Genomic DNA, 70,759 nt, shown 5'->3' with positions numbered 1-70,759 from the left:
ATTTGTGAGACAAGCAAGAAAATTTCAATACTGACAGGTATTGGATAATATTAAAAGAATTACTGTTAAATTTTAAGTGTGATAATGGGATTTTGATTATGTTTAAAAATAATTTTTTTAAGAGAGGAGAGGGAGAGAACACAAGAGGGGGTGGTGGAGAGAGGGAGAGGGAGAGAGAGAATCTTAAGCAGGCGCCATGCCTAGCATGGAACCCAACATGGGGCTGGATCTCAGAACCCTGAGATCATGACCTGAGCCGAAATCAAGAGTTGGACACTTAACCAACTGAGCCACCCAGGCGTCCCCTAGTTATGTTTAAAAAATAATTCTTAACTATTCGGTATACAAGCTACGGTAGTTGTGAACAAAATGACAGTGTCTAGCTTTGCTTTAAAATACAAGTGGAGGGCAGAAGTATAAATGAAACACTTGTTGATAATTGGTGGAGTCCCAGCATGAGTACTTTGTATTTTTCTTTTGAGAGAGCAAACATGTGTGAGCAGTGGGGGACGGTGGGGGAAGGGAGAAGAGAGAATCGGAAAACAGGCTCCAAGCCCAGCATGGAGCCAGACTTGGGGCTTGATCTCATGACCCTGAGAACATGACCTGAGCCAAAATCAAGAGTTGGACACTTAACTGACTGAACCACCCAGGAAACCGTGTACTTTGTATTTTTAAGGTGTGTTATAAAGGGTTTTTTTTTTTAACCCAAGCCCGTATACTCCCTGAAAAGTCTTTGTGCACTCCCGGGGGTTCATGTACCCTAAACTGAAGTTCACTACTGTACTTAGCAGTATCAAACAATCTGGAAGGAGTTATACCTATCTGGCAGAAAGTTTAGGAATGAATTTGTCATAGGTTCATAAAAACTAAGCAAATAAAAAGAATAAGACAATTAGGGGCACCGGGCTGGCTCAGTTGAAAGAGCATGTGACGCTTGATCTCAGGGTCATGAGTGCAAGCCCCACACTGGGTGTAGAGATTACTTAAATAAATAAAACTTAAAAAAAAAAAAAGACAATTAAAAACTGTGAAAACAAAAAGCTGTACAAGAAAGGAAATGTAATCATGATATATTACATGGCCCAGTTATGAACAATGCTCTTTTGGTCATAATAATATAAATGCTAAATACTGATAAAATAAAAGATTTTGATGTGTCTATGATAAGAGGATGTAAGGAAGGGGCGCCTGGGTGGCACAGCGGTTAAGCGTCTGCCTTCGGCTCAGGGCGGGATCCTGGCGTTATGGGATCGAGCCCCACATCAGGCTCCTCCTCTAGGAGCCTGCTTCTTCCTCTCCCACTCCCCCTGCTTGTGTTCCCTCTCTCACTGGCTGTCTCTATCTCTGTCGAATAAATAAAATCTTTAAAAAAAAAAAAAAAGAAAGAAACACAGAGAGGGGGCACCTAGGTAGCTCAGTCAGTTAAGCATCCAACTCTTGATCTCAGCTCAGGTCATGATCTCCGGGTCATGGGATCAAAGCCCACGTCAGCCTCCACGCTGAGTGTGGAGCCTGCCTGAGATTCTCTTTCCTTCTCCCTCTACCCCTCCCTGCTCACACTCATGCACTCTCTCTCAAAAAAAAAGAAAGGAAGAAAGGAAGGAAAGAAAAGGGAAAAAAAAAGGAAATAGAAACACAGAGAGAAATGTCCAAAGAATCTGCTAAAATAGTTAAAAGTTGTTGGTCTGTCATTTTTTTCTAGAAGAGAAAGCAAGGGATGTGATGTTTTTAGTTCTATACCTTATATGACTTCTTAAACAATGTAGCTCAGGAAGGAGGGGGGAGAGGGAGGGGGAATTACAAATTCTGACCCACATTTTAACATGATCGCCTTGGTCTGGTGTCGAGTGCTGCTGGCAAAGGTTGAGAAGCAGTCAGTGAGGTCAGCTGGCAAGCTGTTACAGAAAGAAGTGTCCTAATAAAAATTACACAGAGGAGAAAACTGGAGATGAGACATTGGGGTACGTCTAGCTGGGTGAACCCTAAGGGCAGGTATCACACTAGAAAGTAACTTGCCATCTTCATTTTTCTCTCTTTTCTCCCAACTTTGCCTTGACCAAAGCTAAGCCCTCCCTTCCAGAGATTTCTGGCCCCTCCAACAGAGCCAGCCCAGGCCAGAGAGTGAATCTCACCTGCACAGCAACTGGCTTCTTTCCCAAAAACATATACCTGAAATGGTTTGAAAATGACGTGGAGTTACCAGCCTTTCAGACCCTGGTCTTCCTGCCTAGAGACGCTGGATCCTACACCATCGTCAGCACAGTGCTGGTGACCCTTGACTTATCCTCACTCCACTCCCAGCTCACCTGCCAAGTGGCTCACAGTATGTTGCAGAGCCCCCTCAGTAGGCACGTGAACATCTCCAAATTCCTGCAAGGTAAGGGCCCCCCCACCCACCCAAATGGCCAACACTTGGTGACCACCACCGGTTCCCTGTTTGGAGCCTTTCACCGGCATCCTCCCATTTATTCTTCACCAAACCCCGTGTGAGATGGGTACGAGGTTCCCTATTTTATCCGACCATCCTCTTCTTACAAGATGCCATGGTCGGGTCCTTCTCTTTCAGAGCTCCCTTCGCTCTCTTGTATATGGGAAGTGGAAGTTCATTCATTCATTCAATAAGTGCTATGTGGCAGCTTATTCTAGGTGCTGGGGATTCCGTGGTAAACAGAACAGACCTGATTCTGCTCCACTGAGCTCACAGTCACATACGCCCCATCAACAAGATGCAAAAACTATGCAGCTCTAACTTTTTTAAAAGGATTTATTTATTTGAGAGAGAGAGTGCGGGGAGGAGGAGCAGAGGGAGAGGGAGAGAGAGAGAGATCCCAAGCAGACTCCCCGCCGAGCACGGAGCCCAATGCAGGGCTCAATCTCATGACCCTGAGATCGTGACCTGAGCCAACACCAAGAGTCAGACGCTTAACCACTCAGCCACCCAGGCACCCCCCATGGTTCGAACTTATAACATGTGCTATAAGAGAAAAGAACTGAGTATTAAAATAGATGAAAACTGGAGAAATGTAGTTTACTGAGGAAATGCCATTTTGGAGAAGTGATGTTTGAGCCATGGCATGAAAGATGAAAGGGGATCAGCCAAGGAAAAAGTGGAATGTTCCAGTAAGAAGAAACAGGGTATGCAAAGGCCCTGTGACGGGGGCAGGGAGCGAGACATGTTTGAGCAGCAGAGGGGAGGAGGAGGTCCATGTGCTCAGGACTTAGTGAGAAGAAGGGTGCATGGAGAAGGAGGAGGCTGGAAAGAGAAGGGCAGGGACCAGACCACACAGGGCTTCAAGCCACAACAAGGAAGTTTCTCCCTCTTGCACGGTCCACGTGAACTCCTAACACCGTTGTGCAAACCACCTCGCCGCCGTTGCTTTGCTGCCAGTCGTTGCATTTGAAACATGCTTCTTAAACCCACCCCAACATCAGGGGAGGGGACAACGTGGGGGACAATGCAAGACTATGCCCCTGCCGTCCCTGCTCTGACTGCATAAAGATGAAGCCGTTACTGTAGTGTTCAATATGGAAGGACAGGGGAAGGAAGGAAATCACCCTCCCTGCTCTGAAAGTCCACAGCCTGGCCTTCGCAAGGGTGTCCCCAAGGGGTCTGCACTCTCCTCAGCCACCAGCCCCCAGCAACCTCAGAGGGCAGAGACCCATTCACCTCCTGCGGATGGGCACTTCCCTTCCAGGGCTCCAGAGCCCCAGTGCTCCTTCCAGAGCAAAGCAAAGGAAAACCCATTAACAGCATCACAATCCCCACAACAAGCCCCCTCCCCACTGGAGATAATTTGTGGTACCAAGGTAAAGAGTTTAGCTCCTCATCGCGGAAATGCCTCCCTCCCTAAATAGTAGTCTGCCCTCATACCACAAGAGGGTTTCAGCTTGGAAATGGAATGCTAGCCTCCACCTAGAGCATCCCAAAGAAGCTATGTGTCCGTGCTTCATGCAGATGAGGAAATCAAGGCTCAAAGAGGTGCAATGACTTGTCCAAGGTCACCCGGCTCTTAAGTTCATGAGCTGGAATTTGAACCCAGTAATACACCTCTTGGATGACCATGTCAGACCTCCTTCCTGTAAGAAGTCCCCACACAGAGATACCAGAGCAATGCAAGGTCCCCCTTCCCCCAAGGAAGGTGCTCTGGTCATGGTCGGCTAAGAGGTGGGCATTGTGCTGCTCTCTGCATTCTCTCCAAACCCCTGGCACCTTCTCCTTCCCCATACCAATGAACAGACACTCACTCCACCAACCCAATTGTCCAAGCCAGAGACCTGTTTTACCCAACCCATCACCAAGTTCTATCAAATTCACTTCTCACATCCCTCTGACCCCATCCATTTCTTCCTACTGTCACTGCCCAGGTTCATCCCCAAGTTCAAGTCAACATCATCTCTCACCTGGACGCCACAGCCCCTTCTCTCATATCCACCATTACCCTCAACAGTGCAGCCCCCAAATCCCCAGCAGTCAAAGACATTTTATAAAGGAAGCCAAGTCTTGTCCCTCCTTTCCTTAAAACCCTTCGGTGGCTCACCACTGCTCTTATAAAAATAAAACAAAATAAAATCCTTATCAGGGTGTTCGATAGCAATCTTCAAACATTTTTGTTCATATAGCCCTGAGATAATTATGAAGAACTATGTAGTTCCCCATATATTTTAAAGTTAACATCCAGAATTGTTCATCACAGACTTAAATAGTTGCACGGGGCAGAACCCCTGGAATATTACAAATGTTACATCTCTCTGAAATGTTCAACGGAAAAGTAAAGTCATGTTGATTTGATTTCCACCATCATCCATTACGACAGACATAAATAAGCTCTTCTTTAATAATCAGAAATTTTATAACGTTCCTTTTTCTTCCTAAATTTGTATTTCCACTCTAATTCCTGGGGAGAACTTTATCCTACTGTAAATATATTTTATATTTGAAAGTCCTTATTGACCACATCATCACACATATCATAGAGAACTATGAGAAAACAGAGAACTACCATAAATATATATATTGAATTTTATATATAACAAATAACATAATTTATTTATATATATGTATTATAATACATTATAACATAACCATATATATAATATTAATATGATTAATATTATATATAATATATATATATATTGAATTTTCAAAACTTTTTCTTATGACCATAGGCTCTAAGTGTTAAAAAAATTCTTTTGTTGAATTACGCAATTGATCCAAACAATCTATATATCCAAAAAATTCTGATAAACAATTGTTAAAATAACCATTAAAATGTTACCAGAAACGCAGCTCAGTGAGCTAGATGGGGGAGGTTATGACGCTTTGATTAAAGTAGGCTTTCCGGCCAGCAGGATTTTGAACCGTCCTTTTATTTTGTGTCCCAGAGTCTTTACAGCAAGGGCACTGCACCACAGCTGGATTCGGGACGTGTGGGAGGAAGGCCTTCCCTCTGTCATGCTGGGAGAAGGACTGAGGAGCGGGAGACAGGAGTAGGCATTCTCAGGCAGATCAATTTCAGGAAAGAATCCTATGAGGGCTCAGGATCTGGAAACTGATTGTATTAAACTACCGAAGAATGGACGCCTTAGGATGTCATTATGCGCCCCCAGGAGTAAGTGTAGCACCAGTAAAGGCAGACAGCGCTCACCGCCACTGGCTGTGAATTTGGCTTCCTCTCCCCCGTGATCCCCCCTCCCCCTCACTCACTCTGATCTTCGTTCTGTCCTAGGACACGCTAGGCTTCGCCTCAGGGCCTCTGCCCATGCCCTTCCCTCTGCCTGAGGTGCACCTCCCTACACCCAGGCTCTCCCAGAGCCTTCCTTCCTCTGGCCCTCCACCAAACCCTCGCCTGATGTTCCAGTTACCAGGACTACATAACAAATTTTCCCCAAACATATTCCAATGCTCTCAGCTTACTCCAAATCTCCCAAATTATTATGCTCACATGTTCTGTAGGGCAGGAATTTGGAGACAGCCCGGCAGGGATGGCCGGTCTCTGCTCCATGGTGTCTGGGACCTCACCTAAATGATTCCAAGGCTGAGATCGTCACCAAGCTGCCTCACTAACATGTCTGGCCCTTGGTGCTGGCTCTGGGCTTGGGGCTTCAGTTCTTCTTGACATTGGCCTCTCCTGATCGTCTTTCCACATGGGCTAGTTTGAGCATCCTTGTAGCTTGGTGGCTGTGTCCCAAAAGTGAATGTCCCAAGAGTCCCAAGGAGAAGTCACATCAGCTTTGACGACCAACCTTAGAAGTCACACTGTCACCTCTGCTATACCCTCCTCATCAGGCAGGGCCCACCCAGGTTCCAGAGCAGAAGTAGACTCCCCTTCTGGTGGGAAGTGGCAAGGTTCTGGGAGACATCTGGGGACTTGCTGTGGCCATTTCTGGGAAAACACGATCTGCCACAAATAGTTAACTCCTATTTATCTTCCATACTTCTGCTGAAGGGTCACTTCTTCCAGAAACTCTTCCTTACCCTGCCCCATCTCCAGACCAGGTCATGTGCCCCCGTGTAGGTTCCCAGAACCCCTACAAGGATCACGTGACCGCTTTTCTCCTCCCTGTCCTCCCCACCAGAAGAGGAGCTCTGTGAGGCAGGGACTCTGTCTTGCTCACTGCTCTATCCCAATAACCAAGGGCAGTGCCTAGAAAGGTAAGGATGCTCCTTGAGCGTCCTTTGCTTGAGCGAAGGAAAGAACAAAGGAAGGGCTATTGTTTCAGTTATACCCACAGTGACTGTATTGGCACACCGGGTCCCAAGCCTCCAGCTGGCCATCCTCACCTGCCACGTGCAAAGGTTCTACCCCGAAGTCATACAAATCACCTGGCTAGAGATGAACGGATGCTCTAAGGCCTGTGAGGCTCCCGCCCGCACCAGGAACCCAGACGGCACGTTCAACGAAGACGGCCATATCCTGGTTAACACCTCAGGGGACAAAACGCAGTTCACCTGCCAAGTGCAGCAAGGGGCCCAGCCCCTGCTCCAGGCCAGCGTGCCCCTGAGTGAGCTCAGAGAAGAGCCAGCGTGTTTGGGTGAGTAGCGGGGAGGAATAACCAAGCAGTTCAAGGTGCAGACCTGGACACAGACACGCCAGGTTCCCATGCTGGCTCTGCCATGTTGGCATGTGTGACCTGGAGGGAGTCACTTCCCCTTTCTGTACCTCAGTTCCTTCATCTGTAAAATGGGACAGCAATTAGAGCAACCTCTGCAGAGTGTGTTGGGTTAGGGACCAAAGAGCAGTAAGCGCGGCCTTCGTCACGCAGCTGGATCCTGACCACGCCCCCACGGACGGCACCAGCTCTTCCAGGGAATAACTAAGTTCACACGAATTATCTGCCCCCATTGCCACCCACCCTCTCAAAAGCCGTTCAGAGTCAACAAATACTGAGTGCCTATTAGGTACCCTGTTTGGGTGTTCTCATTTGATACAGAAACGTTCTAAGGTGTATGTTATCTTCCCCATTTTAAAGATGAGGAGACTGAGGCTTAGAGAGGTGCGGGGATTCCCTCTCAGTCCAAGGTGTAGCCTTGGTACCTGAGTCTGGGGTGAGGCTGGGCCTGCCCAGGGGTTGCATGGTGGGAGCCGGAAGCCACGTTCATCCTGGTATCTTTCCAGATGCCAGAGCATCCAGCTCCCTGTCTGGAATCCTCATCCTGCTTGGCTGGAAATTGTTTCCCCTGATGGCACTCGGCATCATCTATGTCCTCAAGAGAAGAGTCCCTTCCAAGTAAGGGGGACCTCAGATAGGGGTTGGGCTTCCCTCCGGGGGGTGGGGAGACTCCAGGCCAACAGGCGGCCCTATGAGGAGAAGCCACGCAGCGTTCCCATTTCACACTGACCTTGAAGGCACATGGAATCCAGAGTGTCCCTAAGAGCCGCACCCCCATCCCTTCAGCCTGCTCCTCTGCCCCTCACAGCTCCAGGCTGAAGGCACACAAACATGCAGGCTCTCCCCGGGTCTGGGCAGGGGGAGCACTGAAGGAGGGAGAGTTAATATGGAGACAACACTCCTGAGGTGGTCTTGTGAGGAGAAGTCTGAGAACAAGGGCTTTGTCCCAGCTTCCTGCTTCCCCTGCAGGTCACGGACACGGCAAGGCCCTCCTCAGTGACACAGGACCCTCAGTCCCCTCCTGTTTTATTTAGGAGGACTGATCCAGGAGAGGCCCTGGCCATGAAGTCTGCAGCCACTACCAAAGCTTCTCCCGCCTCACCAGCCTTCTGAGACCTGGCCTGCACCGGCTGTCCCTCGCTGCCTCCTGCAGCCCCCAGAGAAAGGGAGAGCCTGGACCGGGAGGGTCAGTAGTGAGAGGTATGAAGGAAAGAAGCTTCTCTGGGGATTCTGGGCATGAAGTTCATGAGCAAGAAACCCAGTAGAGACAAAACAAGTTCCTACCCAGGGAGAAACATAAACGCGTGATTCTGAAGGCCCCTTCCCGACTCCTCAAGGAAAGCCCATGGTGGGCACCCAAACTGGTATGACACCTTCACAGCTCCATCATTAAAATGGGATTAAAAGAAACATTTATGGCCAAAAAACATATGAAGGGATGTCCAATCTCATTAGTAATCAGGAAAAGCCAGAGCAAAACCACACCGAGATCCCACTTTGCCCCTACTCCGAAAGAAAAGATAAAGAGGCGCCTGGCTCCGTCTTATGTTGCTGATAGGTATGTAAAAATTGGCACTGGTACTTTGGAAAACAGTTTGGAAAATTTGAACTTGAACATTCACATACTCCATAACCTGCTATTTCCGCCTTTAAGTTATCTATATTCCCCAGAGAAGCTCTTCACATGTGCTCCAGGGGGTACATTCAAGTATATACACGGTAGCATGGTTTCAAACTAGCAAAACCTGAGAGAACGATCCAAACGCGCATCCACAGGATGATGGGTGAATAATTCAGTACAATCCCAGAATGGAACGTTATACAGCAATAAAAATGAAGGAACACAATAATACGGATAAATCTTAGCAAAAAAAGTTAAGGAGTGAGTAAGCCCCAAAAGGTTTCATACAGCATGATACTATGTTTATAAAGCTAAAAACAGCTAACAGATGGTTTTTAGGGATACATATAAATGTGATAAACCCATATTTTTTCCAAAAGGATGAACTCAAGATTTTAAATAGTAGTTACCTGAGGTGGGGGAAGGGAAAAGGATGAGAAGGGTGGGTATGTACAGGTAGATGGAAGTTAATATCAGGATTCTAGCTTCCGTGCTGGATGGTGGCTTCATGAATGTTTTTATCATCATACATTTAAGATAGAAAGAATAACAATAGGGGCGCCTGGGTGGCTCAGTCGTTAAGCGTCTGCCTTCGGCCCAGGGCTTGATCCCGGAGTCCTGGGATCGAGTCCCACATCGGGCTCCTCCGCTGGGAGCCTGCTTCTTCCTCTCCCACTCCCCCTGCCTGTGTTCCTTCTCTCGCTGGCTGCCTCTCTCTCTGTCAAATAAATAAAAAAAAAATCTAAAAAAAAAAAAAAAAAGAAAGAAAGAATAACAATATAAGATTGATAAGTAGGTATATCAATAGATAGGTAGAGAGATGGGCAGATTATTGGAAGGAAAGGAGGGAGGGATGGGGGGTGGATGGATGAATGGATAAGCAGATTAATAAAAGAAGGTCATGCATGGATCAATGATGAGGGTGTGATGAAGCAAGAATTGTGATAGGTACAATTCCACGTACTTAAGATCCAAGGGAGAAATAAATAGAAGGACAATCCCTAAGGAACCTCCAAGTTCCCTTTCTATTATCACATTTACAAATCCACCTTAAGAGGAAAGCATAGTTAATGGGTGTCACCAGGGGTCTAGCACTTCTCAAGCAGTATCTTATTTCATCCTCATGCCAGTCCCACAAGGTAGGCACCATTCCCCACCCTGCAGGTGAAGAATCTGAAGGAACCTACTCAGTGTTACTCAGATGACAAGTGGTGGAACCAAAAAACCCGGAGTCAAACTCAGCTCTGCTCAGTGCTTTCCAGGGAGCCACACTGCCTACTGTCTATGGACAGATGGGGAGACCCTGATCCATCCTCATTCTACTGCTTCCCGATGTCCCAGGCCTGCTGTTCTACACGAAAGCCCATTCCGTGCCTCCAAGTAGGGAGCAGAAGGGAAGAACACATGCACTTTGCCAGTCATGGAGTAGATCTAGGGTTAGTCCTGAGCCCCAAAATAGCCCCAGTAAATATCTGGGGGAGGTAGTGTAGGCCAAGTTCTGGAGAAAGGCTCTCTGTAGAAGGAAGAACAGGCATCCTACTGTGTTTGTTTCACTGTGGTCTTGAACCTCCATAGTCACAAAAATAGGGGTGCTGAGCCCAACCTCCATTACCCCCTTAGACATGAATCTCCTCTTCAACGTTTTCTACTCGCAGTAGAGAGGCATCCACTTGAACATCCCTATCCCCAGCCTCCCATGCTGGGAGCCTTGGGATGCCCTGGCCTCCCTCCCCACACACACCTCCCCCCAGAAGCGGGCCAGGAGAAGGATGAGGCCAGCAAAGTGCCTAGGGAGCAAAATTTAGAGGACACTCTCTCTGGGTTGAGCAAGGACTTGCCACGTCCTATTTTGGGTCCTAGACGCCCTAGATGTCGAAGTCCCATGACTTCTGCCCCCTCCTGTTCATCTTCACGGTTGCTCAGACCCTGATCAGCATATACCTCGATCACACTAATAGCCTCCTTACAATTCTCACTCTGGAGTTTCTAAGCCATACACTACAAAGACCTCAGAATGGTCTTTTCCAAACATTTGCTCATCTATACTTCAATTTTTTAAAAAATACATTAAAAAAACCTTCAAATAGTTCCTTAGTCCCTAAGTCATACCTCAAGAAGGTGACAGCGACTACCCCAGGTGTCCCATACCTTGTCACCAGAGGGAAAATGAAGCAGTCAAAAGAGTCCCAGTTTGGACAGGATGATGCCTCACCCCTTTAGGAGGGAGCTCATGTCCTGAGCAAGCCTGTAGCTTCCACGCAAATAATGGCTCATTGCAAAGAAGGTGATGCCTTCATTTATTCCGCAAATATTGCTGAGGAAACACTGGTAAACACTGGTAGGGATGGTCCTTACCCTTATGGAGTTTACAGTCTGATGAAGACAGATACAAAAGAAAGAAGAGAGGGAAGGAGACAGGGAGGCAGGGAGGAAGGGAGAAAGCAGGAAGGAAGACAGAAGAAAGTGATACGTGTCCTGAAGAAAATAAAAGCGTGCACAAGATACTGCAGATTGCAATGACAGAGAGCTCCGCGGAATCAGGAATTAAATGGCAGCTGTCTAGAAAAAACAGTGGAGAAAGCCTTTCTGAAAAGGGACTATTTGAGCTGCTATCTGAAAGTTATAAGAGCCCGGGGAAAGACGCTCCTGTTACGGGAACCCACTGCACCAAGACCTAAGGTATGAAGGAATTGGGAACCTTCAAGGAAGAGGAAGGGGGCTAGTGGGGCAGGCATTGGAGAGTAGTGGGACACGGAACAATGCTGAAGAGATGGGTGGGAGACAATCACAGAGGGCTGTTGACCATGGTGGGGAGTTTGGATTTCGCTCAAGGAAGAATGGAAAGACATTAGAGTTTTAATACACAGAATAAATTACAAAATCAGATATACACTTTTTAGAAATCACTGTGACTCCTGGGAGGTAAGCAGATTAGAGGAAAGCAAGTAATCAGAAAATTCAGATGTGAGGTTATTGCAGCAAACTGGGGGCAAGGAGGAGGGTGGCTGGGTTATGGCGATGCCAACAGAAGGAAGGGAAATTGACTAATGTGAGCGGTACGTGTTTGAAGACTGAATGTGGAACGTAATGGAGAGGACGTCATTAGGAATGGCTTCCTGGCTAGGCTGAGCAATGGATGAGATGCGGAAGACAGGTGGAAGGTTTGGTGGTGGGAACTAAGGGCTCAGTTCTGAACATGTTACATATAATGTTTGTTCATCATCCAAGGGCTGATGTCGAGTAGGCAGATAAACATATAGGTCTGGAGCTCAGGAGAAGGGTCGGAGCTGGAGAGAGATTTTTAGAGCCACAGGATCTGTAAAGCTGGTTGTTGGGGCAGTTTTTCCTTCTCCATCCTTCTTGCCTCCCAAAAGCCCCTGGACACAATACAGCCTCCAGGCTCTGGTACAAAAGGGGTACTTCTGTAGGCATGACTTGGAAAGGGAAGCGGAAGAACAAAATGTTTCCATCTATCATGATGGCATGAGTGTATATATATTTTCTCTTGCATTTTCATATGATCTCTGCAGGGGCTGAGAATGTCCCCCTTCTCCCCTGTCACCCTGGGCTAACCTGGTGATTCTCAGTAATCTCACTGGACACTGGGGAGAGGACAGCAAAGAGAGTGACTTATAAGAAAAATATTCACAAGTGGGCAGTGAAACATCTGAAAGATGCTGATACTTTCACATCGTGGTCAAGCTGACCTGGAAAAGCTTCTCATACACCTAGTTCAACCCTTCCACCCCAGCCCCTGCTGATGAATGGGGAAGTTGTGTCTTGGAGAAATTAGGTGACATGATTAAACTAATGCAACCAACCTGTGATACAACTCTGAGGTCACCGTTCCAAGTGTGCAAAAAGTATTACATTGGGGGGGGGGGGACCTGGATGGCTCAGCCAGTTATGCATCTGACTTTGGCTCAGGTCATGATCTCAGGGTCCTGGGACTGAGCCCCACATCAGGCTCCGCACTCTGCAGGGAATCTGCTTGCCACTCTCCCTCTTGTGATCTGTCTCATTCTCAAATAAATAATATCTTTTTTTAAAAAAAGTATTACCTTTTTTAACTTTTCCATGATTGAACATAATTTTTATTTTAAGCACCCTTTCCAGGGACTTAATCCTGACATTCAGGTCATCCTCAGTCAAATCAGGGCTCCCCCAGTCTCTCCATCCCCAGTAGTGTCTAAGTTGCCTCTGTGACATCAGCCTCTGCAGGCACGTGCTACCTCATCCATCACCCTGTGCTGCCTTTAACCACAGATCCACACAAGTGGTGCTAGAATTAACTTCTTCCTGATCTCGGGGCTTCCCTACATCCGCTCACTTTCAGCTTTGCCCACAATCCTCCTAAGCACATTGGAAAATCTGGCTACTCTGGGACCCCAGGAAACTCTGCAGGGTGGTCTCGGGTCCTCTCTGATCTGTTCTATTGCCAGGCCAGACTGGGGGCAGGAACTCCACAAGCCATGTCACCAAGAAGGCAGGTTCTGGTCCTAACTCTCCAATTCCACCAAACTGGAGCTGGGATTTGCAGAAGGAGCAAGTTGCAGGACCCTTCTCAGGGCCCCACCAGTGTTGGTTCCCTCCAGCTCCCCTCCTCTCCTCCACAGATGGGGCAACGTTGCCTAGTCTCAGAAGTGAGTGTAAGGGGGTGGGAGGGAAGTGGGAGGGAGAGATTGCCCCTACAGGGGACTGTGTTTTTCCAAACTTTCGCATCTTTCATCTGGAACTCAGCCTGTGAAACTCGAAGATGCATTTATACTCTAGCTCTGCGATGACAATCTCCCTTGAGACAGATGCATTACATTTCTCTGCTCCCTAACTTGGCCACGATAAAGCACAGGACACTGAGAGAAAGACATTGGTAAAAACTGGGCTGCGGAGCTCTGCAATGACACCAACAGGCATATTTTATAACTACATGTCAGAAGTCTATACTTTCTGAAGTCCAACACATCTCAACTCTGAACATACCATTGAATTGTACATTTTAAACGGGTGAATTTTATGCTGGGTGAGTTATGTCTCAATAGATCTATAAAAAAGATGAAAAAGCTACAACAATGTGGGGATATTGTATAAAATTATCTCGCTTCTTTTTTTTTTTTTTTTGTCTTAGTAAACTTCAATTTAACTTTGGGGGGAAATATCTAATGCATGCAGCCACATAAAACACTGATTCTCTCAAAAACACGTAACACCAAATCTCTATGTGTCTCCTTCCTACAAATTTCCAACACTCTTCCATTATTAAAATGTGGGAAGAGAGAAAATAATGAGTTTCATGAAAACCATTTGGCAATCTCATTTTCACCCAGATTCCCGGATAGAACTGATCTCAGGCTTGGCAGAAAGAAGAAAGAAAGAAAAGAAAGAAAAGAAAGAAAGAAAGAAAGAAAGAAAGAAAGAAAGAAAGAAAGAAAGAAAGAAAGAAAGAAAGAAAGAAAGAAAGAAAAAGAAAGAAAGAAAAAGAACAACAAAAAAAAGTCATGTAGAGGGCAAATTCAGACAGTGGGATGTATTAACTCGTTCTGAGAACCTAAAGCTCTGAATCTCCTGCCGATAGTTTCTATGATGCATTAATAATGGTAAGTATTAGATTCGTCCATATAAGTTTCTTACCAAATCCACTATCCGGAGGGGCACCTGGGTGGCACAGCGGTTAAGCGTCTGCCTTCGGCTCAGGGCGTGATCCCGGCGTTATGGGATCGAGCCCCACATCAGGCTCCTCCGCTATGAGCCTGCTTCTTCCTCTCCCACTCCCCCTGCTTGTGTTCCCTCTTGCTGGCTGTCTCTATCTCTGTGGAATAAATAAATAAAATCTTTAAAAAAAAAAAAATCCACTATCCGTGCACAGAGACATCTAGCAGAATTTTCTTTCCCCCTGAAGGCAGCCATGCTCTTCCCTTCACATCCGATTGGTCAAAATCTCAACGTCTGCCCCAGCTCGACAATTATTCAACCAATCACTGGCCAGGAGGTGGGGCTCCGTAACTGACACGGTCCAATGAAGACCCAGCTCCCGGGGCTGGGGAAGGACCTACCTAGGTATCGCGAAACCCACTGCAGGGCAGAATTGGGGGTTCTGTTAGCGAAGCGGGAAGAAGACGTGGCTCTGGAGAGGTCCAAACAAGGGACTCTTCCACAGAGCAGGTGGGGAATCCAGTGAGCAGTGGAAAAATGCACCCTGGAGGTGTGGGGACCTGGGGGGCCAGGGGCAGGGTACATGCCAGATAAGATTTGGCTCCAAGAACCAGAGTCCTTTTTTTTTTAACGATATTATATTTATTTGTTTGTTTGTTTGTTTGTTTGTTTGTTTAGGAGACAGAGAGCGTGAGCAGGAGGAGGGGCAGAGAGAGAGAGAGAGAATCCCAAGCCTACTCCTGCTGAGCAGGAGCCCTACCCCTCCTGGGGCTCAAGCTCACGACCCTGAGATCTCTATTCTGAGCACTTTACGTGTATAAACTCATAACAACCACGTGAGATATAGACAATGAGGAAATTGGGGCACAGAAAGGTTCAGTAACTTGCCCAAGGTCACACAGCTGGTAAGTGGCTGGCTGGAATTTGAACCCAGTCATTCTGGTTCAAGCGCTCTTGCTTTCAACCACCACGTAGTCTCCTTGGAGGCTCTTGTTCAGTCCAGGGACCTTAAGTAACACTGACAGCCCAACAACTCCTAAATTTTGTTCTCCAACTGGGACCTCTCCCTTAGATATTACATCTAACTGCTTCCTCAGTAGCTCCACTTGGATGCACAATAACATGTCACACTTACAGTTTCAAAATCTGACCTTCTACTCAACCCCCCAAAACCCGCTCCACCCACAGACGTCCCCATTTCAGCTCACGGCAACTTCATTCCTCCAAGTGTTTGAGCCAAAAATCTAGGACGCATCCTTGACTCTCTCTCTCATCTCACATCCTTTCTATCAGGAAACCGTGTTAACGCCTCCTTAAAATGTATCCAGAAACCGACCACATCTCTCCATCTCCACTGCCTGAATTCACCCACCATCCTCTTTCGTGGATTGCTGCAATTAGCTCTTCACTGTTCTTCCTGCTTCTGCCCTTGCTTCTCTTACCCATTTTCGATATAGCCAGCAGAGGATCCCTTTAAAACAATAGTTAGATCTTGTCCTTCCTCTGCTCCAAAACTTGCAATAGCTGCTCATATCACTGATAGTAAACGTCAAAGTCCTTACCTTGGCCCCCATGGCTTCTCACCACCCCCTCTCCTCATCTCCCTTTCGTCACTCTGTGTTTTTTCCATAAGAATGATCACCTTCCTAACATACTGCATGATTTACTCATTTACTTTATTTATTACATATTGCCTCTGTCCCCCCACACACCCCCTCCAACTATATGTTGTCTAAAAAAGCCTCACTGAAATTCTAAAGATATAGGTAGGCTGAAAGTGAAAGGGTGGAAAAGATATCCCATGCAAATGGGAACCTAAAGAGAGTAAGGATGGCATACTTATATCAGATAAAATAGACTTTCAGAAAATAAGCCGCAAGAAACAAAGGCCGTTATATAGTGATAAAAGAATCAAATCATCAGGCAGATATGACAAAAATTCACCAAAAAAATAGATTTAAGACCTAACTATATGACCTAAAACTAGAAACTTCTAGAGAAAAACATAGGGGAAGAGCTTCATGAGGTTCGGCTATGATTTTCTGGATGACACCAAAGCCAAGACAACGAAGTAAAAAAACTAGAAACTTCTAGAGAAAAACATAGGGGAAGAGCTCCATGAGGTTTGGCTATGATATTTTGGATGACACCAAAGCCAAGGCAACAAGGCAAAAATAGGCAAATGGGACTAAACCAAGCGTTAAGACTTCTGGTGCATCAGGGCGCCTGGAGGGCTCAGTCAGTGGAGCATTCGTCTCTTGATCTCAGGGTCATTGATGGGGGAAAAGAAGGCAAGCTGAGGACAAAGCAGAAACTGACACCCCGCAACCCCCCCCCCATGGGATGTATGTGACATTCCTCAGGCACTCCTGGCTACCCTAAAGGAAAAAGAAATAGTTAACCTATAGAGTCCAAAATCCTCCAAGACTTGAGTCTCCCTCAGTTTTAAAATGTCTTGGCCATCTACAAAAATAAAGCATTTCTATCAATAACCTAGCTTCCAGAAGGAAATGTAAATACAATTAAACATCCTTACAATCTGCAGCCTCCAGGAAGTTCCTATCTTCATGTGAATGCCTTACTAGAGGGGTAAACAACTTTAACTTGACAATGGCAAGGCCTCTGGTATCCTGTGAGTCGTCTTTAACATATGAAAGTACTCTCTTGAAACCTCCCTTTTTCCTTACTTCCCCCAACCCCATAGTATATAATGGGCCACCCCTCACAACCCGGGGCAGCAGCTCTTTCTGCCCACGGGTCCTGTCCCCGTGCTTTAATAAACCACCATTTTGCACCAAAGACATCTCAAGAATTCTTTCTCGGTCATCGGCTCCGGATTCCACCCCACTGAACCTCACCTATATCCCACAACTGCATCATCATGAGTTCAAGCCCCATGTTAGGTGTAGAGATTACTTTTTAAAAATTTTTTTAATTAAAAAAAAAACTTCCATGCATCAAAGAAAACATGAACATAAAGAAAAAGCAGGCTATGGAATGGGAGAAAATATTTGGAATCATGGATCTAGAAGGGGTTAATATCTAGAACATATAAGAAACTTCCACAAATCAACAACAACAAAAAATAACCTGATCAAAAATGGGCAAGGATTTGAATAAACCAACACCTCCCTAAAGAAGACTTATAAATAGCCAGCAAGCATATGAAAATAGACAGTCAGCCTCTCTAAGCACAAACGCAAAATCAAGAGTCAGATGCTGGGGCGCCTGCGTGGCTCAGTCAATTAAGTTTCTGACTCTTGATTTCAGCTCAGGTCATGATCTCAGGGTCCTGAGATGGAGCCCTGAATAGGGTGCCGCACTGAGCGTCAAGCCTGCTTAAAATTCTCTCCCTCTGCGCCTCCCCCCTGCTCGGTGAGCGTGCTCTCTCTCTTAAAAAAAAAAAAAAAAAAAAGGAGGGGCGCCTGGGTGGCTCAGCTGGTTAAGCGTCTGCCTTCAGCTCAGGTCATGATCCCAGCATTCTCGGATCAAGTCCCACCTCAGACTCCTTGCTCAGTGGGGAGACTGCCGCTCCCCGTGCTTGTGCTGTCTCTCTGTCAAAGAAATAAATAAAATCTTAAAAAAAAAAAAAAAAAGAGTCGGAAGCTTAACCAACTGATCCACCCTGGTGCCCCATTCAGTCTTTAAAAAGAGGGAAATCCCATCAGATGCTACAATTGCATGAACCTCAAGGAAATCATGCTAAGCAAAATAAACCAGCCACAAACAGACAAATGCTGTATGACTCCACTCATATTAAGTATCTACAGTAGTCAAAATCATAGAGACACTGAAAAGATGGTTGCCAAGGGCTGAGGGGAGAAGGGAAGGGGAATCAGTGTTTAGTGGGTATAGAATTTCAGTTTTGCAAGATAAAAAAGTTCTAGTCATCTATTGCACAACATCGTAAATACGCTTAACACTACTGAACTATATGCTTAAAAATGGTTAAGAAAGTAAATTTAATGTTATGGGGGTTTTTTTTAACCACAATAAAGAAAAAAGAACACTGATACACATGCAAAACTTTGAGATGAGTGAAAGAAGCCAGACACCACCAGTCACTGTATGACTCTATTTGTATGAAATTCAAGAACGAGCAAAAATTTCTACAGTAGTAGAAATCAGATTGGTGGTTACCTACGAGGCCAGAGTGTTGAGTGCCAGTCTTGACCTATTAATAACCACTGTTGTGGTTGGACCGGCCGGTGTGGTTCTTCTTATGATTGCAAGATGCCCTTCAGCAACAACCATCAAAAGACTTTGAAAAGACATAAAGATTTATTACTTACGAGACCTGGAAATTACACAGGAAACCTGGAACCACACAGCAAGGTCGCAGGAAGAGAGCAAGTGTGCACGGGCATGGGGTTCTGTTTTCACTGGACTCAAAGGGAGGGGGGCTAGGGTTTCCTGGGCTCACTCTTTATTGCTGAATTTAAAACAGGATAGCAGGAATTTCAAGCGTGGGAAGAGGAATAGGCAAGAGGACCAAATGGTCAGTTACGGAAATTAACCAAGATCTCTAAAACAAAGGAGGTTGTGGGAGGGGAGGCCGCCTGGCTCTTATCCAGCAACATAGTGTTTGAGAAGTGGATGCCTCCTTGAAATGGATGCCTTGGCAATCAAAGCTAAAGTCAAGGACTTGCATTACAAAAAAGAAAAAAAGCAAAAACTGTCAGTTTACAACCCTCTGGGGGAACTTCCTGGGTGTAATCTGAAACTGGCCCCCAAATGCACTGAGGGCTGAGGGCTGGGAGAGACCAAAGAAACGGGCCACTCCAGTCTGATAGACAGCAGTTTTATTTGTGTATTTATTTATTTACTTACTTATTTATTTATAGAGAGAGAGCACAAAGGCGGGGGGCAGAGGAAGAGAGAAACTTAAGCAGGCTCCATGCCCAGCAAAAGGAACTTACGTACAAGGCTTTTCTTGGCTGGCAGCCAGACACAGTGGGGATCTGCCCGCCCCCACTGCCAAATCTTAAACATTTCTATGGTTCAGTCCCATACACCGTACAAATGTTAACACCATATCACGATCTCCAGGCCACGTCCTTGGAGCAGCCTCGGGGAGCGGGAAAGGCAAGTAGAGCCCATACTCCAAGGACGGGAGGATGTGTGGAGCTTCCCAGGGCCCAGGTTCAGCTCATGGGTCAACGGGCAGTCACATCTTTTCTATGACCTTCCCCCACATCCTGGAAACACACACCTGCTGTCTGCTTGGGTGGCTCACACCCCCACCGCACTGCCGTTGGCCCTGCAGAGAATGTTTGTTGTCCCCCTCAAATTTTTATGTTGAAGCCTACCCCCTAGTGTGATGGTGTGAGGAGGCAGGGCCTTTGGGAGGTGACGAGGTCATGAGGGGGGAGTCCTCAGGAATGGGATTAGTGCCCTGTAAGAAGAGGCAGGACACGGTTTGCTTCCCTTACAAAACTTTCAGGGCCTTCCCCAGAGATTGAATGGGAAGGAACAAGAAGGATCCTTCTGTGTCTCAAGGTGGTGATTACACAGGCGTATACAGATATAAAAAGGCTAAAAAATTCAGTGAGGCCCGTGAAATGCTTGTGCACTTGCATACACTACGTGCGTGTCATACCTCAGTAAAACCTTCAGGCAACACCAACAAGCACGTCACAGGATTTGACATAAAAAAGGAAGAGGAAACGAGAAAGGCCAACCAAGCCACAGAACAGGACATATTGCAAATAGCAGAAAGTCAGGTTCAAGGACCTCAGAGGCTTCGAGGTATTAATGAGATATCAAATCCTCCCAAATGAAGAGAATGGCAAAAATGACGCTAGTTGACTTCCGAGGTTAGGCTGTAAAAAGCCATGCATCCCTGCTTTGTTCCCTGGGGAACTGTGGGAATTGGTGTTCACAGACCGCTGGAAATCCTCACTGCCTTAGCTCCCAAGTTCACTGCTAGCTCCTGGAGAATCAGGAATCTGCAAGACACACAGGAAGCGCCATCAGTATGACAGCTGCCTGCGGTTTGCAGGTGGTTTACGGAGGCGAGCCTGGGGACCCCTGCAACGCTCACGTTCACCATCTGCTAATGCTCCCGCATCTGCCTCTCTCCATTTCTAGAGGAGAAACCATGCCTTTCCCTGTCCACCTTCCAAATCTAGTGCAAGCACCTCTCCTTGTCAGAGCCTAATCCAGAGCAACACCGGCAAGGAGCTCTGGAAAATGTGGTTCCCAGGCTTCCAGCCCTCCGATAAAGAGGAGAAGAGAGAAAGGAACGGAGCTAAAGCCTGATTGCATAAACACCAGTATTGCTATATTTTTTAATTGGCGTTTATTTGATTGCCGATGAGATTGAATGTTTTCCCTAGACTTCCTTACTGTGTTTTCCATTTTGCAGTAAACAATGAAGAAGCTGTTGTTTTAACGAAGTTTCATTTTCTTGGGTAGGGAGAAATATCAAAGCCAATGTAAGTGTAGACATGTTTTGCTCATACCTCAGGAGACGCTTATGAAAATATGTTGGGCTAACTCCTGCAGCTAGTTACAGTCACTGCCTGCGACAACCCAGCACACTGACCCTTCCTGAGCCCTTCCTGGGAGCCAGTGCCCCACCTGCTATGCATGGGTCCATGTTACAGATACGTGGGGACAGGGCTAATATTTTTGTGTTTTTTCATTTTTGGGGGGGGTTCCTTAAGATTTTATTTATTTGACAGAGAGAGAGACAGCCAGCAAGAGAGGGAACACAAGCAGGCAGAGTGGGAGAGGAAGAAGCAGGCTCCCAGCAGAGCAGGGAGCCCCACGTGAGGCTTAATCCCAGGATGCTGGGATCAGGCCCTGGGCCAAAGGCAGATGCTTAACGACTGAGCCACCCAGGCGCCCCCGGGGGCTAATATTTTTGAAGCACTTTCTTGTGCATTTTTCCCTCTCCCAGTAGTCTAGGTCTAGTGCAGCCGTCCCTTACCAAAGCTGCAGCCTGAGATTTGCTGCCTCGGGCAGGGGGCTGGAGGGAATCCAGCTAGAACACGGATCATGTGTTCAGGAGAGGACTGAGGGTAGGAAAGTCCCTGCAGAAGAAAAGAAGGGGAATGCCTCTCCTTATGACTTGAGTGAAAGGTGACAAGAAAAAGAGGGAGAAGGGCAGGAGTTGAGATGCCAGGGGCCCGGCACCCCCATGCCCTGAAGTCAGAACTCTAGGCTAGGGTGGGCATGGAGTATAGACACCCCAGGTATGTCTAGAGCAGAAAGGACCATGGCTTGGCCTCCTAGGGTTTGCAGGGGGCCACAGGGGCTTTGTCCAACCTGGCTTCTGAGAAACGAATCAACAAGAGTACAGTAATTGGCTATCTCCAAAAGTGGTGACAACAGTCGACCCTAAGGAAGGTGGTATCTGGGAGCCCTATAGAGGAGATTTTGAACCCTGTCAATTCTGCTCCCTGTGGATGCCCATGAGAGATAAATTGCCAGAATGTCCACGATTCTTTACCCCCTCCCTATATCTACACCTATGGCAATATGATTTTGCGGCTCCTCCCATCAAGAGGTACAATCCAGGGCGCCTGGGTGGCTCAGTCGTTAAGCGTCTGCCTTCGGCTCAGGGCGTGATCCCGGCGTTGTGGGATCGAGTCCCACATCAGGCTCTTCCGCTGGGAGCCTGCTTCTTCCTCTCCCACTCCCCCTGCTTGTGTTCCCTCTCTCGCTGGCTGTCTCTCTCTCTCTCTGTCAAATAAATAAATAAATAAAATCTTAAAAAAAAAAAAAGATACAATCCATTTTCCATCCCTTCAATCTGGTCTGGTCTGTGGCTTTCTTCGGCTGAAAGACTGCGGCAGAGTGACACTTCTGTGACCTTGCAACGTCTGCTCTCTCTCAGCACTGCCCTGTCCTGTGAACAAGCCAGACTAGCCTCCTGGAGAATGAGAGACCACGTGGAGGAGAGCCGATGGGGTCCGGGTGACAGTCCGCTAGCCAGCCTGCTGCTGATCTCAAATGCAGGAGCAATCCCAGTCAAAACCAGCTGAGATGAGAAGAACCACGGAGCTGAGTCCAGGCAGAACTGTCAACCCACAAAATCACCAGTCAAATGAATGGTGATTGTTTTAAGCCCTTGCATTGTGGGGGGGGGAGTGTTTGTTACACAGCAATAGCTAACAATACAATACCTTACCTATTCAAATAAATAAAATTAATTTTAATTAGCTCTCAAGAAGAAAAGAAAGACCTGAGAAAGGATTCCAGGCAAATGTGCAGGCAATTAAGATGGTCCCCTGGGAGGATGACAGGGAGGGGCTGGGTGTCCAGCAGAATTTTCTAGGCCTGTGGTCAGTTCAAAGAGGCTCCAATATACAGGTTTCCGAAACGGGAGAACAAGTAGAAGGAGCAATGAGATTTAGAAGACAGGACCAGCCACACCTCAGCAGGCCGAGTACAAAGTGCTCAGGGACCAGGCCAGACCAACCTCCCCATGGCAGACACCAGGCCCTGAGACAGGACTCAGACCCAAGGCCCACCATCCTGCCCGGAAAGAAACCCCAGCCTCCTCTGCACCCAGGACCACCTGAAGTAGGAAGGAGGGAGGGAAGCATTGAAAGCTTGAACATTTTTGGTTTTTGTTTTGGGTTTTTTTTTTTTTTTTAAAGAAAACTGAGTTAAACTAATAGAGAATGATGGCACCCCATATAAATGCTCATTCCACCTCATACATACAACCATATTTTCATTCCTGTTTTATAGATCAGGAAACTGAGGCACAAAGTGCCCAAATGATAGTCATGATTGGATAAAGCCAAGATTTGAGCCCAGGTGGTGCCGCTAAAGAGACTGACAGAGCCCGGGAGAGCCTAGGATTGCTTTAATTGGCCAACGTAAGTAAGCTTTTCCTTTCTGACAGCCAGGATGATAGAGGCTCCCGAGGAAGTTACGGAACATTAAGATGCCACAAACACGAATTTTTATATGACCTGGTGTGTTACATTTGGACCCCAGGATATGGAGTTTTCGAGAGTTGCCCACTCTTATTCATTTAGGAAGGGGGTCTGTGCCTTCCCCACACTGCCAAAAGGAGGCCTCATTGGGGCTTACTTTAAAATAAATCCTTCTTCTTAAGCAAATGCCACCTCCTCTATTTCCTGCCTTTCATGAATAATGATGGCTGGTGTGTTCAGCATTTCCATTGCACTGAGCCCTCACCCACATATTTTATAATCCCCGTAACACTTTTCTGAGGAGGGGATTACTACAATCCCCATTTTGCAGATGAAGAAACAAAGGCTCAGAAGTGGCAAGTGAGTTTGAAAGGTCACACAGCCCGGAAAAGGCAGACCCCAGTACTTGACCCCAAGACTGGCCGACTCGGACGCACACTAGTACGGGCATGCTCATTTTCCTTCCAGGGTGCCCAGCACAGAGCCTCTGACAAGAGGTCATTAGGGTTTTGACAGAGCAATTACAGGAACCACTCACTGTCCAAACACGCAACCCGGAAACCCCTCCAAACAGCTCCTTCCTCTTGCACCAGCAGCCTAATCATGCCATAGTAAAAACACTTCCCCCAGCAGCCTTGGTTACCAGAAGCAGAAACAGCCTTGCCCACGGGCCCCATTTCAATCTCCAACACCCACCAGATTGAAGAACGGAGGCCAGTCTTGGGAACCGCAGGAGGCACGTGTGCCCCTTGCAATGATGGCCCCTACACACCTGGCCCACTCACCTCCATGCTCCTGGCCGCTGGTGCTGTTCCTGGTCCTCTTTGGTGAGTGGAATCTGGGACAGAACAGGACCTGGCTGGTCCCAGAGAGGGGCACCAGGTGCTCTGGCAGGCCGGTGGGGGGGCGGGGCTTGACCCCGCCAAGAAGGAATGGGAGTGGGTAGCTGAGAGATCCCAGCAGAGTGCAGATCCAGGGCCCCAGGAAGCAGAACTTCCTGGGAGTCAGCCCAGTGAGGTGAAGCTCCCAGGCTCTGGGCGCTCGCTGGCTGGGCTCTGGCTCGGACACCCATGCGCCCATGTCATACGCCACTTTGCTATCCTCTTCTGCAAACAGGGCTGCTAATGGGGCGCTGTGAGTAGTAAGTATAGAAATGATGAGGCTCAGCCCGGGATCAGTGACATAGTTTGCAAAATGTAAATGTAAGTTCAAATGTAAACACAGGTTCAAAAAGTGTTGAGAACTTTCTAATAGCAACAGCAGAGCATCAGCACGAGTGTGGGGCCCTTCCAAACACGGGGCCCTGTGTGACCACACAAACTGAACACCCATGAGCCAGCACGGGCTCAGCCTCAGAAATCTGGGCTCAGACCTCACCGCTGATTGCTTTAAGTTACATCTCTCCGAGCCTCAGTTTCCCCCTCCATGAAATGGGGCTAATCATGGGACCCACCCCACGACTTCGTTTGGAGGATCCAACTCGATAATACCTCTAAGTTAGTACCTGGCACAATGTTAAGATTTAGTAACTGTTGGCTGTTATTATCATACGCTCATGTCCTCTAAGTCAAGATCAGGCTGATTTAGCTCCTGAGTCCTTGGGCTCCTGGGTCCAGCCCAGCCTCTGAGCCCAGAACCCTCTGATCCAGCAGGCAAGATGCTTGCTCTCAGTAGGCTCACTCCATCTCCTGTCCATCTGAGCCCCTGTCCCAGTCCCTGCTAAGACCCAGATCCTATTCATCTCACCTTGGGTCCTCCAAGACGGTCACCCCTGGAGAGGCCCTGGTGGGCTCAGATCTGGGGCCAGACCTGGCTGCTCCCTCACCCTCCAGCTGTAATTTGGGGCACCACTTCGCTTCTCTGAGCTGGTTTTCCCCACTGTAAAATGTGAATTGTAATTCCTAGATACTCATTCCACAAATACCTCTGAGAATCCACTACATGTTAGGAACTAGGCTAGAAAGTCAGATGTCTAAACTACCCAGGATCAAATATTTTTGAAAAATACGGGTTTTATACCAGGCTTCCAAAAGGGAACCCTTCACCACCGACTGTGAAAGGCTGGTTGAAAATAGGTAGGAAGGAATCCCAGAGCTGTGGATAGTGAGCTGCTCTAGCCCTGCAGACACGTACCCAGGACATCTCCCAAAGTCCATGCAATGACATGGAAGGAGAACCAAGAAGGCGACAGCAGGAAGAGGTGAAGGGCGTGGGCCTTCTTTCACTGAGGTACAATGAACATATAACGAATAACACATATTTAACATGTTTACTTTGATAAGTTTTTTGGGCGTTGGATATTACTTCCCTCCCGTGAACTCATCACCAAAATCAACGTATCGAACATAACTAACACCCACAAAAGTGTCCTTGTGATTCATCCTTGCCACTTCTCCTCTTCCCCAGGCAACCGCTCCTCTGTTTTCTGTCATTATAGATTGGTTTGCCTTTCCTGAAACTTTTTACAAGATCATGCAGTATGTACTCCTTTTTGTCCAACTTTTTCTCCTCAGCGTAATTATTTCAAGCTTCGTTCATGTTGTTGCACATATCAAGAGTTCATGCGCGTCTTTTTACTTCTACCCTCTGTATGGATAAGCCGCAGCTTTGTTTTTCCATTCGCTGGTTGACAAACCTTTGGCTGGTGTGCAGTCCAGGACTGTCACAAATAAAGCATTTATAGACATTCACGTACAAGTCTTTGTATGGACTTATGCTTTCGTTCCTCTTGGGAAAATACCTAAGAAGAAAATGAGTGGATCATATGATAGATGTGTATTTAACTTTTAAGACACTTCTAAACTGTTTTCCAAGGAGGTTGGACCTTTTTGCATTCTCATCTGCCAAGTATGAAGATGATATTTCCTCTACATGCTCGCCAACACTTGGCATGCCAATCTTTTTCATTTTAGTCACTGTTACAGGTGTCTAGAAATAGCTCATTGTGGTTTTATCTGTCAAGTCTGTACTGGTGTCACCTCTCTCATTCCTGAGTAGTAATCTGAGTCTGTCTCTCTCTCCCTCTCTCTCTTTTTCTTCAGTATGGCTATAGGTTTATCAATGATCAAAGATCAATAATGATCTTCTTAAAGATTTCATTCTTCTTGACTTTATTGTTTTCTGGTTTTTACTTTGTTGATTTTCACTCAGATATTTGTGGTTTCCTTTCTTCTACTTACTTTGAGTTTAATTTGCTCTTCTTTGTTTGTTCTTCCTTTTTTTATTTTTTATTTATTTATTTTTTTTAAGAGACAAAGAGAGCACGAGCAGTGGTGGAGGGATGGAGCAAGAGGGACAGAGAGAATCCCAAGCAGGCCCCACAATGAGAGCAGAGTCTGACACAGGGCTCGACCCTGGGACCCTGAGATCACAACCCAGGCCCAAATCAAGAGTTGGACGCCCAACCAAATGAGCCAACCAGTTGCCCCTTCCTATTTCTTAAGGTAGTAACTAAGGTCATTCATTTAAGTCCTCTCTTCTTTCCTAACATAGTCATTTAATGCTATAAATTTTCCTACGTGTCCCACAAATTTTAATGTTGTGTTTTTGTTTTTATTTGGATCAAAATACTTCCTAATTTCCCTTTCATTTTTGCCTTTAATTCATGTGTTTTTCGAAAGCATGTTATTCAGCTGGTAAGTATCTCAGGGTTTCCTAGGCATCTGTCTGTTATTGATTCTAATTTAATACCACGGGGGTCAAAGATTATGCTTGAATTCTTCTTAACTTATTGAGACTATTTTTATGACTCAGAATATGCTCTATCTTGGCAAATGTTCTTTGTGCACTGGAAAAGAACTGTGTATCCTGCTATTTGGGGGGTCATAGAATTCTATAAATGTCAATTAGGCTAAGTTAGTTGATAGTGCTTTTCAAGTCTTCTGTATTCTTTCTGACTTTTCTGCCTACACATTTTATCAACTATGAAAAAAAGGATATTGAAATCTCAAAGCATAACTGTAGATTTGTCTGTTTCCCCCTGCCATTCTACTGGGTTTTGCTTCATATACTTTGAAGACCTGTTATCTGGTGCACAAATGTTTGGGATTTGTATGTCTTCTTGATTAATTTGCTCCTTTATCACTATGAAGTAACATTCTTTCTTCCTAGAGATCTTCTTTGTTCTGAAATCTGCTTTACTTGATATTAATATAGCCACTCTGGCTTTCTTTGGATTTGTGTTCGTAACCCTCTTCTTCCTTTTAACATAGGTGCACCTTTAATATTTAAAGTGCTTTCTTGGGGCGCCTGGGTGGCACAGCGGTTAAGCGCCTGCCTTTGGCTCAGGGCGTGATCCCGGCGTTATGGGATCGAGCCCCACATCAGGCTCCTCTGCTATGAGCCTGCTTCTTCCTCTCCCACTCCCCCTGCTTGTGTTCCCTCTCTCGCTGGCTGTCTCTGTCTCTGTCTCTGTCGAATGAATAAATAAAATCTTAAAAAATAAATAAATAAATAAATAAATAAATAAATAAAGTGCTTTCTTGTAGGCAACAGGTAGTCAGGTCTTACTTTTTTATCCAATCCAACAATGTCTGATTTTTACATGGGGTTAGACCATTTACATTCAAAGTGACTTTTTATAGGATTAGGTTAAGTTCTTATTACCTTCCTATTTGTCCTACTTGTTCTTTGTTCCTTTTTTTCTCTTTTTCTGTCTTCTTTTGGTTATCGAATATTTTTATAATGTTATTTTGTCTCCTTCATTGGCTTATTTGCTATAACTCTTCATTTTGTTGTTTAGTGGTTGCTTTAAGGTTTATAGTATACATCTGTAATTTATCACCATCTACCTTTAAATGACACCATACCCTTTAGCATACAATATAGGAAACTTTCAAAGGTATCCTGTCTTTCCCCCACTCCCAATCTTTATTCTGTTGTTGTCAGAACTTTCCTTAAACATGTGTGAAAGCCTCACAATAGAATGGTATTTGCTGTTATCATTTCAGGGCTTTGCTGTTCAGATTTGCTAGATGGGACCAGAGCACTTCTCTCTGAGTGCTCTTGCCTGTGTGTTCTACCCATTGCTCTGTCAATCATGAGGTTTCCCAGTTTGGTCGGTGGTAACAGCCACTATTCTCAGCTCTGTGCTGAGTGGAGGGCATCTTTCAGGGCATGTGTGCGAGGTGCAAGGAAACTACCTGAGGCCAGGGAACAAAGCACCAGAAAGGATTAGAGAGAACAGCTCTAACTGGCTCACATCATGGTGTTTGAGGGTGGACGCTGCTAAAGTTCTCAGAACTAAGGACACCAAGGACAAAAGCAATCCCTAGGACTGAACATGAGGTATCCCTCAGTCCCAACTGTGAGGTGATTCTTAGAGAGGCTACTAGCACATGCCTAGCCAAGGACAGGAGGAAAAGGAATTTAAAATTCCATGTCCCCTCCCCAGATCCTCTGAGAAGGGAACGTCTATCTCACCTCCCTACTCCCTCACCTCCCTTGCAACTGAGATACACCATGATATCCTGCAAACTTACGTCTTGGAGTGAGATGGAGTCATCCACCAGGCCTGATGGTCCCATACGCCAGGGGAAAGTCGGGGCACAAAGCTGATGACTTATGTTGAGCAGAACCTTAAGTCTACCTAATCTGAGTCCAAATCCTGGTCATGATGCCAACTGAATATATGGTCCCCCTCACGTTTCTTCCTCTTTCAGTTTTCTCATCTGAAAAATGGATGTAACAACAATACCTACCTCAGGGAGTTCTTGAGGGGAGCACCTGAGATGATGTTCATAACCCAGGTGTGAAAGAACTTGCATGGGAGGCCTCAACCCTCTTTCTCGATGCCCATTTTGAGGCTAACCTCAGCAGTTCAATCCCCAAAATAGACCCGCTTCCCAACACACCAATGAGCATTGCAGTTTGGCGAAGAATTCACACTAGACACCTAAAAATAATACAATATTATATGTCAACTTTACTTCAAATTTAAAAATGTTTTTAAAGTTATACAACTGTATATGGTACATAAAATTTCTGGTATTTACTGTATGTAAATAATGCCTCAATAACATAGTTTTTTTTTTAAAAAAGAATTCACGGGGGGCACTTGGCTGACTCGGTACAGCATGTGACTCTTGATCTCAGGGTTGTGAGTTCAAGCCCCATGTTGGGCATAGAGATCACTTTTAAAAATTTTTTTTAATTTTATAAACAATTCACAGGAAGCAGGGAGGATGTTTACCCTAAACACCATAGCACACACACTTTGGGTGATACATTTGAGGGCTGAGAGCAGGGGCTCCAGAAACAGATTGTCACATTCTTATTGGATGAGGTCTTAGTTTGGGTGGCCACAACAAAGTGCCAAAGACTGGTGGTTTAAACAACAGAAATGTATTTTCTCTTACTTCTGGAGGCTAGAAGTCTAGGTGAAGGTATCAGCGGGGTTGGTTTCTTCTGAGGCCTCTCTCCTTGGCTTGCAGATGGTCGTCTTCTCCCTGTGCCTCCACGTGGGCCTCTTAAATGCCCTCTATTATTTGTAAGTTCTCCATCCAATAGTTCTGTTCTGCCTCTCCAGCCAACTTCCCCATCTTTTGCATTTCCCTCCCCCAACAACGTCCCTCCAATGTCCTGAGCCGGCTGTTTGAACAAGCCAATTGTTCTTGGCCGGCTAATGACTAGATTGGGTCAAGCTCGCCTCTGAGGGCTCCAGGTCCTTCCTGCTCAGCACAAAGCCTTTCCTCCTCTGTCGTAGGAGCCTCTGAGCCAAGCAATGGGACTGAGTGGCAGGTGCTACAGCCCGAGGGCCCCATGCGGGTGGCAGAAGGTAACACGCTCCTACTGCAATGTACGGTGGACGGCTCCTGCACGGATGACATGATGAAATGGGTCAAGGTGAGCCACCAGCACCAGCAGGAGATTTATAACTTCAAACACGGCTACTTTCCTGGGGTGACGCCAATGATCCAGGGGACACGGGAGCCGCTTAATTGTGACTATTCCATCTATATCCACAATGTCACCAGCAAGCATGCTGGAACCTACCACTGTGTGGGATTTAGTGACTTGAGTGAGAAATCAGAAAAGACACTGGAGAAGGGCACCTCCGTGCTTGTGAAGGGTGAGTATCAGGCCCTGTGGGGCTTAGCGCTTGTCTCCGATCTGTGTCCCTGCGGCAGCCGCCTTTACCCACAGCTGTGCTGGGCACATAAATCCCAATGGCACACAAAATAAGTATGTCTCACTCACACATGCACAGGCAGCTGGAGTGGTTCTGCCCCACGTGCCTCGTCCCAGGGCCATATCTTATTGCAGCTACCCAGAGTACATCTGTGTCGTGGAGACGGCAGAAGCGAAGAGGACAAGTCCCAATGCCCCCTAGCACATTTCTAGCTTCTAGTCACATAATGCCCGCTAACACCCCGATTGGCTAAAGCAAGTCATGTGGCTAAGCTCAAAGTCGAGACACTGTGATGTGTACCCTCCCCCCACAAGGCCATGGCAAGAGTAGGGGTGTACCATACTACGAGGAGAGTCAAGAAGGAGGGCTGATAATTTCATCTACCGCACTCCCCACGTCATCAGTCATGCTATCTGTAAGTCCGGGGGCAGTACTCAAATCCTGGGTCTACCATTCAATAAGAGCAGAGCGTGTTCTTAAATCGGTCCCTTCAGTTCTATATGGTTCAAGTGCTTACCTTGTAGAGTAAGTGACATAATTCCTACTTTGTGGGTCGGGTGATGAAATAGAAGAATGGATGTTTGTGGAACCCCCCTGTAGACTGCTGACAGGCAAAATATCTGCAGCAGGTGGCTGGGGGCAGGGGGAAGGGTTCATTTTCACTTGACACAAGCATGTCTGAAAGGCTTCTTGGGCTCCTTCCAAGCTGTGACAGGGGCCTTCTCTTGGTCCTACAGTCCTCTGGGTTTCCAACCGCAGAGGGATTTTCTGGGTCATCTCCACCACCAGACTGAGAACTTCCTCCCAGCAGGACATCTGTGTGTCTTGCTGAGCTCCGTTTTTCCCATCCTAACATCAACACATAGTAGGTCCTGAGAACTTCTCTACTGAGTGAATCAACTTGAGAGTAATGGGGGGATGCAGAGGGAGTTGCTGAGTAGAGAAACCAGGGAAGAGGGGAGGGAGGGAAGATATGAGGGAGGTCATGAGCGAACAGTGGAGGAAGAAACGGAATCCAACAAGGCCCCTCTCTTTGGCTTCAGGAGCCGGGGACCCAGAGCCAGACCTCTGGATCATCCAGCCCCAGGAGCTGGTATTGGCAACCACCGGAGACACTGTATTTCTGAACTGCACAGTGCTTGGAGATGGTCCCCCAGGACCCATCAGGTGGTTTCGGGGGGCTGGTCCAAGCCGGGAAGCCATTTACAACTTTGAAGGCATCTCCCAACCCAACGTGACAGCTGTCCAGGCCTCCAGCAGGGATTTTAGCATTCTTCTGCAAGACGCCTCTGCCGAGCGCACAGGCACCTACTACTGTGTCAAGTTTCAGAGGAAATTCAACAGACAGTACCTGTCCGGACCAGGCACCAGGCTGAGAGTAAGAGGTGAGACAGGTGGTCTAGGAGGCCTTGGGGGTGAGGGGGAGGCAGTCCACAAGGAACTTTCCATCCTGTCCCAAATAAGCCAGCTGTCCTCAGCCTCTAGCCTTTCCACAAGCCATTCCCTATGCCTGGAATTCTTTCTCCTTCCCTCTGGAGAACTCCTACTCATTCTTCAAGGCCCAGCACAAATAGTTCCTCCTCTGTGAAACCTTCTGTTTCTCCCAGGCAGAGTTAATTTCTCCCCATTTTGGGCTCCACAAAACTTTGTAAAGGCCAACAGTGATTTAACAGCATCTGTTGAGTGTCTGTTTACTACTTTACACTGTACCAGGTGCTTCGGTTACTGCAATGAATCAGACATTGTCCCTACCCCAAAGATGTCCCACAGGTCTACCTAGTCCCTCACAGTTGCAGGGTTTGACTTCTAGCCCCCAACCCAGGCAGACTCATCTCGATGACCCCAGGTCCTAGCACAGGGGCTCGGGAAGTGGCAGGACAGAAAGAAAAGGGGAATGTGAGACTGTCTCTCTTCCTTGCAGCAAACCCCACTTCTCCCCAAGAGACAGAATTCACCAGTGAACATGTAGACAGGATACTTCCATCAGGTGAGTGTACCTACCTCCTGTGAAGGTAACCAGTCCCCACAGACAAGGGCGGCCACACATGTCTTGGCCGTGGGAAGGGAGCAAGTCCTGACTTCTAGGGCCATCACCTGCCACCAAGAAAGTCCCCAGGACTTCATCTCAACTGCAGAACCAGGAAGCCAGAGAACCACGTTGAAACTCAATCAAAGAAAGGACTCTCTAACAGCCAGTGCTGACAGTTCAGTGGGCAGTCTTGCTTGAGAGAGAGTGAGCTCCCTGTGAGCCAATGCAAGGATACAATGTGAAACTATCCGTCACAGTGCTGGAGAACATGGCTTTGTCACCAGGCGTCCTGGATTGAGCCGCTTTCTAACTGTGTGATTGTGGGCAGGTTGCTTCGCTCCTTAAATGGCTATTGTCCTGCTCTGTGAACAGTGGGGAGAAGGGATAAGAATCAGAAAGCCTACGTCACGAGGTCGTATATAGATCTGATGAGATTTACACATGCCAAGTGCCCAGAAGCGTGCATGTCACATCACCTCTTAACACTCAGGGGCGCTTGGGACTGGGGTGGGGTTGGGGGTGAGACTTGGGGTAGCAGCCCCAGATACTCCCTGTTGCTCAGCCCTGTTCCTGCCATTCTTGGGAGCCACCTGGTCCCATCACTTCTCTGACATATATGTCCCTGAGCAAATCATATCCTACCTTGCAAGTTAAGTTTAAGGACTATATTAGGCAATTAGGAAGTGCTTAGCTCCAGGTCTGGGGCAGAGGAGCTGAGCAGCCAATAACTGAACACAGTTTTCTATTACTGTCAGAGGTCAGGAATGCTGCCAAGATGAGTACACGTACAGGTAGGATATTGGGCAAAGCCTCTTCAGGCCCAGGACAGAGGGAGGGGAGGTCTGAGATCTCCTTTCTCAATGTAGAAAGAATGTGGCCCCAGAGGTTTACAGCAGCTGGGCCAGACTTCCCTGTGGGGGCACTGAGGTCTGGACTGTTGGGGGATCACCCAGGGTCCATCCTGAGCTCTCCCCTGTGTCCTCCAGACCTCCTGTCTGTGTTCACACTTGTGGTCCTGGGGCTGAAGACAACGACCTTGGCTGCACTCCTGCTGGCCCTGGCTGCCTGCCAGAGGAGGTTTCGGCAAGAAGACGTCAAGACCCCAGGCCCAGCAGGACTGGGCCCACTTTAGCATGGGGCAAGGGTGAGGGGTCAGCCCCAGAGTGGGTCCTCTAAGTCAGAGAGAGGCCAGCGCTCCCCAACCATTTCTCTGACTCCGATCTCAACCTCCAGATGTTCCCCAGGCTTCGTGGATCCCCATACCTGGTTTCCACTCACCTGGTTAAGTTCCCCACTGGGCAGTGACCGGGCTCCCTTCTGGTGTGCCGTGTGTGCCTCCCTTCACAGCCCGTGCAGGCCCCCCTGGTCCTTGACGGCTTTGCCCGGCTGTCTTCTCAGGGCCCTGGTTCCTGTTACAGCCCCATCTGGAGTGGCTGCTCCCTTCCTCCCCTCTCCACATTTTCTCATCCTTCAAGATCCAACTCAGAGTCCTTTCTGGAAGGTTTTCCTAAGCATCTCTGAGCTTGCAGAGCCAGACTGCCCAGGCCCCTCCCTTTACATCCTTCTCTCCCCGTTTCCTGCCTTCTTTCCTTCCCCACTATGGCTGGCTCGGATGGCCGTAATAGTTAAACGCAGGTTTGGCAACTTCAACGGAGGCTTAAATCACAGTGGCTTAAGCCAGAAGAAAACTGATTTGTCTAGTAATAATCAGGCATAAGCAGGCCAGGCAATAGGGAACTCCTTGGTACTAAGACCTGGGATTCCTTGATATTGCTGCTACCAGATCCACATCCCGGGCAGCAATACGAGGGAAGAAGGCAGTGAAGGAGAGTATGACCCTCCCCTTCAAGGGCACAGCTGAGAACTTGCCCACATCACCGCTAATAGCCTGGAATATGGTCACATGGTCACAGCTAGCTGCAAGGAAGCCTGGGAAATGTAGTCTTTATTCTGGCAGCGGTGTGCCCAGCTGTAATTTTTCACTAAAAAAACCAGAGGGCAAATGTCATTAGATAACCAGTAATGTGTACATCCGTGGCATAGAGGCAGCTGCTTCCTTGCTCTGTGTGACACTTGAGTTCAATTCCCAGCTGACACAACACCTCTTTGTACCACCACCTCCACTAGGGAGTATAATCCAGAGCAGTAGTTCTCCAAAAGAGGAGGTTTTTTCCCCAGTGTACATTTGGCAATGTCTAGAGACACTTTTGGTTGTCACAATTTGGGGGTTGTCACAACTTGGGGGTTGTCACAACTGGCTATCACCGTCTAGTGCGTGGAGGTCAGGGATGCCGGTAAACACCCTATAATGCACGGGGCAGCGCCCACAGCAAAGAGTTGTCTGGTCCGAAGCATCAGTAGTGCTGGGGAGGAGAAGCCCGAGGTAGGGGAAAGTGTGACACGCCTGCCTTGCAATCCCGAAGCCCCCACTCCCTTCCGGTGTGCCCTTAGTGACTAATCAGTCGCTTCACCTCTTGGACCCTCATGAATAATAATGCGGACACAGATCATAACGTGGACTTCTCTGCATTGTCGAAGAACGAATTCGGTTCATTTACTGAGGGCTTCGTATGTGCTGTGTGTGCCGTACACTCAGTACCTGCGAGCTCCTGTTTTCCACGTGAACGTTTATTAGCACCTACTCTGTGGGGAAGTGCATTTGCCTGGCTGTTTTTCATTATGACAACAGAAACACAGCTTGCCAAACCTAAGCCAAAGGGGACCTTAGTATAGTCTGAGAATTGCATAAATCACTGAATAGCCAGACATCAGAATAATAGCCCCGTGCCAGAAGATATCCACGTCCTAATCTCTGGAACTTGTGACTACGACCTCACATGGCAAAAAGGACTTGGCAGCTGTAATTAAAGATCTTGAGACGGGAGTTTATCCTGGATTATCCAGGTGGGCCCTGAATGCAATCACGAGTGTTCTGATGAAGGAGACAGAGGGAGATTTGACACCAAGGATAAGGCAGCAACGTGACCACAGAGGCTGAGATGGGAGTGATGTGGCCACAAGTTAAAGCGCGCCGGGAGCATGCAGAAACTGGAGGAAACCACGACAGCTTCTCCCCCAGAGCCTCCCTCCCCCAGAGGGAGCAGGGCCCACTGACACCTTGTCTCCTGCGCAGTGATGCTGATTTCAAACTTCTGGCCTTCAGAATGATGAGACAATAAATTTCTGTTGTTCTAAAGCACTCCGTTTTGTGGTCATTTTTCACAGCAGCCCCAGGAAATGAACAGCAGGGAAGGAAGCATGGAACCGGGTCTCTGCAAGAACTTCTCTGTCCCCCCCGCCCCCGCAACCTCCTGGACTTGCTGGGCCCTGCGGGATACGGATACGGTCCCTGCAAACCACCTGCAAACCACCGCTCTCCCCAATCGCATCTCCCAACACCACCCCCTAAACTGACTCCGCCCCGACACCGAGCCAGGTTCTAATCAGTGTGCAGAGAATTAAAGAGAAAAGTCTGTTCTCTCAGAGCATACCTACTACTGTGGGAAGACAGACAATGAGCAAGTTAATGTAGATAAGCAACATGTCACATGGTGGTGAGTGCTAAGGAATAATACAGGCGGGGGGGGGGGGGATAGGGAGGTGTGCCAGAGCAAGGGAGAGGACATACATTTTATTTAGGGTGGTCAGAAGGGTCCTTACAGGTAAAGTGACATTTGAGCAGAGACCTGAAGGGAGTGAGTAGAGAGACTCGTAGATATCGGGGGGGGGGGGGAGCATAATAGACATAAGGAACAGCAAGTGCAAAGGCCCTGAGGCAGGAGTGTGCTTGACATAGCACAGGAAGCATAAGCACCAAGCAGGTGCTTGGAACATGTTAGACCCCTGTAACATCTGAGAGGGTGTAGAGGGTAGAGGTAAAAGCAACAGTCTTGGGAATCTACTCAGATTCAAATTCCAGTTCTCCTATTCATGTCTTGGGTGAGTTCTCTCAGAGTGTCTTGGTTTCCTTATCCATAAACTAGTAATGACATTAGCATCTCCCTTCATAGGTCGTTTTGTAGTTGAAATGCATGGGTGCTTGTAAGGCATTAACTGTATCAGGCCCAGTGGATGTGCGGGGGGGAGCAGTCCCCAAAAGAGGTGGAGAGGGTGCCGGCAAATAAAACAAACCATGGGTAACTCAGGGCCCTTGGTGGGCACTCAGGACAACCTGCTGGTGACAGATTGAAAGAGTGAGAAAGGAACTGCAGTCAGAGCTGCTCGGTCCAATCCCTCCCCTGCTTTGAGGCCTGGAGCCCTGCACAGGCAAGATGCCCGACCAAAGACAGAGAAGGGGGGTAAGCCCCAGGCCAGAGCTCCCACCACAGGCTCATCCTGCTTGAGCCTCAGGATCTGGACCTCTGGAGGTTAGTGGCTGTACTCCAGGTCTCCCTAAATCAGAGTGTCTGTTTCTTCCCCCCCTAGTCTTCTGTTTTCTCCTTTCCTGCTCCTCTTCTTTCTCTCCTTCCTTCCCCACTGATGGTTCTTGGCCTCTCCTCTGTCTTCCCCAGAAAACCCCTATCAAACCTGCCCAGGCCTGGCCTCCATGGCACCCCCCAATGAGAGAGATGGGTCTGTTTACATTGCTCTCCTCGGGCCTCCAGGGGCCCCCACTTGCTCCTGCAGAGAAGGCCCAGAGCTAGAGGAAGAGGAGGGAGAGACAGAAGTTTCCTGCATCTTGCCACCCTGAGGATGGCAGCCTTGAGGGTTCTGTGCTGGAGTGGGTCAAGAGGGGGTGCCAGGCCTGGTCAAGGATACCCCACTACCACCCATAAGAAACACACACATAGCCCAGAGTGCATCTCTGGTTCACTGGCCTGGGAGTGGGGCAGTGGGGGGGGGGGGCGGGGGGTGCCAGACCTAGTCAAGCATGGTGTTACACGTTTCTAAACCATCTAGATGGTGCTATATAATGGCACTTGACTCCACACATCAGTCCCAACCTTGCTTTTTTGGCTCAACATTCGAGATTTATCCAGGTTGGTTACCTGTAGCTCTAATTCCTGCATCTTCACGGCTATACGGTATTCCAGTGTAGCAATACATTACCTTTGTGGTCCTCTTGATGTAAGAGACCTGAGTTGTTCCAGTCTCACTATCGCCCACAGAAATGATGTCGTTGCGTCTCCTGGTGTGCGTATGCCAGCACTTACGTGGGGTGAACACCCACAAGTAGAGCTGGCAGGGGATCTAGGTTTCGTGTTTCTTCAACTCCACTAGGTTTGCCAAGTTGTATTCCAATGCCTTTGAGCACCACAAAGGAAGGTCCCTCCACCCACACGTCCTTCCAGGGCCTCACACAGCTGCAAACTGGCTTTTAATAACCTGAACTTCGACCCTAACTCATTTGACATATAAACTTATTTTTTTTGCACAGTTTTAAAGATACACCAAATTTCCCAGGAATGCAACTACCATGTCACTCAAGGGAAGACTGAACTTTGTGTTGTTCAAAACTTTATTAAGGTGTTTTTTTTCCTTACCATTTTGGAAAATTATGTCACCCACAGCGACACATTTTCAATATTTTAATCACGCATAAAACAGCCCTGTACAGGGGTGCCTGGGTGGTTCAGTCAGTTAACTGTCTGAATCTTGATCTCAGCTCTGGTCTTGATCTTGGCTCAGGTCTTAATCTCAGGGTTTGTGAGTTCAAGTCCCACGTTGGGCTCCAAGCTGGACATGGAGCCTACTTAAAAACAAACAAACAAACAAACAAACAAACAAAAAAACAGCCCTGTACATAGAAGCAAGTCCCTAACTGGCTTATTTTGTCTACTATATTTACCCCTGAGAATTGAAACATGGATCATTTTATTCCAAATTATTTCTCCTTTATTTCTCCAGTTAGGGCATGATGCCGATTTTTTCAACATGTGTAGGTCAGTTTTATTATCTCTGAATGCCATTTAAGGTAGTAAAAGGGTGACATTTTTTTTTTTTTTTTTTTTTTTTTTTTTTTTTTTATGAAAAAGGGGGTGTGGATCTGAGAAGGCTGTGAATACTGGGCTGGCCCAACTCCCATCCCCCACCTTGCTTAAAAGCAGTCCCTGAGGGGGCTGGCAGAGGCCTGCCTTCGCCACCCAGCTGTGAGCCCAGCCCACAACCATGATGAATACTGAGGGCAATGTCTTTGCAGCCACCTCACTTGGGGAATGCACTCTTATGGGTCAGAGGGGTCAGGCCATTTCTCCCCACCACGAAGGCATCTGTTTTATGGCAAAGGAAAAGTTTTATTTATTGAAATTAGATCATCTCCTAGAGTCAGCTCACCACTCATCACGGGTCCAGGTACCTGCCCTGCAACCCTGTCCTCAGATTCTGACCTTGAATTTCTCATCTGGACGCTCAGATGCTTGGTTTCATTCATTCACTCCTTCATTAATTCAGCAAAGGATCATTAAGTGGCTATTTAATACCAGTGACTGCAGGTCCCAGGAGATAAAATGACAGCTAACATTTGCAGAGGGCTTGGTAAGTGTCAAGCATAACTCTGAGCAGTTCACGCTGCATCCTCACACAATCCCCCTGAAGTACTGTAAGGAACTCCATTTACCCATCAAGACGCTGAAGCTAAAGGAAATTGGCTCAAGATCCTACAAGCAGTGATGGCTGGGCTTCAACCCCAGGCCGAGTCCTGAGTGAGTGCCAGTAAGCCATACTGTGCCGGAGACAGCCACAGCCTCTTCTGTCACAGGGATGGTGGCCCTTGGGGAAGGCTGACACTTAACATGGCATCACAGGGCATGCACAAGGATGTCTGGTGGAGAGCCTAGGGATGTAGAAAGGCCTCCTTGAAGAGAGAATACCTAAACTGAGGGGAGGGAATGTGCAGAAGCTGACAAAAGAAAGAGGAAGAGAAGAGAATCCCAGGCAGGATGGCAAGAGACGAAGAGGGCAAAGAAGTGGGGGGGGGGGGCTAAAAGACGGGATTGGGTCTCTGAAGAAAGTGGGGGAACACCTTGCCCACCGGCAAAGGAAAAGGGAATCGCCCCGCTGGCAAGGCTTTGATGCAAATGCATGCCTGGCAGCAAGAAGGGAATGTATCTGGAGCAGAGCAATTTACTGGGAAGCCTAGGAGATGACTTGGAGGGGCTGGCGTATTTCACAGCGCTCTTGCAGGCCAGGAGATTCTGTCTGCTACGCGCTGTGAGACCCGGAGACACGTTAGTGTTGGAGCAGAGGAGAGACCTGTTGTTCCAGGTCTATTTTTTCCCCTAGAATATGAACAAGAGGGCAGGGACTTTGTTTTGCTCTTTGCCTGTGCCCGTCCCTGGAAGACACTTCGATCGCATTCAGTAACTATGTGAACAAGGAGGTGAATGAATGAAGAAATGAATGAACGAAATGAAGGAATGAGTCAGTGAATAATTGTGGATCTGACTCCTTCAGAGATCCTTCATCACACAGCTGCCGGGAAGACCCGCCCCGCCTCTCTACTCCGCCCGGCTTCTACTCCAGCCCTTAGGCTGCGGGTCCGCGCCGCGGCCGCCAGAGGGCGCGGAGCAGGGGGCGTTTCCCGCACGGAGGGCTTTGCGTGAGGCACCGCATGGGGCGGGGCCTGCGGGCAGGCGCCGCTCGGCTGGGCCAGGTTGACCGGCGGGCGGAACGCGGCTGCGGGGCTGAGGCTGTGCGACGGCGGCCGGAGCGGTTCGGGCGGCGCACAGAGCGAAGATGGCGGCGGAGCGACAGGACGCGCTGAGGGAGTTCGTGGCGGTGACTGGGGCCGAGGAGGACCGGGCCCGCTTCTTCCTCGAGTCGGCCGGCTGGGACCTGCAGGTAGCGGCGCGGGGCCGGCTGCGTCGGGCCGGCGGGGGGCTGCGGGAGGCGGGTGTCTGGCGCAGCAAGCCCGCGGTGGCCGAAGCGCACAGTCATCCCGCCGGGCTGCGGCCTGACCCAGGCCTCAGGGTCCCGAGGCCGCTTGCCACGCGTCGCCAGCTCGGTTGGGCGTGGGAAAACGCGGGCCGGCCCCGGCCGGGACCTGCTCTGCTGGGTCTCGGTTTCCCCCTCCGCCTCGCCCGCTCGCGGGGTCAGCGAGACTTCGGGCAGTGCGGCAACCCGCGTGGAGAGCGGAGCCTGGGGGCGTGGCGGCCGCGCCGAGGCTCGGCTGGGTCCAGGCCGGCGGGAATGACCAGGTCCGGGGTGGAGCTGCGCCGGGGACGAGGTGATCGTTTATTTCCCTTTATACCGCCCCCGCCGCGGGTGGTGGGAGAAGCCCGGCCTGGGAGTCGGCCCACGCCCCCTCCTACTCAGTTCCTGGGTGAAACTACCTCAGGGGTGGTGGCGCAACCTTGGAGCCTATTCGGCTTTCCTAGTCTAGTTAAGTCATCTGTAAAACGGGAGTCTCGTGGAATGTATCGTCTAGTGTACTGGCACGTGTTACGTATTATTTAAGTATTTGTTAATTAAGGCATTAAGATGAGCTACACGAGGGAGGGATTTTTGTAAATTGTTGAATCTCCCTTGCCTAGAACAGCTCCTGGCTCATAATGGGCACTCAGTAATTAATTGTAGAAAGAATGGCGTAAATGGTCTTGGTCAGCCTGCGTCTTAGGTGGATGACGATGATGAGTATTTCTTGATTCCCTACCATGAGTCAGGTGCTGTTCTATCTGCTTTACGTGTCCTAAATTACTTAATCTTTAGCATTTTGCAGCTGAGGTGAAGTAACTTGCTCAAGGCATCACTAGTTACCAAGTGGAAAAGATAGCTTTAGAACTCAGTTCTGATTCCAGAGTCCAGGCTCTGAACCACCAAGTGCCAGGCACTTTACAGGGGATGATTTGTTTAATCCTAGCAACACTGAGGTAAAGAAGACTAGCTCTGCTGTGTAGGTGAGGAGTTGGAAGGTCAGAAGGCAAGTGATATGCCCAGGACCCCCCAGCCAGTAAGTAGTGAGGTTGGGCTTTGAGCTAGGTCTGCTTGACTCCACCATTTAAATTGCTTCCACAGAGTAAAAGAGTTAGGTATAGCATCACGTCTGTACACACACAGTGTGAAGCCCCTGTGCAGGGCAGAAATACTAAATGTGGCTGCGGCCTGGAAAACCTAGAAGCTCATGATGTTACACAGTTACCAGGTCATCAGTCCCAGTCTTCCTCACACTACCGGTAGGGAAATTGAGGCTCGTGCATGTGACATGACTTGCCTGACAGGGCCAGGACTTGACTGCAGGCCTCCCTCAATACCAGTTCAGTGTGTGTGCTATGACAGCACATTGCCTCCAGCCGACTGGTTATATCCCATGAAGGCACATTCCTAACTGGCTGGTGATGTCCCACAAGGGCTCACTGCCTACTATAAGGCTGTTGATCTTGAGGACAGGAACTATATCATTTTCATCTCTGTAGACCTCAGTACTCTTTCTTATTTCTTTGTACGGAGTAAGTGATTAGTAAATACCTAACCGTTAAGTCAGTGAGAGAAACAACCAAACACAAATGGCCGGAAGACTCCCATATACCTTCTGTATGTAGAGAGCTAAGGCATGACTGTGCAGGAATGTTAATGGATCCTCTCATTCATTGTGCAGGGTTGGTGGGACAGGCGTCTACAGTGCATAGATGAGGAAACCAGGCCTTAGTGAGAAAGTGAACATAGCAGTCTGGACCAGTCTCCCTGTTCCTGACTCCTGGCTGTCCCATGAAAGCTGAGAGTAAGGGCCGGAGCAGACTGCCTGGGATGGAACCTGGCTCTACTCCTTACCAACTGCTTAACTTTGGGCAGTTTTCTTAATTTCTCAGTGTTTCTGTATCAACTATAGAATGAGACAATAATAACACCAATTACATACGATTCTTTGAGGATTAAATGAGTTAACACATGTAGAGTTACGCTCAGAACAACGTGGCACATAAATAAATGCTCAATAAATGTACGCTGCTTTTGCTGGATCACGTTTCCTAGTAAAATGAGAATGAGGAGTGTCTCCATCCGTCTTCCTTCTTGCCTTCTATTCCCCTTAGTGGGTGGAATTTGTCTCAGGCGATATGAAGAGAGATGCTGGGCTGCTTGCTATCTTTTGATCTCATTTTCTGTGGTCCCCAGATACAGACCACATTGTAAGTGTGGGCCATATCTTTGTGACTTTGCTTTTTTGCACTCAAAGGAAATAATGTGTTAGATGAAGGCCTGTTTAAGAATTCCAAGTTACTACGTCTCTGTTTCAGATCGCCCTAGCGAGCTTTTATGAGGATGGAGGGGACGAAGACATTGTGACCATTTCGCAGGCAACCCCCAGTTCAGTGTCCAGAGGCACAGCCCCCAGGTAAGGGCCAACTTCAATTATTGCTGCTTGGGTGTGCTTCCAACAGTGATGAGGAGCAATTTCCTGACTTAATGGGGGATTCAGGCCTGGGGATATGGATCAGTGGGTTGGAGTGAGAAAGTTAGATTAACTGGTAGATACTAGTTCCTCACATGACTTGTTCCTTTCCTGTAGAGAGAGGCACAGCACACTCAGGTGGAGACTCTTACGTGTGTGGTTTATGGCCCAGTCCTGGGGGAAGCCACAGAACCTACTTTTAAGATGTTTGAGAGTCTTTTATTTATGAATGTGAGGAGTGATTGCTCCATCTCTGGAAGTTTTTAAGTAAAAACCAAAGGACTTCCTTTCTGGAGACTGTAGATGTAAAATATTAGACTAGATGACTTTAGAAAGGCTCTTTTGATAGTTTAGGATGCCCATTACCCTATTAAGAAGTCTTAGAGAAAATAAACCTGTATAACCCACTCTTTCCCAGATTGATTAGGTGAAACAGAGTTAACCTTTATGATCCCATTTGCATCCCCTGTCCCAGCCACCTAACTCCCGAGGTTCCTGTGACAGATCACTGCTGTGATCTGCAGAGCAAGACAGTGCTGGTCCTCCAGGAGACAGGCAGGGCCTCTTCCTACAAAGGTCTCTGAACTACAACTCCCCTCTCTGCTCTAGCCTGCCTTGTTTCTACTCTCTGGTATATGTTTTTGCCCAAAAATTTGTTTGGTTTTTAAATCAACCCCAGAATGAAGATAGAGTGTTTCTTTGTCAGTGGAGTGGTAAATTGTGTTTCTCTGTAAGGGCATCCAAGCTTTAAATTACATTTCCTCCCTTTGAAGATGGAGCTCTAACCCCAGATTTTGTTCTTCCTTAACTTCTTTCCCTATCTCCCATGTCCAGAGAAAAGAGGTAGTAGGCAGTTGATCTTTTCATTATTCACAGGGACTGACCTAGGAGGTATGGGTGATGGCTCATCTGAATGTTACTACTTGGAACATGGTCATTAGGGAGACAGCTGACTTCCTGGGTTATGAGTCTTTCACAGGTACCCCAGGTTACTGTTGGGATGTTGGCGTGTCAGGCATACAGAGGGGGAGAAGTTGAAATGTAGCCTCTGATATCAGTCACAAGTTCACACCTCTCTCCTCTAGTTGCCTTAAAGTCCTATCCAGGAGGTGGTTTATCGGAGCAGAGGCCTACAAGCCCGACTGCTATATTCAAATCCCAGCTCTGCTACTTGGGAGCTTTGTGACCTTGCATGGTTTACGGAACATCTCAGTGCCTCGGCTTCCCTCGCCTGTCAGATAGGCATGATAGCAGTGCCTACCACGTGGAAGATTAAATGAGTTTGTAATTTACGAAGCATGTGGAACACAGCACATGTTAGCTGTTGTCCTTTTTTTATTATCATTATCAGCATCAGTTTTCATCACCCCCATTCTTTTTCTCTGTGTCCTGTCTCTTTCCACAACAAAGACATAGGTGAAAAATAGACCTGTAAATAAAAGAATCGAGGAAATAGAGTTTAATGTTAAGACCACGGGGGACTGAATACATGTGCAGGCCTAAAGGGCTTGCTTTGTTTCTTCAGGTAAGCCTCAAACATGGTACTCGGCTTGGGTGAGGCCAAGAAAAACGGAGAGAGAGGACACAGTGTGTTACGGCATTGTCCTTGTCCGGAAGGAAAACACGTGCATTCTCAGGAGAAGCCACGCTTGTACTAGCACCTCAGAGGATTGCGTGTGCCAGGGATCGGACTACTGCAGGACACTTAGCCTGCCGCCGGCTCGCCCTGCCCCCACCACCCCCTCCTCGACCACTCTTTCATGAACTCACTGTTGCTATGGAGCAGCACTCCATGAATGAGGGCCTCCTTTGATTCCAGAATCTGGAATGGATGTGAGAAGGTTTATAAATGACCTAAATTGCAGGCGGAATTTTGTGTGTATGTTTTATCTTTTCTGGCAAGAAAATCCATAGCTTTTATCCGATTTTCCAAGGTCTTTGGGACATAAAAAGGTTAACCGTTGCCATGAGATTGTCTGAACTCCTCAGTAATAACAGCTGTCATTTATTGAGCACTTGCCAGGTGCCAGGCCCTGGGTTAAGCCTTTACATGTACATCTCTTTAGTCTTCACTACAACCCTATGTATGGGTGCTGTTACTCTACCCATTTTACAGATGAAGATGCTGAAGTTGGGCGTCTTCCCAAGATGCACCGCTAGTAAAACAGGGATTTAAATGCAGATCTGTTTCTGTTTGCAGCGTTCATCTCTCAGCCAGAGTGATGTCCTGCCTCCCTTCATGGACATTCGGGGTCCTCCAGAGCTGGCCCTGAACCTACCATCCTAATCTTACCCTTTTTTCTTGTTTCTCGAATCTTTATTCCAGCCAAACTGATTTCATTGGTATCTCAATTTTGCCTCATTTTTGGTTCTCCGGCTTTTGTTTGAACCTCTCACCTAACTGGACATGCCTGCTCTCTTTCCTGTCCAGCTCCCATGGGTCCTTCCAGGTTTAGCTCAGTCCCTACCTTCTCTTTCGAATGTGTTATCCCCCACCCATAGGCAGAGTGCCATGGTCTTGTTACTCAGAAATCCAGCCACCTATAATTCATTCACTTCTTGACCCATATCCTTGTACTACTTGGTGACATCTCTTGTGGGTCATCTTGAACTCTTCTCCTGATATTTAACTTCACTTTTTCTCCCTCAGTAAATTACAAGTTCCTGGAAGGGGGGGGGGGGGCTAGGATTTCAGGAGCACCCACCATCTCTGTCTAGCTCTGCCAGATACTCTTACCTATGTTGTTATGCCTCAACTTTGGAAGTAGGTAGGGTGCTAGGTCTTAGAAAGATTGAGTAACTCACAGCTGCTGTTATGGCAGATTCAAGCCCAAGTCTGTGTATATACAGAGCTGATTCTGCCACATACTGCCTCCCTGTCCAGCACCTCCCGCCCCTGTACCTAGCACAGGGTAGAGCAAGAGGTAGCGGTGAGTTTCTCCCTTTTTTCTTCTTTCATGCATCTTAACTATACTTTCTTAGGATGTCAGGGACTGCCATTTTCTGATTCTCTAAAACTATACTATCCAGTGTAGGAGCCTGTAGCCTCATGTGGCTGTTTAAATTAGTTAAAATTAAATGAAACATTCAGTTATTCATACTAATCACGTTTCAGTTACTCAGTAGTCACATGTGACTATGACTTCCGTACTGGACAGCACAGGTACAACATTTCCATCACTATGAAAAATGGATCTGACAAAGGACTTTTGTGCACTTCAGGGTACCTGGGAGATAAGAGTTTTGATGCTGAAAAATTGAAATTTCTGAGACATTTTGCCACTTTGTGGAGGACAAAGGACAAAGTGTTCTAAAGTTGGTGGTGTCCCCTGGACGTCTGTGCCATAAGGTACCTCTCAGAGTACTACCCCAGAGCAGCTCTCAGATCTGAGCATGCATCAGAATTACTTGGAGAGCTTCTCAAATGCAGGGTGCTGGGTACTCCTCCCAGAGTTTCTTAGTCAGGAGCTCTCAGGCAAGCCTGGGGACTGGCATTTCTCACAGTCTCACAGATACTGCTGATGCTGTCTAAGGACCAGCTCTTTGAGAACCACTGCTTGAGAGTAGCACTTGCAATGTGCTACACCAGCCGTCAGTGCCCCGACAGCTCACAGAAAGCCCGAGGGGTTGGTGCCGTGATTGGCCCATGGGCACATGAGAACACAAGACTTCGAGAACTTCATTAGCATGCCCCAGATGCCCAGGTGGGCTCACTTGGGATTAGAACCAGGTATATGGACACCAGAGTCTGGATGTGAGAACGTTTGGAGAAAGAAACAAACCTGCGGCCAGAGCAAGTGGTTTGCTCAAGCACGTGTACACATGGTATTTGAAGGTGTTTAACAACAGAGAGGGCTTTTTTCCCATGGATGCTAGGCTGAACATCTGTGGAAGACTCCCCCTGGGAAGATTAATGAGTGGAGTTAGCCTTTCAGGGCCACAGTGCACATCTATCACTTGGAGCCTTTTGAACTATGTCATACAGAGCATCCAGGAATGCCCGGGAGGTTGCTCTCCGCCAACTCAAGCAGGGAATGCATTTGCTACATTAATTGGTCTTTGTTTTCTCCTTTCTAGTCGATGGCACTTCAAAGCCTGTTCTGTCCTCTGATTGTCTCCTTGATATAAATCTTTCTTCAAGATTGAACTGGAGCTTTCTCCCTAGAAAATAATTCCTTGAGGCTTCTTGGTCTCACCTCAGTAAACCTTTATTATCCTCCCCACCATGTATTATAGAGAACTTATGCCTGTTCCCTAAGAAATAGAGAAAATGTTTTTCTAAAATGTGTCTCATGATTCCTAAGTTCCTTGAGGACAATCTAAACTAGAAAAAAAGTGACGGTGTAAAACAGTGTCAGAGGAGGAAGGTGACTCTTTTCACACCCACTTTTAGCGTGCCCTCTCCAGCCCCACACACAGCTGTACTTTTTTTTCCTAAACCACAATAAAGACTTGACTAACCTGCAGAAGCAGAGGCGTCCTCAACACGTACTCATTTCCTTTTCACTTCTTGATAGCTTGTCCTTCTCTGGAATGTGTTACTTCGTGTATGTGCATATACCACTTCCCTACAGTGCCCTGCTGCTCCCCTTCCCCCACCAACCTCTCGCCCTTTATCCACCTGACTGATGGTCCATTCGTTCTTTGGCACACAGTCCAAATGTGGCATTTTCCTGGAAAACCTTTCTTGACGTTCCCCCATCCCCACCCCACGAGGGACAAGACATTCTGTATCCACACATCCCGTGTGCTTCCCTCTGTCACAGCCCATACCACACAGTATTTAACAGATGGTTTCCTGGCCTAGGGGCCATGATCCTATAAGCAACTGAAGAATAAGAACTGCGTCAACCATTTTTCTTTTTTAAGATTTTATTTATTCGACAGAGATAGAGACAGCCAGAGAGAGAGGGAACACAAGCAGGGGGAGTGGGAGAGGAAGAAGCAGGTTCATAGCGGAAGAGCCTGATGTGGGACTCAATCCCAGAACGCTGGGATCACGCCCTGAGCCGAAGGCAGACGCTTAACCGCTGTGCCATCCAGGCGCCCCTGCGTCGACCATTTTTATAGACCTAGGATCCAGTTCAGTATTTAAAAATTAAATGATGACAGGTACCTGACTGGCTCAGTCAGTGGTGCATGCGACTCTTGATCTCGGGATTGTGGGTTCGAGCCCCACGTTGGGTGTGGAGATTATTTAAAAATAATAAAAATCTGTTTTAAAAAAAAGTAATAAGATGGGGCGCCTGGGTGGCTCAGTCGTTAAGCATCTGCCTTCGGCTCAGGGCGTGATCCCGGAGTTCTGGGATTGAGCCCCACGTCAGGATCTTCCGCTGGGAGCCTGCTGCTGCTTCTCCCACTCCCCCTGCTTGTGTTCCCTCTCTCGCTGGCTGTCTCTATCTCTGTCAAATAAATAAATAAAATCTTTAAAAAAAAAAAAAGTAATAAGAATTAAATGGTATTAGCTGTCCAATTGTAAGTTTTTAAAGTAGTACATACCCCATGCTGTTCCCTTCTCCTCCCTGTAGGAGAGCTTAAATTGGACTTCATCTTATTTCACGATAGCCCTTTGTAATTTTTTGCAGTCCTGCGTTACCTTGAAGAAAAATGCCTCGTTATTTTGATAAACTTAGAAAGGCTAACCCTCTTCACATAAAATCTAACCCCTGTGTCCTCAACTCCTTAGCAGCCGATAATGGGGGTTACTTTTGTTTAAATCTCCCTAATACATTTTGCTCCTTTCTGTGTTCCAGCGATAATAGGGTGACATCCTTCAGAGACCTCATTCATGACCAAGACGAGGAGGAGGAGGAGGAAGAGGGCCAGAGGTAAGTCTTTGTTGGGGGGTGCACAGTCCATAAGAAAAAGTCCATGATAATGTGTAAACCAGGCAGAAGGACCTAGAAGGATAACATGCTCGATTATCATTAGCCATTACTACTGTGGGCTAGTCTGGGTGGGTTATATTCTAGAAACAGTCTCCCACTCCCTGTAGCTTAGAAGTCATCTCTTTCCCCTGTTAACTATTTTTTTCTTTTGGGGCATTCTGGGTTTTTCTTTTTTTAATTATTAAAATAATATGTATTTGTTGAGAAGTATTAGGGGAAGAGAAACAAATCAATAAGAAGGAAAAAAAGTTATTCATAATACCTGGTCACCCAGTGGTCATCAGGTATCAGTATTTTGGGTGTACACATTTCCAGGTTTGTCTTTTTAATTAAAAAGGCAATATATTACATAATAAACAGAATAAAAAGCTTATCAGTGTGTATTCCCTCAATATAGACACATACACATTTTGTTTGTTTGTTTCTAACCGTTAGGAATGCTGTAATAAAAATAATGTCCTTTGTGGAAGATACAGAATAGTGTACTAAAAAATATAACACTCATGTACCCTTTGGTAACTAGAGTTAATGCTGTGGCATATTTGTATTCAGTCTTTGCTCTATATATAAATGTACTTTGGTATTATATTTTACATGGTGAAGGTCAGATAATTTTGTTTCTTGTTTTTATTGGATTAATCCTATTTCTTCAGTACTTCTCTGTGCCATTAAGATTGATTAGTGTTTTCAACAACTGTAATAATAGTTCTTGTGGGTTGTCCAGCATTTAGGTTTTTGGTGTTTTTTTACCACTGTAAATATCAGTGCTGTGAACATCTCTGTATATTAATCTTTAGCTACATTTCAGATTATTTTCTTACGGTAGTTTCTAGAAATGAAAGTGCAGGTCAAGGGAATGAATATTTTTAAGCACTTGATCACAGGCTCTTAGTTCACAAGCCAAGGCTTTGAGGTTCCATAGTAAAGACCTTTCAGTCCACTGAGCAGAACTTCATCTGCAGCCTTATTTCACGGGTTTTGGTTCCCCATGGGCCCTGCCTCGGTGGGTCAGATGTTCTTAACGATCATTATAGTAACCCTTACAGAAATATAATTATCTCATCATGGTCACTCTTTGGGAAGCGGGCTGAGAAATTACATGTGTTCTATTCTCTGTTTTCATCCATATAGTGACCTTTACACTGCCTCACAGCCTTCTTTTTAGATACATTCAAGGTTCAGAGTTTTACACTCCTTGAGTGAAAGGCAATGCCATCAAGTATGTGAATGCCCAACTTCTAAATGGCCGCTGCCTCCTTTTCCTGTCCTGTCACATCCTCCAGGTGATGACCTTCCTTTATTTCACATCCTGATTATATCCTCAGGCCCTGAGCATTTCAGACCTGATGACATTGGTACTATTGTCCTTGTCAAGGCCTGTGGCTTGCCTTGCATTCAGTGGGGAATGTCAGGAATAGAAGGCTGAGACTAATTTTATAGGTTCTCAGCTCTCCCCACTGGGAGACATGCTATTGACCTAGCAGTGAATAGGAACGACAAGCAGGTGGCTAGCCAGGTTTTCAGAGTACTGGTTTTCAGAACCAGATTAAAAATTGCTAACTTAATCTCAAGCCGTGCTTGGCCCATTGTAGAGCCTGGTGTGGGTATCTTGGGGCTTGTATTTGGCTTTCCCTGACTTCCTTCAGTACCCTCTTCTCATTGCCCCCAGTGGATATCACCAGAATAGCAAGGTGAGGTGAAGCTTGGGTGAGCTCTCAGTGCTATTATCACACCACCTTACATGTGTGCATTACTCTGTGCTTGTTCTTTTGCATACATCCGCTGATTTGAACCTCATGGCCCTGACTTAAGGAGCAGGTAGGTAGGGCATGTGGTCCTTCCCTCCCATTTCAGAGATAAGGAAAATGAGGTACAGGGCAATGCACCGATTTTCCCAGGGTCACTCAGCGGCAGAGCCAACACCGGAGCCTAGCTGCTTGTACTAACCACACTGCTGCCACCGTTAACCTAGAGCTGCTAGTGGTAGCTGCTTCTGACTGTGACCATAGTTGCTGTCTCCTAGGAAGGTGCTGGCCACCGGATGGATAATTCCCAGTTGGGACTCTTTCTGGAGCTGGCATGTTGTCATGCATGCCTGGAATGCCCTTCCCTGGTTTCTTCACATGATAAACATATCCTCACCCTCAAGACTCAGCCCAGAAGATATTCTAGGAAGCCTTGATTATCCTCCCCAGCTCAGTGCTCCAGAGCACCCCTTACTGACTCCAGTGCTGTTCACACTGCATTATGCCTGCCTGCCTACTTACCTGTTTCCCCAACTAGACAGTAAATTCCTTAAAGATGGGCATTGCATCTTTTACCTCAGTGTGCCTAGCACCTAGCCCAGAGCCTGGCACATGCTCTGTTGATGTTTTCCAAGTAAGTTTAGTGTAGACATGTGTTTTCTGCACAGGTTTTATGCCGGGGGCTCAGAGAGAAGTGGACAGCAGATTGTCGGCCCTCCCAGGAAGAAAAGTCCCAACGAGCTGGTGGATGATCTCTTTAAAGGTGCCAAGGAACACGGAGCTGTAGCTGTGGAGCGAGTGACCAAGAGCCCTGGAGAAACCAGTAAACCAAGAGTGAGCATAGGGGGTTGTTCGTGGCCACAGGACTCTGGTTTTGGGGGCCGGGGGGGAGCCCTTTTTGACCCCATAGTGACTGAATTTGTTTTGTTTTGTCTTTCATTGCTCACTTGCTCTTATATGCACAAGGGCAATGCAGTTTCTCTCACCTTTTAACGAGAAAGCAAGATTTGAGGCCAATTTCAACTCTTGGCCTGTGGGCTGGAATAGGTCCAATACACGTTTTATTTGGCCGACTTGATTTATTCAGTGTTTTACTTAATTTTGTTTTAATTAAATTAGTAGCCACCTGTGTTACATAAATTCTAGATTTCTGTCGTCTTTGGGAAAAGTCTTGGGAAAGTCAAAGTCTTTGGTATTATCTTGCACCCAGATTCCTGCATGACCATAATTAACTAGAGCTTAGTAGCCAAGCAGTGCTCACCAGTCCTGGTTACTTCATTCATCTGCCATACTGCCTGGCCCTGTGGCTCTGAGTTCAGTACTCGAACAAGTGTACCTAGTAGGTAACGAGCTTGAGGCGTGTCATTGTATCTCAGTGACCCACCACCATTGCCGCTCTCCTTAAGTGTTGACGATCTTGTGTTTCATAGCCATTTGCAGGGGGTGGCTATCGCCTTGGTGCAGCACCGGAGGAAGAGTCTGCCTACGTGGCAGGAGAACGGAGGCGGCATTCTGGCCAGGATGTGAGTGTGCATCTACATTCTTTGGGAAGCTTATAGACTATTCTGCCGTTTTTCAGAGGCGATTGGTCACGTGTTCTGTGTGCACCAGCAGCCTCTGAAAGGGAAGAGGCAGTGCCCTTATCGTGGTCCTTGAATGGAGAGGATTACCTGACTGGGCAGGGGCACTCGTGAAAAGGGGTAAGCAGAGGAGATGGACAAATAAGGAGTTTTCTGAGCATTCTGCAAACCTTGGGCAGAGGGATCATGATTCTGGGGTTTTCTGATGGTGTGGACATGGCTAAAGAACTTGGTCTTCAGTCCACCCAAGGAGGCCTAACACACAACTTTGAAAAATTTTCCTTACTATTATTCAGTCCTTTTTTCTCTGTGTATAGGGTCCCCTCTCCAATAAGTATCTCAAACTATATCGATAGTCGTGAGGTTTGTGAATTTAATATGCCATAAACAAATGTTTGGCCTTATGGCCATTAGTTTCTATAATGCATTTGTTTTTCATCATTGTGGGTTTTATTCCAAAATAAAGTCAAGCAAGAAGAAAATAAAAACCATATGCACATGAGGCAGCAGCTACTAATGTGTTGGTTTGTAGCCTCGACCGTTTCCTGTGAATATGTATGGGGAGTTAACAGAGATTGTAGATGGCTTGGTAATGACTACAAAATAGTCCCGTGAGCACATTTGCCATGGTAGTTGAGTTGAGCACGATCTACGTGCCAAGCACACTGGCAACCCTACAGATAAGCCACAGCTTTGACTTAGTCACTTGCTCAGAGCCACTTAACTATTGAGTGCAAAATCAAGATGCAGACCCAGGTCTGCTTAAATCAAAGTCCATGCTCTTTTTTTTTTTTTTTTAAGATTTTATTTATTTATTTGACAGAGAGACAGCCAGTGAGAGAGGGAACACAAGCAGGGGGAGGGGGAGAAGAAGAAGCAGGCTCCCAGCAGAAGAGCCCGATGCGGGGCTCAATCCCAGGACCCTGGGATCAGGCCCTGAGCCGAAGGCAGACGCTTAACTACTGAGCCACCCAGGCGCCCCAAAGTCCATGCTCTTAACCTGTTGCCGTATCACCTTATTTTAGGTTAATACTTGGTGGTTGATGGATTTCCTCGTGCATGCGTGTGTGTGGTGTCTGTCTGTGTTTTGATAATGACACAGGAAAATAGTAACCTGCTAATTTGCAGGGTCGCATTGGTGTGCCTGACGGTGTATGGACTGTTCCCTCCTGTTGTCACAGGTTCATGTAGTGTTGAAGCTCTGGAAGAGTGGGTTCAGCCTGGACAATGGTGAACTCAGAAGCTACCAAGACCCATCCAATGCCCAGTTTCTGGAGTCTATCCGCAGAGGGTGAGCAGAGAAGCCCTCCTCTGGGTTCCATGTCAGTGAGTGGAATGGCAAATGGAAAAGAAGAGGCTGATCGCAATGTTTATTATTTAAAAAGTTAAAAAAATTAATTTTTATTTATTTTAGAGGGGGAGAGTAAGCGGGGAGGGGCAGAGAGAGAGAATCTCAAGCTGACTCTGTGCTGAGCGCAAAACCTGACACAGCACTCAATCCAATGACCCTTAGATCATGACCCAAGCCGAAACCAAGAGTTGGGTGCTTAACTGGCTGTGCCACCCAGGCGCCTTCCCCATTTTTTTTAAATTTTATTTTTATTTAAGAGAGCACACGTGCACATACATGAGCATGGGGAGGGGCAGAGGGAGAGAGAGAGAGAATGTTAAGCAGGTTCACACTCAGTGCAGAGCCCAACGCAGGGTTCGATTTCAGGACCCTGAGATCATGATCTGAGCCAAAATCAAGAGTTGGACTGAGCCACCCAGGCGCCCCAAGAAGTAAAAACTTTGAAGCAGATTTAACACAGTTGAAATAGAGATTCACAGATCTAAAACCTTGTGTGTCTGTTTTTCCCTTCTGGGTCTGGGACAGAACCAAGTGACCAAATAAGATAGAGGTCTCAACTGTGACTTTGAGCAGGCGAGAGACAAGTGGGAGGCAGACGGAAGCTCCTAAAGTAGCCGCTCCCTGTGGAGGCCCAGCGATTTTCACATTTGGAACTGGGATGTTTCTCCTCCCTTTGCATCCATCACTGCCATTCTGTCCACATGCTGCTCCACGTGGACCCCAGCATTGCCTTTTCTCCTGCAGGGAAGTGCCAGCAGAGCTTCGGAGGTTAGCTCACGGTGGGCAGGTGAATTTGGACATGGAAGACCATCGGGATGAGGATTTTGTGAAGCCTAAGGGAACCTTCAAAGCCTTCACTGGCGAGGGTCAGAAGCTGGGCAGGTAAGAGCCGCGCAGGCGGAAGCAGGACGTGCCGGTCACTCTATCAGCCCCCGCAGACCCTATATCTCACTCGCTTAACACATAGCTCTTCACCGTTTCAGAGTACTGCGTATTTCATTTGTGGGAGGAAGAGTGTGGAGAATACGGACTTTGGTGTTAAAAGACCTGAGTTTAAAATCTCTTCTCTTTCTAGCCATATGACCTTCGGCTGTATAACCTCAGTTTGCTCAAGTATAAAGTGTGACTGATGAGACTTCTTACCTCCCTAGTTACTGTGAGGAGCACAGAGCGCTGCTCCACAGTGAGCGGTTAGTCAGTGTAAGCAGGAAGGGTCATGTGTTGCTGCTTTGATTCAGTAATCTAGAGTGCTCGTGGCAGCAGTGACATTCTTCATGGTTTTGGCTGAAACAGACACACATGTTCTTGGGTCACCTGAGATGGGGTTTGGAGGGATGAGAAATCCTGGACTCTCCCACCCAGCCAGCCTTACAGCAGCATCTTTCAGGAGCCAAGGGAGCTCGGGGACTTTATTGCCCTGTGGAGGCTGCTGCTCCACCATTTTGGCGGCTCTTATCTCTCCTCCTTTGGCCCTGCCTGACACTATCACTTCCTGTGACTTTTCCTGCCTTGTGTTCTCTGCCACTGTCTCCCTCATGCATTCAAACCTCTGATAGGATCGGATTGGTAGAAGTCACCCTTGCCTTTGATAGGCAGAGTTCTCCCACCAGACCTTGGCCAACCCATACTCAGGCTGCCTTCCCTCAGAGGCCCACTCAGCTCTGCCAATGGGGTCACTTGGTCAGTTTTCTTCAGAGAGAACTGTGTGGGCACTCAGGGAATAGTGACCCTCCCTGCTATACAATCATTACTTTACAGAAGGAAAGCTGAGATTCTTGAACTCTAAGGGTTACCCTTGGGTGCATGACTGGTATGTGGTGGAACCAGGATTGAAACCCAGGCCTTCTGACTGGCATTCCTTCCCACACCCGCACAGCAAGCACTCTCTCTGACCTAGATCTGGCATCTCTTGAGCTAGGCACTGCCCATGCTCACCTCATCACCATCTGCAGGGATCAGAGTGTGGTTTGCCAGCACCTGTGCCCTTTGAACTCCAGCTGGGCCCTCCTGGAATCCCGTACCTCCCTGTTGGCCTTTCATCCTTATCAGGAGCAAAGGTAATAGGCTAGGACATTAGAGACCAATAGAGTGATTTCCCAGGACCAAAATAGTAAGTCTACCTACCCTGCTCTCGTTTCATCCACCACATTGGGCCTGTGGGTTGGTCCCAAAACAGCTGTCCTCAGAGTGGTCCTGCCTGTGGCTTCCCTGACAGCTGTGGTAAACTTTGTAGAGCACTAGATAATTCTTTTTTAATTATTAAAAGGAAACATTTATCTTTTAAAAAATAATAGAAAATATAGATCAAGAATAAAAACAACCTAACGCCCAGATATATCCAGTTAGTATCGTTCTAGTCCTCTGTGTGTGTAAACGGTACGCTGATTTATCACTTGCTGTTTTGCCTAATGAAAGTAGTATGGTTGTCCATACCAGGAAATGTATTTCTACAATCTTATTTCTAATGCTAACATAACTTTCGATCTTATGTGTGTGCTATAGTTTAAGCAGTCCCCACTGTGAACCATTTAGGCAGTTGCCAATATTAAGAACAATACCCCCTAATCTTGGCCCAGAAGTAAAATTGCTGGCTCAAAAGGTCTTCATATTTTTAAGATGGTGTCAAATTGCCCTCCAAAAAGGATGTATCCATTTTTACCCACTAGCTATTATAAGGAGGGGCTCAGAACTCAGAACATTGTGCAGTTGGGCTTGTTTTGTTTCATGGTACTAATGGGAAATGCTACTACTAGAAAGTCTATATTATCTGTGCAAGACCACATCTCAAAAAATTTAAAAATTTTTTTTCTTTAAGATTTTATTTGTTTATTTGAGAGAGAGAGAGCACAAGCAGGGTGAGGGGCAGAAGGAGAGGGAGAAGCAGACTCCCCACTGAGCAGGGAGCCCGATGTGGGGCTCGATCCCAGGACCCTGGAATCATGACCTGAGCTGAAGGCAGACAGACACTTAACCAGCCTCGCCACCCAGGGGCCCCCCAAAATTAAAATGTTTTTAAAGAAGTCTATTTTAGCAAGAGGGGAATAAATAGTTTTATTGGTGTGGAGGATGAATCCAACAAGTTGAGACAAAAAGCTAAGTAAGGTTTTAGCTTTTCAGTCTAAACCAGATGGACAGCTTTTTCTAGTTTTTCCCATAAATTTTGCAACATTTTCCATTGTCATCTTGTCAACTAAAATGATCAAGAGCCAAAAGCTTAAGAAAATGTTCTCGGTTTTTGCCTCAAAAATCAGTCCTGGGTTTTTTCCTCCAATTATCTGAATGAATAAATCGTTCTCAGTTCAAAAATTTGAGAAAATTCTTAGAGTTGTATTAAACTTTGTTGTTTTAGGTTTGGATGGGAACTAATCTGAAGGTCCAAGAAAGACTGCATTTATTTGATTATGAGTTGCAAACACCAAGAATGCCCCTGGGGGGTGTGGGGTTGCTGCTAGCCAGATTGAGTTTCAGCTGCTCACCATGCTTTCTGCAGTGGTCATTTTATAAAGAGATGGCAAGGTGTCAGCACTTACAATTGTGACAACAAAGCACCTTAATGCCCAGTTAATTCCCGACTACAAAGGAAATGAGCAATTGGGTGATTCAGGCTCTTGATCTGGGTGAGGCTCTGTTGCCCTGTGAGTTGTATGGTATTTGTAGGGAGATAGTAAAGAAACTTTTGGATGTCTGATCTGACCATTCCCGTCCCTGGGTGAAGTGCTTTCACTGCCTCACATGACCCAGCCGCTCCCTGCAGGGAATGGCTCAAGTATTAGCAGTTTTCCAGAAACACCAGACCCAAGGCTGAGTTCCCTTGAACAAATGCACGTGGCTGTCGTACACAACTAGAGCAGTTTCGACCTACTACTTTTTGAGTGTCTTGCTACAAATAAGAACCTAAGATCTGGTATACAGGGTCTTCCTACTCCAGTCTTCACCCTCCTTGAAGGCTGTGTAGGTTGGGAGTGCCCCTTAGGTGACCTTCCAGTTACAGCCCATGGCTAGGCATCTCCAGCTGATTTGGGTCCAGAATGCAGACAAATATAAGTGGGGCAGGACCGTGAAGAATGCTACTAATCAGCTTTTAGAGTGTTTTGCTGCCGTTAACGAAGTACTGGAGTAAGCATTTCATATGTGTTATCACCTCTAATGCTGTTTAAATCCCTAGTCTACAAATAAAGACTGAGCCTTGAAGAGGTCAGGTTGCACCCAAGGTCACACTGCTTGGCAGTGCAGAGATGGGTTCCCTCCAGTCTCTGCTCTTACCTGCCATGCTGCATTGCATCTGGGATGTTCTTACATAGCCACATAAGCATTTGTTTGTGTTTCTAGTATATGCTGGATATGGTGCATTATTTTTAGCTATTATCTCAACCAGAAATTTCATTTTACCCCATTTTATCGATGAGCAAACTGTCTCTTGGGGCAGTTTTCCATAAGTCCAGGTCTAGGTCTCCCTGACTCCCAAGGCTTGGCAGGAGAGTATGACAGGTGTTAGAGCACAGGACAAGAGCCAGGCAGCTTGGATTGTGTCCTGGCTTCACCTCAAGCAAACACTGGGATCTTAGCTACGTTGCTTAATGTCATTGTGCCTCAGTTTCCTCACCTTTAAAGTAGAAATGATGAATTCCTACCTCACACGCCATTGAGGATTAAGTGAACTACTGTGCATGAAACACTCAGCCTGGGGCCCATCTTGGTGGTGGATGCATCATAAATATACAGCATGTCCGTTAAGCCTCCCTAACTCACCTTATCTGTCGGATGTGCAAGAAAAACAGTCAGAAGCAACACAGCCAAGTCTGCATCAGGCTTTCCTTGACCCCTTGTGTTACCCATGCAGACACTGGAGCCTGGCAAGTTGAGTAACTTGGTCAAGGCCACACCTCTTGTGTAGTTCTTTGGTAGAGCTGGGACTGGATGACCGGTCCTGTGCTGTTTCTCCAGCATCACACTGACTCTCCTTCATAGGAACGGCTGCCATGTAGTGGACTGCCTGCCCTAAGAAGTATAGAGGTGGGATAGGGATAGTATTCCCCTTTTATAGAAAAGGAAATTGAGAAGCCCAGATGTTCACTAACTTGCTTAGGGTCACCCAGCTCATGAGTGAGGGGTGTATCAGATTCTCTGGAAGCAAGGGACAAGTTTGAGAAAGGATTTTTAATATAAATATTTGTTTCTAAAAGTAAACCATAGAATGTGAAGTTTGACCAAGTCTTGGCTGATAAGAACACTCAGAACATAGAGGAAGAAAGCTTGTTCGTTACGTATGTTTTTAAAAATTGAAAAACCTCCCTATGACATCCACTTCTGTTTTCCCATCCATAAAGTGGAGACCGTACCCATCTCAAAGGATGGCTATGATGAGTCATGAGGCTGTGGCTGTCAAAACCCCCCAGACAGTGCATGTGCAAAAAGCAAACGCCATTCCCGTCTCCCTGCCTTCCCCACCCCCACCCTCTCCCGAGTGGATACTCTGGGCTCTCTTGGAATAGCTTCTTTCTCATTGTAGGCCTGACTGAAGATGTGAGAGTTCCTTTTATGGCAGGCAGTAGCTTTACTGAGCACCTGTTCTGTCCTTGGAAGTGTTACATAAACAGTTGAGGGACAGGCCACCTACAGTCTAATTAGACAGTTGAGCTAACGCCCATGAAACTACTGAACAAAGTAGAGTCAGACATTTACAGGAGTGACGTTGAACTTTCCACTGTTCCTGAGCATCTGTTGAAGTCTGTGGTGGTGTGATTTCTCTGTGTGCTCTGGCCCACATTTGAGGCCCATGTGCTGGGAGGCTGATGCATAGAAGCAGCTCCCCTCCCAGCTGGTAGGTGAGGCCACGCTTCTCTCCTGAACTCTACTTGGTGACTGTGGGAGCCCTCATTTTCACATTCACAGGACAGAATAAGTTCACTTTTCAGTTCTTTGCTAGTGATGTGCTCTGGGGCAGCGTTTCGCATGATACGCGCTGTGTGCAGGAGCTTTACAAGTGTTGCATGAGAAAAGGATGTGGTGGCCAAAAGAAGTTGCCTTGAGTGCACAGTCTCAAGACGTTTAATGTGCAAGTGGCTTCCGATGCTGCCAGTTGGTTGTGTGGCATTTCCACAACCTTCCTGGGTTGTGGAGGGACTAGGGTCCCAGAAAACACACCTGGGAAAGCACTTTCTGTTGGATTTGTTAGAGGTACCATTTTTTAGCTTGTAAAGATCCAGAGGGAGGGGAGAGGTGTAAGAACTGATGTAATTAGAGGCGTGGGGAAGCAATCAAGTTGGCATCTCATGAGCTTTTCTCTGCATGGGTCTGCGCTAGGGTGTCTGCTAAGAGAAAGGCTGGGAGTGAGGTGCACGGGTGTTTACAGGAGAGGAGTGGAACCTCCCTAGAGTTGAGAATTGTGAGTTGTGTTTTGTTTTTTAAGATTTATATATTTCGAGAGTGAGTATGTGCACGAGCAGGGAGGAACAGAGGGAGAGGGACAAGCAGACTCCACGCTGAGCGTGGAGCCCAACGTGGGGCTCAATCCCACTACCCTGAGATCATGACCTGAGCAGAAATCAGGAGTTGGACACTGAACTGACGGAGCCACCCAGGTGCACCGAGAATTGGGAGTTCTGTGTGCATTTTGTATATGTCAGTGCTGTATATAATTCTCCCCTTTATCCCTCACAAAAAGTGAGTAAGGCATGTAGCTTTAACCCTTGTTCAAGATCCTCATTACTACCCTTGTTGAAACTAAGGGCATTTGAGTAACTTGCCCAGCACCACACAGATAGTGGGTGAATTCAGACCCCGGTCCATCTGATCTAAGATCTGAGTTCTAAACACCGCAGCAGACACCATGTCCTGTTCATACTGTGTCAGTAATCCCTATGGTGCGGGGTACTTGGCTGGCCTGTGGGAAATCTCTGCCCTCTTCTGATAGTTGACACAGGAGAATAAACGTGCACACAAGTAAGATTGCACTAGGGAGTGCAGGCCTGAAAATTCTGTGACGGAACGAGTCTGGACTGGTCCCTGCGTCGCAGCAGTCACCTGCCAGGCTGTGTCAGGCCCTCCTGTGCTGCAGACTTGGACTGCCCTCTCTCGTTAAGGCTAAAACTCAGCCTGGTCTGGTCCCACTGCAGGTTGTCACGCATACTGCTTTCTTCTGTTGAAAGCTTTTGTTCAGGGGAGGACACCAAGGGAGAAGGGAGTGAGACGCTCGCCCCAGGTTATTCAGGAGTGAGGAAGCTAGCAGCAGCTCAGGGCCTGAGCACATTCTTCTGGGCCTGTAAGTAGGTTCCACAAGGGCAGGGCTTGCCTCGGTCACTCCCTGTGGCGGCAGCGGCAAGCCTAGTCCCCGGACACAGCGAGTGCTCAGGCCGACTCCAAGGCGGGATTGCCCTCCTGCGGGTCACTGTTTTCTGTGTGCAGCCTGACATGCTCCTCTCTCCTCAGCACGGCCCCCCAGGTGTTAAATACCAGCTCTCCAGCCCAACAGGCAGAAAACGAAGCCAAAGCCAGCTCTTCCGTCTCAATCGACGAGTCACAGCCCACCACAAACATCCAAATACGGCTCGCTGACGGCGGGAGGCTGGTGCAGAAGTTTAACCACAGCCACAGGTGCCTTGCGCCGTCTGGCCTTGCTTTTTCTGGGAGGGTCCTCCGAACACCACCAGGCACTCCGTGCTGTCCCCGAAGGGGCAGTGGGATGGGAAGGTCTTGAAGGTCTAATAAGGCCTTTGGTTCTAGTCCCTGCTCTTGCATTGATTGTGGCCAGTAACTGCTTACTTCCTTTCTATTGGTCTCATTCCTCACCTGTAAAATTAAGGGATTGGAATTCTCCATATCTTTTTAGTGCCCACAGTATTTGTTGACAGGAAATTTCATGGTAAAGCCCAAGTGCAGAAGAATAAAATCTGAACTGCCGTGGTTGATGGAGGGCAGGAGGGGACACGGTGCCAGCATCCCTTCCGACTGGCTTCCTCTACCCACCCCGTTCCAGAGGATCTCTGAAAACCGCTGGGCTGTGAAAGTCTCCTATAGATCTGCCCTTTGAGAATACTAGAATACCTGCTGTACTGTTTAATTCACCTGGGCTGGATTAAAGCACATTGTGCCAACCCCATTTTAAAGATGGGGAAACCGAGGCACAGAGATTGAAGAGATGAGCAGGGGAGGACTGTTACCGGTATTATAGGTATTTGGCCACTTTTTTCTAGAGTAGCAGTAGCTAAATTTCATCAGTCATAGGCCAACTAAACGGGAAGCACATGTGGGGCCCAGGGAATGGCTTAAGAGTCCTTGAGTGCTGACAGGGTTCTCATGTGGGCTAAGTTGTGAAATGAGTGTGATTAGGACTACAGGAGATGGGCCAGGCAGAGGAGCCTCTAGGATGAGGGGCCCCAGTGTGGGCAGGAAGCCCGACATAATGAAAGTCTAGGAGGAGGAAGACAGAGAACAAGGGGAGGAGGGCGGTGGTGTCAAAGTAGGTAGTTTGGGATCTCGGTAAGGCGGTTGGTGTTTATCCCAAGGAAATGGGGAGCGGCCATGAAGGCTTTTAGGCAAGGGAGTGACGTGATCTGATGTGCTTCCAAGTGAGTGTTTTGGCTGCCCTGTGGAGAAGGATGGCCAGGGGTTGTGGACAGCAGAGAAGGGCCCTGCTCACCCACCTCCCCACTCGCCCCCGCTCCACCAGGATCAGCGACATCCGACTCTTCATCGTGGACGCCCGGCCGGCCATGGCTGCCACCAGCTTTGTCCTCATGACTACCTTCCCGAACAAAGAGCTGGCTGACGAGAGCCAGACCCTGAAGGAAGCCAACCTGCTCAACGCCGTCATCGTGCAGCGGTTAACATAACCACCCACCTGGCCGGCAGCCTCATCTCCCTCCTGTGTCTCCACGGCTGGCTGCCCCGCGGGGACCACCCTTCCTGCCCCTTCCCACACACCCAGCAGTCCAGTGCCACGTCTCCTCCGTAGCTCTGGGTTCTTAGATCTCGGTTGGACATTTGTTTTCTCCTTAGTTGCGTTTCCTGGGTTTTTGTGACGATCAATGGACTTTAAAGAAAAAAATAAAAATAGCCAAAAAAATTGAAGGACTATCACCAGCATGTTGTACGGAACCTCTCCCACTGAGGCCAGCTTCGATTGCTTTAAAATCACGTTGCTTTCCAGGGTATGTGGGGGGGGGCCTCCCTTCCATCATCTCTGCTTAAAAATTGTTTGTGGCCCACAATACCCATCCGCTAGTGTCCGCCTACCATCCCTGAGATGACTAGTGGAGCGTTTCCCCGTCTGTTGGGAAGGGAGTCAGGCACCGGTGGAAGAGGCTTTGTAGCCACTTGCTCCCACAAGAACAAAGTTCTTGCCCGGACCACACTGGGCAGCCGCAGAAGTGCCTGAAGTGCAGGAGGTCAGATCTAGATGCACTCGAGCCCTTCGGGCAAAAATAAATCCTTCCCTGTGCTCCTTTCACTCAAACCCGGGGAATTTCAAGCTCCCTGGGCCTGGGCCAGTGGGATTCTGCTGCCTCCTGCCTGCCCCAGCCCTTCCCTCCCTCATCTGGGCTACTCGCCCCCTGATCTCAGCCGCTCTGCCATTGCCTTATTTACTCCACGCGCAGAGATCTGTACCTGGGACACAGATAGGGTGTCTTCTCGTTGGGAAGCAGCTCCTGCCAACCCAAACGCGTGCGGAGTAGGGCATCTTGACCTAGAAGAGGAACGGAATCAAAATGTCCTAGCTATTCACTCACGGTGCGGGGCAAATCAGTGGTGATGAAGGGGTGCGTTCCCTGTGCCCCAGGCCCCTTCTGCTGTGCGAGCGTTTGCGAGAGGCTCCTGCTGAGTCCATGTTGAGGGCAAGTGCCGCGTCCACGGCTCCAGTGTGCAGATCCTGTGCGCAGTTCTCTGCCCTGCTGCCTTCCTACTGGCGGCAGTCCGGGCAGGACTCCCCCTGATGAAGCCCCCCTCCCCCCCGAAGCATGCTTCCTGTGCAGGTTTGGCAGAGGAGGATCACGGGGTCTCGGACAGAAGTCCTTCCACCAGCCCGTCCGCTGAACCACAGACTCCGAATCAGCACTGACTCAGAGTCTCCTGGTTTTGAATCATAATGTGCCTCAGCCCTCTTCCCAGGCGCTCCTCACCACACACTTTCTCTTTCCTGCTTCACCCCTGTGGCGAGACAGGAACACTGCTCCATACCCCCACACACACCCCCGCCAGAGCTAGGGAAGGGCTGGGGGTTTCACTCGGTACCCATCCCGAGAATGGGATGTGGCTTGGTGTGTCTGATGCCAAACTGGCGGGGGCCTGCCAGGGCAGCAGAGTCCATGGCGAGTCTGGCAGGCAGAGGTGACCATGGACACCAAACGCGGGTCTGGAAAAATTTTGTAAATTGTTGTCACCTTGACCATTAAAAACCAGAATGAGGACAACAGAGTTTTGTACTTTTTAATGGGTTGCTCTGAAGGAGTGTGATAACAGCAGCTACTACAGTGCAAAACCTAGAGCCGGCTCACAGCTGGTAAGTGGCAAGGTGCTGTCTGTCTGCTTCCAAAGCTCGTGCCCTCAACCGCTGGGCCCTATATCTGTATACACTTCATCCCCCAACTCCGGCCCTGTGTGCACGCACTCTGCTTACGTTCATTCTGCTTGCCTGAATTAGTACGTACCCAAAGAGATCGTAAAAACACCACTCAGAACCCTCATCATCTGGAAGAATTTACAAAGGGCTCCTCATATTCTCACCTAGCCCTGGAAAGCGGGTGAGGCAGCCGACCTAATTGTTGCAGCCACCACTGTTCAGACACACTGGGTGTCTAGCCCAGGGTCAGAGGGATTGCCAGCCACCAAGCCAGAGATCACACTGGTCTGGATCCAGGCCAGGCAAGGATGTTTTCAGCCCCAGCTTTCTGTTCTGGGTGGCTCAGATGGAAAGGTCCATCACAGGTTTTTTAAAAAAATTACAACCACTGGTTCTGGGGCTTCTGGATTCAGGGCAGTTGTTCTCAACTAGACGTTCCGCTCATCTGCGGGGAGGATTTGAGTCATCCCCCAAATTGGTTGGTTGGTAAGGGAACCTCCTGGCATTGCGTGGGCCAAGGATATATTGGAAAACATGGGACCTGTCCTGATGGAACGATATTTAAAATTCAGCACTGAGTGAAAAACACAAGTTAACTGATGATGATGCCTCACCAAGTTCAGTTCAAGCTGTTCTCTACCACGCGCCGTGTATTGTTCTTGTTCGGTCTTGAAAACTACACCATGCCAAACCCTGTAGGTGCAGTTTGGGACACATCTGGTCACTTCCTTGGGAGGAAGCAAGCATGTGGGGCGGCAGCAGGGCAAAGCTCCATGGCTTCGGATGGCAGTGCGCCCCTTTCCATGCCCCCCAGGAGCTCCTTAAAGCTGACTTGGAGCTCACTCGGGGAAACAGCTGGTGCCGAAAAGTAGGTTTGCTGCTTTGCACCCTCTGCCCTAGCCACCAGTATGTTCAGAGGGGACTGCTTCAAGACCTCGCCCTCCCAGGGCGAAATGAAGGTCTTTCTTCTTTAAATGGGTTTTGCTCCTGTTCCTGGGCGGTAGCTGTGGCCTCTCCCGCCCCCCCCCCCCTTTTCTGGGTCCATTCTTCTCAGGCCGGGACTGGGAAGCAGAGCAGATACCATGCTGTCTACTGTCCAACCTGTTCCCAGGCTGAGCAGCTTTTGTACCTGTGACTTTCTCTCTCTCTCTCTCCATGGCCCCAAGCCACACCCCATGTCCAGTCCTCTGGGAGACCTCGGAGGGCTAAGAGCTGAGTCCTCTGGGCTCATCTGCACATGCATCCCAGATCAAGCCACTTGTCCCTCCCCTGCGGTCTCCTAGCCCAGTCTCCATCATCTCTGCCGGCGACAACCGCACTGACCTCGCTGATCCCTGCTTCTGCCTTTGCCCCAACAGTCTGTTCTTAAACAGGCACCACACCCATCACTTCCTTTAAAGTGCTCAGGCGCCCTCCCCCTTACCCTTGGAAACTGCTCCTGGAGAGCTCTGGCCCCTGCCCATCATCACTCAATAGCCCTCCGTCCTGCTTTACTTTCCTTCTCTGACCTCCCTCTGGTGCATTATATATTCTATGTTCGTTTCCTTCATCCCTCCACTAGGTTATAAGCTCCATGAAACCAGGGTTTGTGTTCTTCACTTTTGTACCCTGAGCCCCCGGCACAGTGTCTGACTCACGGCGGGTCCTCAACAAATAACTGGTTGGATGAACCTGCGAAAGAGATAGGGCCTCCCTCTCTCAACTCAAGGGTGACGACTGTACTGCCCCGCAGGCCCCATGTGGTCGTCCTTAGGTAACTACAGTCCCTCCCTTCTCCCCAAAGCAGGTTCTTATTCAGCCACAGGGGGGCATCATCCCAGAGGCACCTGTTGCTTCCAGCAAAGGCACTAAGAAGGTGGAGCTAAAAATTGTTGTGTATTAGGAAGGGGGAGCAGAGTGTGAAGGGAATGCCCCCTAGCCCTTTCCCTGCCCTGCCTGAGCTGGACTAGGATGTTTATTAAGAGCGAATTACCCTCCATATTGAGCACCTGAGACCTTCAATGTCAAGACCAGGTCTTCAGCTATAACTGATGATAATAGCAGCATCCAATACTTTGTGCCAGGCCCTGTATGTACCTCACCTCGTGTAGTCTGACAGCAACCAGAGGTACTGTGGTTAGCTCATTTAACGGAGAAAGACAGAGTCTTAGCATGGTAAAGGACTAACCTGAAGTCCCACACTGCGAAAAAAGCAGAACCAAGATTTGAATCCCAACCGCCTGACCAAAGCCACAGCCCTTACCACCAAACTACTGCTCTGAAAAAGGCAGGTCCAAGGACAGAGGCAGGACAGATGACTGGGGCAGGGGGAAATCAGGGAGGGCTTCTTAGAAGAGGGCACCCTTGAGCTGAACTATGAAGGATGATCAAGGGTTGGTTCTTTGACAAAGAGGCAAAAAGATTTCCCTTCCTTAAGAGACAAACCCAAAGGATGTGTGAAGATGTGGGGCAGGCCGATCTGGCTGACCTCTGGGCTCTGAGAGGGAGCCAGTGCCAGGGACAGCATCTGGTCCCCTACTGAGGGACAAGAGTAAGTCCCCCGTCAGACCTGGGAGATGAGAGCAAACTGATGAAACCAAGAATAGACCCCAGAAGCTGGGGCCCAAGCCCTTCCTCCTCAACTCCCCTCTCTCTGCCCTGCAGTTTTCCCATTTGCAAAGTGGTTTGTCTGCAGAATTAAGGGAATCAAAACACCTAATGCTCTTAGCCTAGTGACCTGAGTTGTCAGTAACACTATTTCCCAAACCTCTGAGTTCCTGTGTCCCCAGATCAGCCAGTACTGTTGATTTTGAAAACCACGCTCCAGCCTCCAGGGCAGATTTAGGACAACTAACTCCCCACAGGTGACAGAGTTTATCAGAAGATTTCAGACTGATAAGGTGGCTGGTCAGCTTGAGTGACCCTTGCACCGTCTCTTCCTGGGTCCAGGGTCTGTCCTTTCTGGCTTGATTTTCAGCCAAGAACCTGAAAGTCAAGGTCGCAATCAGCTGAGACCCAGAAGGCTCTGACCAGGTGGCTTATCAATGATCGTCTATCCCAAGATGATGAGACAGCTTCCCCTCCAGGCAGACCAGACAGGTGCCGAAATCCCCAGTGGTGGCCAGATTTCAAGAGAGACTTTGAACTCTGAACACTCTCAGCTCTCCAGCCAGATGACAGAGATCTATGGTGGGGGAGGCGGGAGTCCCAGGGGACAAGAGTTGTCACGAAGGCCTGACAATTATCTGAACCAAGTCCTTGAAGCCCCAAAGGCTCGGGTAGAAGTAACCAAGAGATAATTTTCCCAGGCCCCTGAGCTGGACCTGGATTTGAATTTCACCCCACCCCTTAACTGGCTGTGTGTCCTTGGACCAGCTGCTTCCCTCTCTGAGCCTTAATGCCCTCACTTCTAAAGGAAGACAGTGATTTTAACTTCCTCAGATGGTTCCTGTGAGAAGTAAGTGAAATAACCCGTAGAGGCTCACACTCGAGCATCCAGTGTTACTTGGTCAGGGCAAGAGGTAGACCAGTGAGCTTGCTAACAGCCCTCTGTTTTCACAGGGGCAGCTGAGATCTTGAAGCATAAGAAAGCGCACTTTCTAAAATCCAGGTCTCTCGAAGATTCAGAATATTAAAACAAGTGAGAAAGGGGCAGCTGGGTGGCTCAGTCGGTTAAGCGTCTGCCTTCGGCTCAGGTCATGATCCCAGGGTCCTGGGATCGAGCCCTGCATCGGGCTCCTTGCTCAGCGGGAAGTCTGCTTCTCCCTCTCCCTCTCCTGCCTGCTACTCTGCCTGCTTGTGTTCTATCAAATAAATAAAATCTTTTAAAAAATAGATAAAATCTTCTTTAAAAATAAAAAATTCAAACAAGTGAAAGAAATGTAGCCCATAGTACCCATCAGCCAACAAGGGTTGGTGAGCACGTGCTTGGTGCCAGGCCCCAGGGTTCATGGTGAGCCACCAGGTTCGTCCAGGGTCCCACCCCGTGTACAGTCTGCAGAGAAGGACGGTAAATAAAGGACAGCAAAGATGGTGGGGGAGAGACTGACCCCAGGAGCTTCTCACAGGCGGATGTGACCTGTCAGGGGGCCAGGGAGCCTTCTCCAAGGAGGGGACTTTGGAGCCGAGAACTGGATGTTGCACAGATATCAACCAGGTGGTCAGAGAGTAGGGGGAGAATGTTCTGGGAGGAGGGACAGAAGGCACAAAGGCCGGTTAGCTCAAGAGCGTGTAGTGCATCCTGGGAGTGAGACCTGCGCACATGAATGAATGAATAGCTGTGGATCAGTCTTTGTAATATAAGACGTTTCCAAATGAATCTAAATGTCCATCCATCCAGACGGTTAAGTAAATTCTGGATACAGTCACATAGTAAATACAGTGCAGCCATTTGTAAAGAATGTGTTCTCCATGCATGAAAATGGATGTTCTCCAAGATACCTGGTAAGTCATTTCCAGGAATAGGGCTCGCCGTGTGCCAGACACTGTTCCAAGCACTTGATGAAAATTAACTCGTGATCCTCACCAACCGCGCTGGGGAGAAAGAAAAGAGAAACATGGAAAGTGGGTAACTTGTTCCAAGTCACTCACCAGTAGGTGGAGGAGGCAGGATTTGAACTTGGGGCCTGCATCCAGCATCTCTGCTGGATCGTTTTTCCCTCCCTCCTTCCGAATTGTGTAGTTTGCTTCTGCAGGAGGCAAAACTTCACCGCTACCCAGCTTAGGTTTTCAGCTGGGACTCAACAAAAAGTAGATTAACAAGAGAAAAAAACTTGTACTGATTCCTGCAGCACACCTTACTCAGAGAAACCTAATGAAAAGCAACTCAAAATGGCAGCTTAGAATTCCAGCCTAGAAAGCGTCTTCTACAAAGAACAATACATTTGCAGAGAAATGACAGGACAAACGGAAATGACTTAAGGCTTCTGAAGGTAGCAGACTGTGGAAAGGTAAATATAGGGGAGGGGACGACTGGAGGAAGGTTTGTTTGCAAATTCCTCTGGTGTCATGTCCAGATTTATATCTGTCTCCAATAAAAGGAGAATTTATATCCTGCCTTGAGGCAGAAAAGAGGGAGCTTTTTCTGAGCTTGCTGCTTCTTAATTGCCTTCAGCTCAAAATAATTCTTATGTCAAAGAGGCATATTTTGAGATGACGTATTCTGGTTTCCTTCACTTCCATCCATATAAAATAAAATGGTCATAAATACGTATTTGATTGTATCTATAGAGACCCCTCCACTCTGGAAAGATACACCAAAGAGTAATTGTGCGTGCCGGGAGCTGGGGCACCTGGGGGGCGGAGGGATGGCGTGGGAGGGGGATTATTTTGCACTGCTTTTTTTTTTTTTTTTTTTTTTGCTTCTTGCTTTAGAATTTTGTATCATGCACTTTTAGTTCCTATTAAAGATCCTGCTGGCTCGGGGAAGAGGATGGATTCACAACACGTATGCTTTGTATAGGAGTGCAACTTGCTCGGACCACCTCGGAAAGTGAATTTTCCTAGATGTGAATCCAAGAGAAATGAGTGCCTGTGTCCAAAAAAGGCATTTCAACAGCCCTAAGCGAGAAACAGCAGGAGTTCCCCTGAATGGTAGAACATACAAATCGACGTGTCTAGTTACACGACGGACTACCACACCGCGGGGCAAGTGACCAGGGGACCCCTGCCCAAACACGCCGATGAATTTCACGGACATAACGTTCATCCAAAGAATCCGGACCCAAAAGAACACATACATGAAACGAATCTGTGGGGTCAGAAGTCAGGATCAAGGGCACCCTCGGGAGAGGGAAAAGGAGCAAATGGAAAGGCTCAGTGGGACTTCTTGGGGGCTGGTCGTGTGGTGTCCGTTGAATTGGATGATGGTTGCTCAAATGTGTTCAGTCTGTGAGAATTCATCGAGATCACACTTCTGACGTGGAAGTATCTGTATGTATGTCACCCAAGAATAAAAGGCTTCAAGAATGAAAAAGTAGCCGGGAGGCGTTTGCAACTGTCAAGGTAAGAGCCAGGCCTGCCTGGAGCACTGACGGTGGGATGGAGAGGGGGCTGCGGAGAGGGGTGGGGCGGGGGGGAGCCCGAGAAGCCAGGAGGGCACCCAGCGTCTGGCCAGCTGCTTATGGTGCAGCCAGAGAGAGGCTGGTAGCAGGCACAGGCTGGCAGGAGAATGAGGAGCGCGGCTTTTGTGATGCCTGGGGGATGGCAGGACAGATGTCATTCCAAGAAATGGTTGGCTGTGTCTGAGTTCAGAAGAAAGATCTAGAATCTTTGATTTTGCAAAGTCCAACTTGGAGCTCTTTCCAGGAGGAAAGACTCACCGGTCAGGCAAAACAGCCTTTTTCCCTCTATGCTTTATGCCCGGAGCCCTGGGGGCCTGATGGAAACTGGCAGGTCTAACTGGTGGGCTCCGAGGGGAGACCATTCCTGCCCTTCTCAGTAGCCAGGGCTCAGGGGCCAAGCGCTCAGGAAGCTCAGTGAATGAGAAGGGGTGGAGTAAGTGTTCCCCAAGGCCTGAGCCTGAGCGGGAGATAGGTCAAGGGCTGAGTTAACAGTAAGTCCACCCGGACACTGCCAGGTGGTCCCAGGGAAGGTCGCCGGGGCTGGTCTGTGCCGCACTCAAGGCAGTGGCCCCAAAGAAACGGAAATGAAAACAAAGAACTTCATGTATTCTTACCATGTATTCTTACTACAGAGCCTCAAATATGCCCCTTCTTAGAGAGTCAGAGGATCCCATGACAAGGTGGGGGGCACGAGAAGCAATGCTCCTAACCATGCACCGGACTGCCCGCACACCCTCTCCTCCACCATCTCCACGGTGTTCTACCCCCTGCCTCCCTAGCGTCCACTGCTTCACCTCCTGCCCCTCTGCCGTGCCCAGTTACCCACCCTCCCCCTCC

At 48.0% G+C, this 70,759-nt stretch overlaps 3 protein-coding genes across 5 annotated transcripts in view; all 3 read left to right on the top strand.

Moving 5' to 3' along the window:
* The window catches only part of LOC123798948 (signal-regulatory protein beta-1-like), a 22,061-nt gene extending 12,610 nt beyond the window's left edge, over positions 1–9,451 (top strand). The window contains exons 3-6 of one of the 3 annotated variants that reach the window (XM_045807752.2): positions 2,066–2,380; positions 6,724–7,035; positions 7,620–7,731; positions 8,148–9,451. In XM_045807752.2, coding sequence (XP_045663708.2) covers positions 2,066–2,380; positions 6,724–7,035; positions 7,620–7,731; positions 8,148–8,226 — 818 coding nt within the window. In that variant the 3' untranslated portion in view covers positions 8,227–9,451. Of the gene's footprint in view, positions 1–2,065; positions 2,381–6,723; positions 7,036–7,619; positions 7,732–8,082 lie in introns of all 3 variants that reach the window. The other 2 variants (XM_045807760.2, XM_045807770.2) reach the window with 2 other exon arrangements.
* Positions 9,452–23,910: 14,459 nt separating this feature from the next.
* Positions 23,911–35,631, top strand: SIRPB2 (signal regulatory protein beta 2). Its single transcript, XM_045810701.2, is given in 6 exon segments — positions 23,911–24,104; positions 29,981–30,346; positions 31,450–31,791; positions 32,328–32,393; positions 33,422–33,553; positions 33,556–35,631. Coding segments are annotated over 6 exon segments (1,035 nt in total). The 5' UTR covers positions 23,911–24,031; the 3' UTR covers positions 33,612–35,631.
* A 4,410-nt stretch (positions 35,632–40,041) lies between these two features.
* On the top strand, positions 40,042–62,288 carry NSFL1C (NSFL1 cofactor). Its single transcript, XM_045807740.2, has 9 exons — positions 40,042–40,214; positions 42,605–42,702; positions 48,513–48,587; positions 51,061–51,226; positions 51,823–51,915; positions 53,154–53,263; positions 54,068–54,205; positions 60,752–60,916; positions 61,992–62,288. The coding sequence occupies exons 1-9, from the start codon at positions 40,110–40,112 to the stop codon at positions 62,152–62,154; spliced, it is 1,113 nt and encodes a 370-aa protein (XP_045663696.1). The 5' UTR covers positions 40,042–40,109; the 3' UTR covers positions 62,155–62,288.
* The last annotated feature ends 8,471 nt before the right edge of the window (positions 62,289–70,759 follow it).

The sequence above is a fragment of the Ursus americanus genome, chromosome 22 (genome assembly GCF_024610735.1).
Source record: "Ursus americanus isolate L20-20 chromosome 22, mUrsAme1.1.p, whole genome shotgun sequence".
Classification (NCBI taxonomy): domain Eukaryota; kingdom Metazoa; phylum Chordata; class Mammalia; order Carnivora; family Ursidae; genus Ursus; species Ursus americanus.
This window is presented reverse-complemented; position numbering and strand designations above follow the sequence as displayed.

What these genes read in the sequence shown, in the direction of transcription:
- NSFL1C (XM_045807740.2), top strand. Translation starts at nt 40,110, where the DNA reads ATGGCGGCGGAGCGACAGGACGCGCTGAGGGAGTTCGTGGCGGTGACT. An exon ending in GAGGAGGAAGAGGGCCAGAG is followed by an intron (nt 48,588 to 51,060) that starts GTAAGTCTTTGT and finishes TTTTCTGCACAG; the next exon opens with GTTTTATGCCGGGGGCTCAG. An exon ending in GAGGGTCAGAAGCTGGGCAG is followed by an intron (nt 54,206 to 60,751) that starts GTAAGAGCCGCG and finishes CTCTCTCCTCAG; the next exon opens with CACGGCCCCCCAGGTGTTAA.